At 41.9% G+C, this 72089-nt stretch overlaps 1 protein-coding gene and 2 long non-coding RNA genes across 4 annotated transcripts; 1 reads left to right on the forward strand and 2 right to left on the reverse strand.

The window, feature by feature from the left end:
- Positions 1-8543: 8543 nt before the first annotated feature.
- On the reverse strand, positions 8544-49300 carry siah1 (siah E3 ubiquitin protein ligase 1). Of its 2 annotated transcripts, XM_026176824.2 has the most exons (6): positions 49139-49300; positions 28499-28555; positions 28385-28397; positions 12606-12787; positions 12136-12432; positions 8544-10778 (listed from the first exon to the last, which is right to left on the reverse strand). In XM_026176824.2, exons 4-6 carry the CDS (start codon positions 12783-12785, stop codon positions 10407-10409), a joined length of 849 nt encoding a protein of 282 aa, XP_026032609.1. In that variant the 5' UTR covers positions 12786-12787; positions 28385-28397; positions 28499-28555; positions 49139-49300; the 3' UTR covers positions 8544-10406. The 2 variants fall into 2 exon arrangements, with proteins under 2 accessions (XP_026032609.1, XP_026032608.1); XM_026176823.2 differs by lacking the exon at positions 28385-28397 and having other exon boundaries at positions 49139-49299.
- A 1750-nt stretch (positions 49301-51050) lies between these two features.
- Positions 51051-52473, forward strand: LOC145429888 (uncharacterized). Its single transcript, XR_013910219.1, has 2 exons — positions 51051-51696; positions 52227-52473. It is a non-coding gene; the product is annotated as an uncharacterized LOC145429888 (long non-coding RNA).
- Positions 52474-52714: 241 nt separating this feature from the next.
- LOC145429889 (uncharacterized) lies at positions 52715-53930 on the reverse strand. The gene is made up of 2 exons (XR_013910220.1): positions 53735-53930; positions 52715-53127 (listed from the first exon to the last, which is right to left on the reverse strand). It is a non-coding gene; the product is annotated as an uncharacterized LOC145429889 (long non-coding RNA).
- Between the last annotated feature and the right edge of the window lie 18159 nt (positions 53931-72089).

Below are 72089 nucleotides of genomic sequence, written 5' to 3' on the forward strand. Positions count from 1 at the left end.
GGTTGATACAGTACACCGACTGGGGAAGAAAGACAATGCAGTGAGCAACAAGGTGCCAAGACCAATCATCATACAGTTCAGCATGAGGACAGCAAGGGATGAAGTATGGAGGAAATCCAAAGAGGCCAGGGTCTGCAAAGAACTGAACATAAAATTTAAAGAAGACTTCTCCAAAGAAGACCGTGAAGCTCGGATCAAGCTGTGGCCCAAGGTGCAGGAAGCTCGAAACAACGGCAAAAGAGCATTCCTAAAGGAGGGTTATGCAATAATAGACGGTAAAAGGATCGATCTGTGAGATGCACTTGAAGAAGTCACTACAAGTTAACCATAAAATGTGGGTATGTATGTGTGTATATATATGTTTATATATACATATCTGTTAAAAATACACAAATAAAAAATAGGAGAGGGTCAAAAAGCAAAGCCGTAGTTAAACGTGGGCTATCCAGAGCTAAAATTGCCGCATATATAAAGAGGTAGTACTGTGATAGGGTCGGAGTACTGTTATGATTACATAGGTAGGACACTAGGCTTATTCCTGCTTCAAGCACTTTTTTTTTTTTCTTCTAGTAAGTGCCAAGGAAGCCGTTACTGTTCTTGTTTTGTATTTTGTTCTTGCGTTTTGTTTTTGTTTTTTCTTTATCTTATAGATGGCTGTTTTATTAAGTTCCTTAAATGTTCGAGGCTTAAAAAAACAATGTCAAACGTAAGGCCATGTTCTTATTCTGCAAGGAACTTAAGGCAAACATTTTGTTTTTACAAGAAACACATTCTGGTAAGGAAGAGGAAACATTTTGGAAACATCAATGGGGAGATAGTATTCTTTATTCACATGGTACTACTCACTCAGCAGGAGTTATGATCTTATTCAACAAATTTGCAGGGAGAGTTATTGATCATAAAAGCGACGGAATGGGGCATTGGATCATGGTGTTGGTAGAAGTCTGTGAACAGAAAATTATTCTTATTAACGTGTATGGATACAATAACAGGTCGCTAAATAGAAATATGATGTCTAACTTAAGTAAATTAATTGCAAAGTGGAGTACTACATATGGTTCTACCCAGGTGATAACTGGAGGCGATTTTAACCTGGCTCCTAACTCATGGCTTGACAGACAACCACAAAGAGGAAATCAACCAGAACACGATAGCATTATTTGTGACTTTTGTACGACAACCAATATGATCGATTATTGGAGGATGACAAACCCAAATACGAAGAAATATACTTGGTTTAGTCCATCAAATAAAAACGTATGTTCAAGATTAGATTATTGGCTTGTCTCCCAAACAGTATCATCATATGTTACGAAATGTGAGACCCAGTCAACCCCACTTACTGATCATTGTCTGATAAGTCTCTTATTATCTCTACGTAAACAACAAAGATCTGACAACATATGGAAATTTAACAATAGTTTATTACAAAACGAAGACTTCTGTAAACAAGTTAAAGAACTTAAATCAGAAATTAACAATATGAGCATGACTAATGTCAGTAAATGGGAATGGTTTAAATATAGTGTGAAACAATTAGCTATAGAAACGGGAAAGAAAGTGTCTGCCCTACGCGTATGTGAACAGAAAAATCTAATTGAACAAATTCATTTATTATGTGGTAAACCCTGTATGACTGCGGAAGAGTCAGAACGCTTACAAACTTTACAAAATAAGCTAGATGAGGTGTACTTGATTAAAGCTAAAGGAGCATATGTAAGGTCTAGAGCCAAGTGGATTGAGCATGGAGAAAAAAATTCATCTTATTTCTATAGTCTAGTTGGGGCGATCGTGGCTCAAGAGTTGGGAGTTTGCCTTGTAATCGGAAGGTTGCCGGTTCGAGCCCCGGCTTGGACAGTCTCGGTCGTTGTGTCCTTGGGCAAGACACTTCACCCGTTGCCTACTGGTGGTGGTCAGAGGGCCCGGTGGCGCCAGTGTCCGGCAGCCTCGCCTCTGTCAGTGCGCCCCAGGGTGGCTGTGGCTACAATGTAGCTGCCATCACCAGTGTGTGAATGTGTGCGTGAATGGGTGGATGACTGGATATGTAAAGCGCTTTGGGGTCCTTAGGGACTAGTAAAGCGCTATATAAATACAGGCCATTTACCATTTACCATAGAGAAGTGTAGACAAACAAAGAAAAAAAATAACTAAATTGAGTAAGGATGGTACTATAATTGAGGAACCAAACAAAATAAGTGAGGAAATTAACATGTTCTATAGTAATCTGTATAAATCAAGAACTGAAAAAGAAAATGCAGATATGTTTTTGATATGATTAAAGATCAGGTTAAAAAATTGGAAGAGGATGATAAAACATGGTTAGAAGAAGATTTGAATATATCCGAATTAGATACAGCTCTAAAACAAATGAAAAATGGAAAATCGCCTGGAATTGATGGTTTAACGATTGAATTTTATAAAACCTTTTGGCAAGACATTAAAGATTTGTTATTTAATGGCTTTTTGGATTGTTTAAAAAATGAAGAACTATCCCCAACAATGAAAACAGGATTAATAACCTTATTACCCAAACCAAACAAAGATTTACAAATGCTAGACAATTGGAGACCCATAACACTTTTATGTAACGACTACAAATTATTAGCCTTAGTATATGCGAATAGGCTTAAAAGCGTCTTAACCAAATTGATTGATGAGTGCCAATCAGCGTTTATTAAAGGAAGGCAGATTCATAATAACATAAGATTAATATTAGATATGATTGACTATCGATCCTTTATTAATTCAGAAAGTTTAATACTATTTATTGACTTTTTTAAGGCATTTGATTCAATAGACCATAATTTTTTATTTAGATCTTTAGAACTTTTTGGATTTGGAAACAAATTTTGCAAAGTGATCAAACTGTTCTACAAGCAAATTTATAGTTATGTTTCACTCAATCCAGGCATAACATCTAGGATAGACATATTCTGTGGAATTCGACAGGGTTGCCCAATTTCTCCAAAATTATTTATTCTTTGCACTCAATTAATGGCTTACCTCATTGTGAACCATTCAGACATCGAAGGAATAAACATTTTTGATATTGAACTGAAAATAAGTCAGTTTGCAGACGACACAGTAATATTTTTAAAGGATAAATCAATACTCGAGAAAGCATTGAATGTCATTTCAATTTTTTCTAAAGCTTCAGGCTTGTGTCTGAACCTAAATGGTAAATGGACTGGTTCTTATATAGCGCTTTTCCACTCTTCTGAGCACTCAAAGCACTTTACACAACTTGTGCATTCACCCATTCGCACAAGCACAACTGACATTCACACACATTCATACTCCAATGGATGCATCGGAGAGCAATTTCGGGTTAGTATCTTGCCCAAGGATATTTGGCATGCAGACTAGGGGAAGCCGGGAATCGAACCACCAACCTTCCGATCAGTAGATGACCTGCTCTACCACCTGAGCTACAGCCTCCCAGAAGTGTGAACTTTTGCCACTTTATGATTGTTTGGAAAATAGCATGAGGACGATTCCAGTGAAAAATGAAGTTAAGTATCTAGGCATCTATTTAGACAAAGACATCAACACTAGAGAATCAAAAAACCTAAAAGACAAAATTGATGGCATGTCCAAAACACTAAATCATTGGTTGACGAGAGATATTACAATTTTTGGACGCAATCTATTATCCAAATCAGAGGGCGTCTCAAAGATGGTTTATCCAGCATACTCACTATACATTACCCCGAAAAGCATTAAAAAGATTAACTCTATAATCTATCAATTCATTTGGCGCAATAAAACACATTACATTAAAAAAATCACAACTTGTCAAAGATTACGCTAAAGGTGGTATAAAGTCAATTGATTTTCAATCAATGGTTGGAGTATTTAAAAGCCTTCCTCTTGAAACCTGACTCCATATGGTTCCATATCCCAAAAAATATTTTCAAAAAGGTGGGAGGGTTGGATTTTCTCCTGAAATGTGATTTTGATATATTGAAGTTGCCTGTGAAACTGTCAGAATATCATAAGCAGGTCTTGTCTTATTGGAAGATAGTGTTTGCCCATAACTTTTCACCACATTGCTCCACCTTGTGGAATAACAGAACAATTACAATTAATAAGAAGTCATTGTTTATTAAAGAGTGGTTTGAAAAAAAACATAATCTTTATAACAGACTTACTTGATGAAAGGGGTCAGTTTCTCTCAGTGGGTGTTTTTAATGCGAAGTTTAACATTCAGTGTTCCCTTAGAGAATATGACAAGGTTTGTAAGGCAATCCCCTTACCTCTGTTGAGTTTGATTCAAGGTTATTTGTATTACTCTAAGGCACAAATTAGTCTACCTTCTTTACATCTAAACCAGATTCCTTTGACGGATAAAAACTGTAATAATAAAACCATGAACAAGATATTTAAAAACAAATTATTTCACGACTTTAACAGTAACACAAAACTAAAAGGGAGTAATGTTAAAATAACGCACTTTTTAAAATGGCCTATCCCCCCCAAAGTCAAAGAAATGCAATTTAAAATAATTAATGGATATTACCCAGCAGCTGAAATGCTTAAAAAAAGGTTTGGGTTTGAGGTAGAGCCATGTGGATTTTGTTCACAAAATGCGGAAAGTATTGATCATTTGTTTTTTTCCTGCTCAGTAACAACTGACTTTTGGCAAGATCTAGTAGACTGGTTGAGTATAAGAATAGATGGGATGACCCCACTGACTCTAACACAAGTTTTATATAATAATGGTGATCCATCTAAGGAACTGTCCATGCTACACAAGGTGGTGATAATTATGGGCAAATACCACATACACAAATGCAAATGGAAAAGTAAAAGACCTTCCCTAACTGTATTGAAAATTGAATTAAAATCTTTCTTGTCATCTTTAGAATTACTGAGGGATTCATGTAAAGAGGCTGCTTTGATATGCGACAATGGGACTCAATCTCTATCCTTTTAATGATTGTGTTTTTGGTGTACTAAGTAAGCCACATGTATGTTAAAGTGTTCGCAGAAAGGAAACTGTTATATGTCATAAAAATGGCCTTCATATATTTATGTATATGTATATATGTGTTTTTGTTTTGTTTTGTTTTTTTGTTTGTTTTGTTTTTTTTCGTTTGATTTCTTATTCAACCTTTTCAAGATGTTGTTGCACAAATGTTGTCTCCCAACGAGAGATTGTAATATGTGCATAAAAAAAAAAAAAAAAAAAAAAAAAAAAAAAACAGCTCTGCCTTCTTTTCGACTGCCCGGGACATTTAAACAATGGATAATCCGTATACAAAGAAATTCATGCTTTTCTCCTCAACAGAGAGCGTCCCCCGATTGAGCAACAGCGCCGTAAAATAAGAAGAATGGCGCCTAATTACAGAGTTAATAATGCAGACTTTGTAATATCTCACGTGTAGATTCATCAGCCAGATGAAGTGTTTACTGACAATTGACAGTGATGGCGCACATCATCATCACTATTCCAACAATCCTCTCCTCACAGACAAGCATAAACACACTCGACTATCGCTAAATCAGATTTAACACACGTTTGTAATGACGATAAATCAGTTTATAATAGGGTTTATTCGCTCGGTCAGCAGGTGGCGGTATCCTCGTACACTGGGGAGTAAACTGCCATTAAACGAACAGAAGAAGAAGAAAACATCTGCACATGCGCGGTACGGATCGGGTAGACCCGATTTGTACGGTCAGACTTTACACATGCGCAGTAAGGATCGGAGAGTCCTGATCCGTAACTTTCTTTTTATTTTTCGTTTTTGTCTACATTGTACTGAAATGCTTCATTATTGCAAACATTTTAAGATATACTTGTTATTCTTAACATCTTAACAGATACTCTGACCCATAACTATCGTAAAACGCTACGACCGGAAGTAGAAACCTTTCGCGCATGCGGGGTACCGATCGGGTTTCCGGTACGGATCGGGTAGTGACAGTTGTCAATATGCTAGCGGAGGAGATTATCCCCACTGCGAGAGTCACCACATTCCCAAACCAGAAACCGTGGATGGACAGATCGATCCGCACTGCAGTAAACGCCAGGACCGCCTCCTACAACGCGGGTCTCGCCACTGGCGATATGAGCGCCTACAAAGCGGCCTCATACGGCGTGCGGTGAGAGATGCCAAACGCAGGTACCGGGAACGTGTGGAGTCCCGCTTCCACCAGGGCGACACACGGAGTATGTGGCACGGACTACGCACCAACGAGCTGAATCGGTTCTACGCCCGTTTCGAGGTTAGCCAGGCGGCTAATGCTATCTACCGCCTGACTACCGAGGACAGTGACGTCATCAGCGAGAGACCGGTGACCAGCATCGCGGAGCATGACGTCCGAGCGGCACTGAGGAGAGTGAACACAAGGAAAGCGGCGGGGCCAGACGGCATCACCGGCCGTCTGCTGCGCTGCTGTGCTGACCAGCTAGCAGGTGTGTTCACTTACATCTTCAACGAGTCCGTGGCGAAGTCTGTGGTCCCCACATGCTTCAAAAGATCCACCATCATCCCTGTGCCCAAGAACAGCAACCCCTCATCCCTGAACGATTACCGGCCAGTTGCACTGACCTCGGTAGTAATGAAGGTGTTTGAGAGGCTGCTGAAGAACATCATCTCCTCCTCCATCCCAGACACCACAGATCCGCTGCAGTTCGCCTACAGATCCAACAGATCCACAGAGGATGCCATCGCCCACGTCCTACACACCACTCTCAGCCACGTGGACAAGAAACAGGGCAACTATGTGCGAATGCTGTTTGTTGATTACAGTTCAGCGTTTAACACAATAGTGCCCTGCAGACTGTTCACAAAGCTGAGGGATCTGGGACTTAACAGCCGTCTGTGTGCATGGCTGTTGGACTTCCTCACTGGCAGAACTCAGGTGGTGAGGGTGGGCAGGTGCTTCTCCAACAGCATCACCATCAACACAGGAGCACTTCAGGGATGTGTCCTCTCGCCACTGCTCTACTCCCTCTACACTTCAGACTGTGTGGCCACCCATGGCTCCAACACCATTGTGAAGTTTGCTGACGACACAGTGGTGTTGGGTGCCATCTCCAACAACGATGAGGCGGCCTACATGGATGAAGTGAAGAATCTGGCATCGTGGTGCCAGGACAACCACCTCCAGCTGAACGTCAGCAAGACCAAGGAGCTGGTGGTGGACTTCAGAAGGGGTCAGCACAGAGACTACAAGCCCATTATCATCAATGGAGCTCCAGTGGAGAGGGTGCAGTCCTTCAAGTATCTTGGTGTCCACATCTCCTCAGACCTGACATGGGCTGCCCACATTCAGGTCCAGACCAAAAAGGCTAGGCAGCGCCTGTATCACCTACGACAACTGAGGAAGTTCAGGGTCTCTCCAAAGATCCTCAGGATTTTCTATACAGGCGCTGTGGAGAGCATCCTCACACAGAACATGACATCGTGGTTTGGGAACAGCTGTGTGAAGGACCAAAAAGCTCTCCAGAGAGTGATCCGTACAGCAGAACGCTGCTGCAGGATTGCTCTCCCCCCGCTTCAGGACACCTACACCAGGAGATGCTGGACTAGAGCAGCGCAGATACTGAAGGACCCGTCCCATCCTGGCAACAAACTGTTCCAACTTCTGCAATCTGGTAGAAGGTTCCGCATCTTCCGGGCAAGGACAGAGAGACTCAAGAGGAGCTTCTATCCCCAAGCCATCCGTGCCCTAAACACACACACCCACCCTCTCACATCATCTATAATTGACTGAGACAGGACTCTCTTCCAGACACTCTAAACCAAGGCACAATGTACATTTCAATTATACACACACACACACACACACACACACACACACACACACACACACAGTTCTTCCTCTACACCCCCCCCAATTTTTGCACATGTCGAGGAGCGTGTCAGGCTACATTTCACTGTGTGTTATACTTGTATAACTATGCATGTGACAAATAAAGAACCTTGAACTTGAACTAGACATTGTATTTTATGTTGTTCATGTAAAACTGTTCCCTGTAGATCTGAAAAGTTTTTAAATGAACCGACTGTCGGGAAGATCAGCTTTTACTATTACAACGAATTTTATTCCATTTCATGATGGCCACAATCTTTTAAAAAAAAAAAAAAAAAAAAAAAAGTACTTCACCTACCCCCATCATGTTTTAGTGTTTGATCTTCTCCTAATCATAATTCCAATTTTGTTTTAAATGTTTTAAATCTTTTAAACTTGGCTCATTGCTTCATGCCGATATTGAAATATTTTTACCTGAACACCCTTCACAAATCTTAAGCTCAACAACAACCTGGAAAACTGGGAAAGAAAACAAAAGCTTCCAAAAATGCTGAAATGAAGGTTTACAACAGGAAGACCAATCTAATTTAAAAAATAAATAAATAAATAAAAGTCAAACAGGAGGAGCATCCACTGAACTGGATATGTTAGATGTAGAGTTCCTTACATTAATTTCTTTGCTTGTCAAAAACTGAGGTACTGTCAGTTTTACAGTCATCGTGTTGAATCCAAAAGCCTCAGAGAAAAAAATGGAAAAAAAAGGAAGAAAAAGCACAGAGTATGAAAAAGATAGATTTATTTAATGACAAATTAAAACAGAAGTGGAGGACTTCAGGGAGAGCAGCAACATTACTGAGACTCCACATGAGGAGAAATGGAGAGATGATTGGCTTGAACTCCCTCAATCCTTGAACAAAAAAAAAAAAAAGGGCTCGAGGGGGAAGACTTACCACACAAATGAGAGGACAGCGGGACAAATAAATGAAGAGAAAATAAAATAAAGCAACCCAACTCTGGAAGAAAAGAAACCTTCAATAGAATGACAACTTGTTTTTTTTTTTTCTTTAAACTACAAACACTGAAGTTTAGCCACAACTTTTACAATTGCCTTTTAATGTTTGTTTTTAAAATTCAATACAAAAACCGATAATTGTCATAATCTCCATGTAATAATAACAATAGCAACATTGTAACGGTAGAAACTGTCCCTCATTCCTTGTTGGGTGATCAGTCAATCGGTGAGGCAGACACGGGCAGACAGAGAAACGAGGCCGAGCACAAACGAAAGAGACGTGAGAAAATGAGCAGGTTTTCAGCAAAGACAGTGCACACGCGCGCACACAAAAAAACAAAACAAAAAAAAACCCACTAATAGTTCCAAAGAAATAGACTTGAGAAATAATTCTTCCAACTGAAATGCAGTGTTTAGGTTTTTTCCTCCTTGTTCTAAAAAACAAAAAGGACCCCTTTGTTCCTAGGTCAATTTATTACACCTGCACACAGAGCCTGTAATGCAAAGAGCAATGTGCGTTTGGCATGTCAGAAAGCCGTTGATGTGTCCACTTTGAAAATAAAACTCCAGGGCTGACGTAGCTGAGGGCCTTCTTACATCCAACCAGTATGACAGCAAAGTTTAATAATTGATGATGACAGTCAACAATTCAATAACAAGCATCCGGTGCTCAATCTTTAGCTTTGGGGGGAGGAACCGGTGTGGAGCAGAAGAAAGCAAAACGAGCTCGCGCAGCTGTAGTAATCCCGGGACCCTTTACACAGATCCAAGCTTCTTTTCCTGGACGTTACTTGGGGATTGGGGTGCTACAGCCATTCATGTCTGTGAGTGATGATCCCCAGTCACAGGCGAAGATACATTTTAGATAAAGATTTTTAGGGACTCAGGGTTCCAGTTTGAAATAGTCAATAGCAGCCACAGCCATAGCCCTGCGAGGGTGGGGAGCGTGGGAACCGTTCCAGTCCGAGTGAGGGAAAGTGTGGGGGGACTTGAGGGGTACTGAGGTGGATTACAAACAGGAAGTGCTAGCTGTCTTGCAAGCACTCCAGCACTGACCAGGAGTCCGTTTTGAACTATAGCTTGATCCTTCAAGTCAGGGACTGGAGCCCCTTCCACGTTCCGCTCGGGAAGAGCCGTAGTGTCTGAAATGTGTGTGTGTGTGTGTGTGTGTGTGTGTGTGTGTGTGTGTGTGTGTGTGTGAGTGAGTGAGAGAGAGAGAGAGAGAGTGCGATGAGAATGAGTTGTGAGAAATCACTCTAAGACAGGGACACGTGGCCAGGAAGGGAGTTTGACAGTTTGTGTCCGCGTTTACGACGAACAGAGGGCGAGGCCCCGCGTGGGTCTCACATAATGTGTTTCCAAGTCTATAGCCGTCACTACACAGTTATGCTATTTTGTTTCATTTCCTCCACTCATCCATCCAAACATTCAGCCATCCATTTCCCCCCCCCCCCAGGCCTCCATGGCTGCCTAATTAGACAGTCCAAATCCATGTCTGAAGGAGTGAGGCAGAGAGGGGTGGGGCACTGTGAGGTCTAATAAAAAAAAGAAAACAAAGAAAAAAAAAAATGCCCCCTAACAATATGTAACTTGTTTGTTTGTTTTTTAAATCCTCTTCTCTTCAAAGTTTTTAGCACATGGAGATGGTGACGTTGATTCCCAGGTTGCCGTTCTCAGCAAATAGTTGTGCGATGGATGTGTCGAACACCAGGCAGTCGCTGTTCATGATAGCTGTGGCGATGCCCTCGTGGATGGAGCGTGGCGTGGCCTCCCAGGTCAGACGACGCCGGTGCCCGTTGAGCTCCAGTCGGTAGGCGAAGTTCTCGGCCTGCTTGCGAGTCCCAATGAGCTGCACGATGGCAAAGAACTGCTGGTGTCCGTCGTACTTCTCCTGCTTCTCCAGCACAAGCATGAAGTGGAAGCCGAAGCACGACTGCATCATTACCCAGTCCACCGCACCAGGCAGGTTGATATCTGTGGCCAGGAACACGATGTCCTCCCCCTGGACGGAGACACAAACAGGGTTAATCATCTTTAGTTGTCAGCCTGAAGTTAACACCCAACGCTGCTCACATAAAGATCTTTTACATCATCATGATCTCAAAATAAATACATGTTATAAAACAAGCTGCAAAAGGAACAAGCCGTTTGTTGTTCTCATGTTAAACGCAATTTTCTGGAATAATCTGGCCAGTATTTGACAGGGAGTATGCTCTTGATACCAACCACACCGTTATGAGACCTCGACCACTGGAAAGTTCAAAGGTGTGCCAGACCGCGACTTTCGGACTCGGGAGACTGAGAAACACATTAAAGTTGACATAATGACTTATGCACTTGTCTTTTTGAAAGGGGTTGTGATTTGCACTTGTCATCCGGCTGTCTTGTTGCAGGCTGACTTTTAGCATAACAGTAAAGAACAAGCAGAGACAAGTCTCCATGCAACCCCCACCTTTTGCACAATGGACACGTCGACTCATTGTTAACATCAAACCATCTAAAATTCTCAAGACCAAGTAAGATATGAGCCACTGAGTAATCATTAGTGTTGTCTTGCAGTCCAATCTTACAGCTTTAAAAACAAATTTCTAAGACAATTACGCCAAAAGTCATCCCACGAATTAAAAGGCTAAACCACTTTCAACAAAAAAACAAAAAACAAAAGTACTGTAGTACTGCTGGCTGCAGTAGCATGCCAACTTTAATACGTCAGTGTTGCCAGATAAGATAACCACCATCATGGATGTTCTCGTTGTAGGGGCAAAGATCCTCCATGGTTTCAGAACAGATCATACAACTATATGTACAAGCCGCTCAGGCTTTGCATGACATCAGTGAGAGATGATTTCCTTATGTGGTGATCTCAGGCAGCTTCAGCTGTGAGCACAAAAGCTCACCTGTTGCCAGAGAAGCTCCGCCCACCTAGCAGTGGTGTAAACTACTGGAGTGTTACTTCAATTTAAAAGTAATCATGATATTAAAATGAACAAATTCTGCAGGCTATAACAACTCATTTGTAAATTAACACACATTTACACAGTATGTTGTTTCCTTTGCTGTCCAGCAGAGGGCACACTCAAAATTCCCCATCAGCTTAGTGGGATGGAGTATGAAATGTTTTCCATGTTTCCACTTCATTTGAACAAACTCTACGCTGTTTATTCAGACTTTTATTTCTAGTTTATTTCTAAGAGTTTATTTCTAAGTCACAAACTTAATTGCAAACCCTGTACGATCCGTGTTTAAATAGCATCAATTCAGATAGTCTTCAAAGTGTCTCATCCTCACTTAGTAAAAATGGCACACACTTTTAGGAGCATGTTTTGTGGAAGAAACTGAGGAGCTGAGTAACTTCTAACCTGCAGTGTGGTGATGGACTTGTGCTGGTGCATCAGGTGAGGCATGACTGCATCCAATGATCCCTGCCACTTGCAAGAGGCGCCGGGGCAGGGGCAGGAATACGGCCGAAACTCGCAAAGCTCTTCGTGCTCGGTTTTGTCGGTATGAGGCAAGGTGACTTCGCAGCCTGATGAGGCATACTTGCAGGGGAAAAGGACAGAGTTGGCCACCTTCTCCATGGCCAGGTTCCTGATGGAACCCAGGGGACCTCGGCAGGTGGGGCAACAAGTGAGCTTAGGCCGGCAGTTGGAGCACACCTGGGGATGAAGAAAAATAACTTTTTTTTTTTTTTTTTTTATTTATATATACACAAGTATGTTCATGACAAGTTTACTAAAATGTTAATCTTCACAATTATGCTTCTGCAAGAAATTTTCCTAGCAACAACAACAAACAGTTCAGGTTCAGTTACAGGCTGGACTGTACACACCAGGTGTCCGGACTGGCACTGGAGGATTGGGGGGAGGACATAGTCGAAGCAGACAGGACACTCAAACAGGCTCGCCAGGTCACTGTTGGAGGCTGTGGTGCCTGAAAGGGTGGGCACACGCTGAGAAGGAGGGCACTTAGATGTTCCTGTGGGCAGCGCGGTGGCAGTCTGGCGACTCATTTCTGACAAGAGAGGAGGATGGTTATGATAAAGCCATAAGCACATCATATTTTACCATACCATTACCAAGCCTTAGTTAAAAGATAAGTATGACTAATTGTCTAGCCCTCCCTTTGTTGGCAGCTCTTACTCTACATCGGAGTCAAAACAGGTCACTGAGGTGGAAGAAACAGACAAGACAACGGACATGAAGGACAAACATCACTGTGTTGATGCTGGTTGCAGAGCATGCAATTTGTTTAAAAACATGTAAATGAAAATATACCAAAATTATAGGGGTGCAACGATACTCGTATGGATATTGAACCGTTCGATACAGTGCTTTCGGTTCGGTACGCACATGTACCAAACAATACAAAATTTTAAATTTTATCAACTTTCCTTCTGATGATGCTTTCTGTGTTGAGCGCTCAGTGGATCTGCGCTCGACAGTGCAGCCTAGGCGGAGTAGTCGAACGCAGATTCACTGAGCGCAAGGCAAGCTAGCGAGACAGAAGCTAAGCTCGTTGCAACATGGCAAACTGAACCTCCCCCACCCTCATTCAGATCTGGCGTTTGGAACTATTTTGGTTTTCATGTGACGTATAACCCTGAAGGTAAGCGCGTCATGGACTAAATCAATCAATCTTTATTTATAAAGCACTTTTCATACAAAAAATGTAGCACAAAGTTAAAAGCAGCCCACCCCACCCTCCAACTCACTCCCCACACTCTCATTAACATAAATGATGTGAATACACACATATATCTCCCCCCCCCCCACACACACACACACACACACACACACACAAAGAGTAAAAATTGGGCTGGGTTCACATGAGCCAAGTGAGGAAACACTATAACAGGGAGCCGTCTGCACCGGGAGCCGGTCACAGACCGCAGCCTCCAGGCTGGGCACACAGCAGGAGGGAGGCAAAGAAGCCCCCCAGCCAGGCTGAGAGGACCCCCAGAGACCCAGCAGCCACGGTCGATCACAGCCCCGGTGCAGAGAGCCCCCTCCGAGGAAACACTGGAGATATGACACAATAGGATATATACAGGGTAAAATGATAAAATAAATAAGAACGGGATACAATATAAATATAAATAGAGTAAGAAGATTAAAAAAATGAATAAGAATAAAATCAATAAATATTAGGTAAAGCCTAAATTAATAATAAAATAACGGGATAGAATAAATAAGCATAAAATAAATAAACGCTAAGTAAAAGCTAAATTAAAAAGGTGGGTCTTGAGCCTGTTCTTGAAAACATGTACGTTCTCTGCGGCCCTGAGCTCCTCCGGCAGGCTGTTCCACAGACGAGGACCATACCACTGAAAAGCTGCCTCTCCGTGAGTATGTGTCCTGACTTTAGGGACAATCAAAAGGCCAGTACCAGAGGACCTCAGGGTCCGCGAGGGTTCATATGGTAAAGGCAGATCTGAGAGATAAGAAGGCCCAAGACCATTAAGACATTTAAAAACCAATAAAAGAACTTTAAAATCGATCCTGAAACACACGGGGAGCCAGTGCAGCGATTCTAAAACCGGTGTAATGTGGGCCCGCCCTCTGGTCTTCGTCAGCACACGAGCTGCCGAGTTTTGCAAAAGTTGTAAAGTTGAAATATTCTTCTTAGGAAGACCAGAGAGCAGGGCAGTAATCAATGCGACTGGTAATAAAAGCATGCATCAACATCTCTGTGTTAGCCCGAGAGAGAATAGGGCGGACTCTGGCTATATTTTTTAGATGATAAAATCCAATTTTGGTTACATGTTTAACATGTGGGATAAAACCAAGCTCAGCGTCAAAAATAACACCCAGGTTTTTCACTTGTAGCGAAGGACATAGTGAAAATGCCTCTAATTTAGACAAGAGTTTCTCTCTCTGAGCCTCAGGACCGACGATTAAAACTTCGGTTTTGTCCTGGTTAAGCTGTAAAAAGTTTTCTGCCATCCAAGATCTTATATCTAAGACACAGTTAAAAAGGGCATCCATTGGTCTGGTGTCATCAGGAGACACGGAGATGTACAGCTGGGTGTCATCAGGAGACACGGAGATGTACAGCTGCGTGCCATCAGCGTAACTGTGGAAGTTCACTCCATGCCTCCTGATGACACCGTCAGCATATACAAATTAAAAAGTACAGGGCCTAGAACCGACTCTTGAGGCACACCACATGTCATTTTATGGATCTTAGAGGAACATGTATCCATACTCACCATAAAAGATCTGTCAGAGAGACAGGAAGTGAACCAGTTGTGTACAGCACCAGAGAGGCCCACCATGTGTTTCAGTCTGTTTAAAAGAACAGCGTGGTCTACTGTATCAAAGGCTGTGCTTAGATCCAGTAGCACCAGGACTGAGAGCTTTTGGGCGTCCCAGTTACATCTAAGATCATTTAAAACCTTTAGGAGAGCCGTCTCTGTGCTGTGGTTCACCCTAAATCCAGACTGGAATATCTCCAGGATCTGTCTATCATTTAGAAAATCATTAATCTGAGTAAAAACAAGTTTTTCTAAGACTTTACTTAAAAATGGTGAGTTGGATACAGGTCTGTAGTTATTAAAATCATTACAATCCAAATTGCTCTTCTTCAGAAGGGGTCTCACCACCGCCGTTTTAAAGGCAGCAGGGAAGACACCCAACTGAAGAGCGCAATTCATCACGTATAAAAGCTCAGCCTCAAAAAATCCATAAAGTGTTTTAAAGAGTGAAGAAGGGATTGGATCTAAAGGACATGTGGTGGGTCTCACTGTGGAGAAAACTTTCTGAAGGTTCTCAGCATTAACCAGGACAAAGCTGTCCAGTGTCTCCTCAGGTACAATCGAGCCCTCAGATGTCTTTACAAACATATCGCGATTAGATAAAATATCAGATCTGATGGCGCTGATTTTTCCCCTGAAGTGGTCTGCAAACTGCTCACAGAGCGAGTCTGTGGGGTTCTTTGGGAGCTGTTAAAATCAGGGTTAAATAAATGATCTATGGTGGAAAAGAGGACCTTGGGATTATTTTTGTTATTACTGATTATTTTGGCGAAGTATGAGTTTCTTGAATTCCTTAATGTATTATTGTACATTTTAAGTTGCTCGCAAAATATTTGATGGTTGATAGTATTTTTAATTTTTCCTCCATCTCCTTTCTGCTGCCCTGCAATTTCTTTTGAGTGTTTTGACTTCTTCGTTTCTCCAGGGTGATGCATGTTTTACGTTAATCTTTTTGGTGGTGAGTGGAGCAATGGAGTCAAGGCTTTTCTTCAGTTTGCTGTTGAAATGATTAAAAATCAAATTGCAGGGTGCAGGTAGAATCACAGGGGGGCATTCGTCTAAAACCCTGGTAAAATTTGCAGCCACTTCAGAGGTTAGATAGCGCCTCCTCACAGTTCGCACCGAGGTCTCCCGCTGAATAAAACCGGTGATGTTAAAAAAAAAAAAAAACCACACTGAGACAGCCAAGTCAACAACAGAGGACACGCTGGTGGACAGCCCATGGGTGATGACCAGGTCCAGAGTGTGTCCTCTGTTGTGAGTCGGCTGCGTGACATGCTGGGTAAAATCCAAACAGTGAAGAATGTTTAAGAATTCTTTTGATGCAGAGTCAGAAGGATTATCTATGTGCAGGTTAAAATCACCGGTTAAAATTATATTATATTTTGAATGTATGTTTGTTAAAAATTCTGAGAATTCCTTGATAAAAGCAGCGCTGTCTTTAGGTGGTCTATAAATTGTGACAGATAAAACTGGAGGGCTGCTGAAAACAATAACATGGAATTCAAAAGTGGTAAAATGATCAAATAAAATTTGTTTGGAGGTGAGTGTGTTGTTGGCTAAAGATGCAGTCCCACCACCTCTCTTACCACTTCTAATAGAAAAAGAGAAATTAAAATTTGGTGGGGAGGCCTCAGTGAGAACAACTGGTGCATCCGAACCCAGCCATGTTTCAGTTAAAAATAAACAGTCAAGTTTATTATCTAAAATTAAATCATTAATAATAAAAGACTTGTTCAACAGAGAGCGGACATTTAAAAGTGCCATACTGATTGAGACTGGTGGATTTTTGACAATAGAGTTGAATGGATGTTGATATTTAGGTTATTAATGTTTTTGGAGTTACTGGATTTATGATAATTCTGTTGCTCTGTTTGTGATTATGACGGGTATTGTGTTGACTGTGGGAAAGAGAGGTCCGAGTCCAAAGTTTTGTGTATTACTGTTAAAAGTGGAACAAATATAGGAGCTGGGACCAGGGGAACATCAGTCAGTGGCAGACAGATCAGCAGGTAATGTCAATTTGGGGTAGTGACAGGGCGATGTGCGGGAGTGCTGTACGCCAAATGCCAAATGCCAAATTGGTAGACAGCAAACGGCGTCCCCAGGCGTTGAGGTGGAGCCCGTCTGCCCCAAAAAGATGCCTCCTCTCCCAGAAGGCATCAAAATTGTTAAAAAAAAAACCCCACGCCGTGGGAGACACAGGCGGAGGAAAGCCAGGTGTTGAGGCTGAGCAGCCGGCTGAAACGGCCTATCCCTCTGCCACAGGTGGGGGTGGGCCCGGAGATAAAAGCATTCACCTGCAACTGACCAAGGAGGCTGAAGAGTTGGAGGAAGTCCAACTTCAGCAGCTCAGATTGCTGTTTGGGGATGTCATTGGTGCCGATGTGGATGATGAGCCGGTTAACCTGTGGGTGGGATGCCAGAATGTTGGGAATTCTGTCCACTATGTCAACAACAGTGGCTCCCGGGAACGACAGCGTGAGCGCCCCCCTCATCCACACGTTCCTGACGATGGAATCCCCGAGGACCAGTGTGGAGAGAGGAGGTGCCACCGGGGGCTGCTGGCCATCTGAGACGCCTGCGCCGCGGCACCGGGGGTGTTCAGATGGAGATGCGCCAGCCGGACTGCGTGAGTGACTCCCAGGTAGCCGCGCCGTGGGTCCTCTTCTCCGAGGAGCCAGGGTAAAGCACAGCTCTCCGCGGTGAGTTTGCACCACAGCGTCGGGTTGCCCACCGCGGCTCCGGGGGCGTAGTGGTGGAGATGGCGCAGACCTCAGCGACACAGCGGGATGGCGAGGGCTAGCGGTCAGAGGAGGAAAGTCCACAGGATCTAGGACATTAAATTTATTCTCCAGTACTACCGCGCCGGAGGGGTGAGGGTGCGAGAGACTGATCCTCCTGCCCCCTCTGCAGCCACCACGCGTCTCAACCACGGTCCATGGCGCTGGTTGGAGTGGAGTGGAGCTGACCAGAGCCTTGGGTCTGGCCCCTAGCTGAAACCAGGAGTTCTCGTCCTTGGCAGAAGCACCAGCGACTCAAATTGAGAGCCTGTGTTGACTGTTGGCGGGATCTTGGGACACAGCAGCTGGATGGTGCACTGTGTCGGCTAGCTCAGCGCTAGTAGCGGTGGTTTGAGCTTTGCCAAGGAGGATCGTGTCAAGTTCGCATTCAGCCCCCTGGATTTGGTATAGCGTGGATATCCTTTGCTCCAGCTTGATCACTTTTTGACTCAGGTTGATGCAGCTTTCACAGCTGGATGTTGAGGTAAGTGGTGCCATTCCGGAATCTCTTACCGGCGACAGCGTCAAAAACAAAAACAGAAACTACCACTTTAACTTACGTTAGCTAAAAAGTCAGTCGTGACGCAGCAAGAGAAGAGTTTCACTAAAAGTTCACTAAAATGACAGTGAACTTGGATGCCAGTGGATCTAAAAATAAACTCCAGTTTTTGCGCATTCACGCTCAACTAAAACAGTATGTCGGATGTGCCACCAATGCTCAATTACATGAGTGGGAACTACTGCGTTAGCACAGTTTGCTCGTTAACGTGTTGGCCGTCCAGCCCCACACACGGGGCGATCCGCGGTAGCTCGTTAACAGATTTGCCGTGTTGTGGTGTTAACGTCATTTCAGATTAACGCTGACAGCACTAGTGGGAACACAACGAATATGACTGCACATAGGGCTGCTCAATTAATCGAATTTTAATCACAATTACGATCTGGGCTTTCAACGATCATTAAAAATGACTGAGCCGATTATTAGCCCCTCCCTCATTTATCCGCGATACCTTAAAGGCCGGTCCGTGAAAATATTGTCTGGCATAAACCGGTCCGTGGCGCAAAAAAGGTTGGAGACCGCTGATTAAGAGGACCAGAGGGAAGCTCAGAAAGCTAAGCAGAAGTTATTTGGAGAGGAGAGTGACTGCTGTTGGTTGAAAAGAGAGGTTAAAAAAAAAAAAAAAAAAAAAACCTTCAGTGGTGTTGCACACTATTTTATATTATTTTTTAAAGTCATTGTTAACCTTTAAAGCCGGTCAGAGCAGCACGCTCCGTGTTGTGTAACTATTTTTAAATCCCTGTAGAACCTGAACCGTGTAAGCTAGCGCAATAATTTGTTTTGCATATGAAACCGGAGGAGTTGTACTTACATCTGATGCCATCAGCTTGTCCTCGGTCACGGTTTCCTTCCACATAAAGCTTTGCAAAAACTGCATAAAAAGCACTTGCAGGAACAAAAACATAATATTCCAGAAACACGCTTTGCCGATCCGATCAGCTGTTCGTAACACTTCCCACAGTGAAACAGACGTCAGCGCGAACTATCGCATGTCCGCCATTTCCTGGCCGAAACCGGAAGTGACGTCATTTTCGCGGAAATTGTAGTTTTTTACTTGTAGGCCTTAAAAGCCTATACTGGTCATGTTTGACTTTTCTGAATAGTTTCTGGGATGCTTAGAACTCGAATTGCACTGCTGGAAATAGTTTATTTTGATGCACCTGCTGTTTTCTTTGCATCATAGGATTGTTTTTTCGTTTTTCCTGCAATATATGAAAATTGGTGTATCTCCAAAATAAAACTATGAAGACACTCAAAATAAGTTTCCTGTTATTGTAAACTATTTTTTGCAACTTTTTGTATTTAAAGTTTTGAGGGATAAACCTCTTAAATTTCTCCAAATAGAAATATATGTAAAAAAAAAACCCCAAAAACGATTTTCAATTTTTTTTGTAGTTTATTGCACTTTTTTGCAATTAATGTAGTTACTATGGACTTAATGCATACATATTATTAAAATATGGGCTATAACAGTTGTATAGCAACTTGAAATGCTCCCACAAATGGCACTACAACATGTAAAAATATAATATAAGTTCTGGCGGACTTTGTTCTATAGTCCGCCAGTCCAGTGTAGGTCTTAAAGGGTTAAATAAATATCGTCAAATAATCAAGATCTCAATTTCAGTGAAAATAATCGTGATTATCATTTTTGCCATAATCGAGCAGCCCCAACTGCACATTTACTCCAACAGCATCCTAGTGCAAAGACAAGTGGAAGCAGACAAAAACAACAAGCAGGCATGCTACAAACTTTACCCGAGTAATTTAGACAGCCGTTAGCACATGAGTCTCCTTATGGGGACCTGATATGTTTAATATGCTGCTGAGAATACAGCCCAGAAGAAGCGTATAGTAGAGCTTTTATTTTGGAAAGAGCCATTTCTCTGTAATAAACTCCCTTTTCCAAAGATGAGTGATTCCTCAATCAGATATTTTTTTTTCTTTTTTATTACTTTGTTTCAGCAACATTAAATTTAAAAACTGTACTTTTGAGGTAAAATATACATTTATAATTTTAATAAATGACAAATTAAAAAAGCATGAACATTTTTTGTATCGAAAAAACATCGAACCGTGACACCAAAGTATCAAACCGAACCGTGAATTTTGTGTATTGCTGCACCCCTACAAAATTAAAGCATTTTTCCCCCCTTTAACACTTTCTTTTACTGTAAAGTTATCAACATGCTATATGACTGTTATATACACCACAGCATATATGTTGACTGTTGAGTCAAGCTGCGAACGTTGTTCCCAAATTAAGACGTTTACTTTACTGTTATTCAAGGTATAGTTTTTGGTTTTGCTTTAGCGCCATAGTGTACAGTTTACACATTCACACATCACCTGAAATATTCATAGACTCAACACTGGGAGGAGTCAAATCTCTGGGAGGGATAAATCAGGAAGGGCATCTGGTTCTTTTTGTGTGTGTGGTGGGCTTCATGACAAACCTAATGACTGGTAAAATATCAAAAAGGGACGTGTGACGTCTAATTGTCACAGAAGACCTGTTAAATACTTCAGCTGATGATGCCCATGCTGTTGTGTCCTAGCAGGACTGATGCAGCTAAAGTGTTAGCTCCAACTGTTCATACACAGGTCAGAGCTATAAGGAAAAACTTAAATGCCGAAGCAAGACCACAAATTGCGCAGGCATTAAGCATTTTCATCAAACAGACAGCCACAGAAATCTCCATGTTCATTTGGCTTCATGTGCTTTAGTGCAGTTCAGCTGTCTCTGTTAGCAATTTATATCAATTTGCTTCACAACTACAGCCAAATTCACAAATCTTTTCTCATGTATGCAATTTCATTTCCTGCTGTCACACAACAGAATGGCAGAACAGCCCATAAACTACACAGGAGAAATGAAATGCATTCCCCAAGCTGCTTCTCTGCACCAACTGAGTCATTGTTTTTGTAGCTTTGCCTAACTCTTCATTCATACGGATTAAAGACAAAAACTGCGCTGAAAGTTCATGTAGTGCATGTAGAAGTAAAGTCATCACTCAGACCGAGCGTCTCCGTTAGGTCTGTATCAGCAGCTGTGGGGTCTTAGACAACATACTAAATATGCTGTGTGCCTTCTAGCCATCACTCAGTCCTCTACACCAGGCAGACCTTTAATGTTAATCAATACTTTATGATATGCATGTTCATAAGAGGATTGATCTAATGTGTATAGTTTGAGAATTGAAATGCATTACTATACAATTTATATAATAAATGAATAATATTTATATGTACAGCGCGTATGAATATCAATCATCTTTTGGCAATAGATTGATTCCCGTTTGTGTCCAGTCCAGCGTTAGACGGTTCTACTTAGGGCTGTTCGATATAACAATATATATCAGATGACGATATAAAAACGTCTGTCGTTTCATTTTACGCTGTCGTTTGTTTCCTGGTGTCGCAAAATAAACTGTTTACAGCAATATTTTTCATCGTTTTGGTGGTCACTGTAGTGGCTATATTAACTTATTAAAGTTCTCTTATATTTTATATAACCACACTACAGACGGACAAGCGCCTGTTTTTATGCGTTGTGCTTAGCAACAACAACAGTAACAGCATCACTTGTCCGCTTGTTTATGTTCCACATAAACCTTTCACAATAAAGCTCAAGATCCTGTTGAGACTTTTCAAAATAAACTGAATCACGTGAAAGAGCAGATTATTTACGGATGAAAAGCAAAAAAGAGCCGCCAGGTGCTAAAAAATAGACCTTAGACTCAAACGTTAGAACAGGCTTTTCCCCGCAGCACGCCGTGTAATAAATACTCAAAGAAAACGGCGCCCTTTACAACTTATGTCTAAAAATGTATCGTTTCATGTATCGGTTAAAACGCTCGACTCCAGCTACATGACGCGCAGCTGGAAACACTTCCCGCAAGACGAGCTGCCCGAGATTCACAGAATTTACAGAAAATGTTACGTTTGATTTATATCATTATCGGGACGATAGAATTCTCATATCGGGATATGAGATTTTGGTCATATCGCACAGCCCTAGTTTTCTACTGACCTGAATCATGTTTGTACGGTCTGGTTGCACAAAAGTAAACAAGCTGTGTGGAAATCAAAAGGATGCTGGAATGCAAACCTCTGGCTATAGCCCGATGGTGATGTAGTTGTTTTATATGGCCACTTCATTTATCAGTGTTTATAAACAAACATCTGTGAACAGGGGTCCGTTCTTCGTACCTCGCTTACTACATCCAAGATCAAATGACACATCCAAGATCAAATCATCGCGCCAACTTTGAGCTCGCTATTCCGGTTCTCCGAACACACCTGTTGTTGACGATTAGTATAGCTGGATGAAGTAATGTGAGATCACTGGGTGGCTTAACAGGGGCTACGCATCAATAGTAGAAACATTGATCTGCAACCCTTTGATTGGTCGGCGAAAATGTCGAAGGAGCGCGCTCAGTATTTTTCGGCAGCAGAGCAAGAACTCTTGATTGAAACTCCTGAAATCCCTCAGAGTTTAATTAAAACGCATGGGAACACTGCAAAGGCTGCAAAAGCAAGGAGAGAGGGCTGGCAGAAAGTTGCTGACAAATTAAACTCGTAAGTAATTTAATAATAATAATAATAATAATAATAATAATAATAATAATAATAATAATAGATTGGATTTCTATAGCGCTTTTCAAGGCACCCAAAGCGCTTTACAATGCCACTATCCAGTCACTCTCACATTCACACACTGGTGGAGGCAGCTACGGTTGTAGCCACAGCTGCCCTGGGGCAGACTGACAGAAGCGAGGCTGCCATATCGCGCCATCGGCCCCTCTGGCCAACACCAGTAGGCGGTAGGGTAAATCTATTATGTTATCATACATTATATCATATTACATTATATCCTCTTTCACATTAGAGCCACAACAGGACCCACTAGAACATGGGAACAAGTAAAAGTGAAATATAAGAATATTCTACAGAATGGTAATATTTATCACTCATATTGCTTTTAGTCTCTTGGAAAGAGACCCTGAAATAATCTGTTTGTTTATAACAGCAACCAAGAAAAGGGCAGAGCAAAAAAAGACAGGTGGTGGTCCTGCACCCCCTCGTCAACAAGTTGGTTAAGTAAATAATACCCTCACGGGAAAATCGATCTCTCTCTGAGCACACTGTCGCGCTGAGCTAAAGGATCCTGTCTATCCCGCAATATACGCTGGATTCTGAACACTCTCCTTATCAATCTTGCACCTTCCGCAATGGGTGGCTCGCGTATACGGACAGGACATGGCTGCGACAGGCTTCCCAAATCCACCTTCACTTTTATAGCCGTGGTCTCTCATCTTGATTACACGAAGTAATTTACTATTACTACTCTGAAATATGAATTACATCTGAAATAATCAAATACATGGAATAGAATGATTAATAGTACATTTCCCTTTTTTTAGGAAATGACCTGTATGTATCTGTATGAAATCAATAACAGAATCAAATACTGCATTAGCTTTAGTTACATTGATAATATTTATTTATGGAAAAACAGTGGTAAAATATCTGAGTGGCCGCGATCTAATCCTGTTTACATAAAGTGAGCCTGCTCCCAAGCAGGTTTACGCTTACGGATCTGTTGCTATGACAGCAAGTCCCAGATGAGCTTCGGAGAACAGAACGATCCAAGATCACGCGAAATCGTCAACAATCAAATCCAGCTAACTTACTTAGCGAGGTACGAAGAACGGACCCCAGAATAGGAAATCTTGTCCGGTTAGCGACACCAAAAATAAATAAATAAATAAAAAATAATAATAATAAAAATCAAGAGGAAACTCTGCTTCTTTCCTCCCGTTGCAGCTTGCATGATGATGTGCGGCTACATGCTGGGCTAATCCTCTCTCTCACAGCTAGGCCCAATCCAGCGCTTATTACACTCGCCATACACTTAATGTTTAATCTCCAGAATTACAAACACTTCATAGTTAAACAGTCTGTAGCACACAAACCGTGCCAATACCAGAGAGCTTCATTTCCTCACTGAAATCACGATAACCCACTTGGAGCAATCTCAGGAGACTCGTCATTCTACCACACTTCCTTATTTGTATGACTAATGCAAGCTTTTTGATTATATTTAGAGTGGATGGAATCTTAAGGGGTAATAAATTCATCTTTCTGTGAAAACCAAATCTTATGGTTTCTACCATGCTTTAAAAAAGCCTACAGTGCAGGAAGAGTATTCTTCAGTATTCTGTCACTGTGGTGTAAAACACTGTCATCACTGCAACGAGTCAGCTACGCAGATTTTCTGTCACTTTAATTAAATAACAACCAGACAGTAAAGTGGAGTGTGGCACTGATGTTTCCAATCGTGCTGTGTAGTTGCCTTGGTAACAGGTTTGTGGATAAGGATGAGATGGCCTGTGAGGCAAAGGAGAGAGGTGGCAGCCAAATGTGACTGGCAGGAAAACAATTGTGTTGAGGAAGAGGAGAATGCACGGAGGCTAATTTACGCAACTGGAAAAGGAAAAAAGAAAAAAGAAAAAAAAAAAGATTGCATCCATAATCCTAAACTTTGAGTTATGCTTCTCAAAACGTCATTGCTTTGTTACTCGGAAGCAGGAGGTGGATGGCATCAGCTGCCAGTGCTACAGCTGGCAGGCATGAATATGCAAAGTGCTGAGTACTTTCAATGTCATGGGAGGCTGTAGCTCAGGTGGTAGAGCAGGTCATCTACTGATCGGAAGGTTGGTGGTTCGATTCCCGGCTTCCCCTAGTCTGCATGCCAAATATCCTTGGGCAAGATACTAACCCGAAATTGCTCTCCGATGCATCCATCGGAGTATGAATGTGTGTGAATGTCAGTTGTGCTTGTGTGAATGGGTGAATGCACAAGTTGTGTAAAGCGCTTTGAGTGATCAGAAGAGTGGAAAAGCGCTATATAAGAACTAGTCCATTTACCATTTACCAATGTGGTTTAAGAAATGATGAAATCCTTGCGTTACTCGCCAACATGAATAGCACTTTGTTCGTGTTTACTATACACTGAAAGCTGACTGATGCTGTCCACTACACGATTTTGAGTGAGCTAGTGTCAGGGATATTTTTCCCCATTGGTGGAAACACGCTTCCATCTGAATGAATCAGACATAACCATTTGAGTAAGGAAGGAGGTGGTTTTAAAAAAAAAAAAAAAAAAAAAAAGAAGGTGGCGTGACGATAGACTGATGGGGTGACACCGCAATGAGGATGCAAGAAGAACAAGAGTGTGCAGGGGGGGGGGGGAAGATGAAAAGAAAAAAAAAAAAAAAAAAAAAAAAGGATGAAGAAGAATATTTCTCAGGTCACATTTTTCAGGTCAGTACAGTAATTTGGGTGGACTACATCATCTACTCCGCTCCTTTTTATAGCCCTACCTACCTACCTACCTACCTACCTACAGACAGAGGCAGCACAGGGAGGGCCGGCACACAGGAATAATATGGAGAAGGGACTGTATGTGTGGGAGGTGAAGACAAGACGAGAATCGGCCAATGAGACACCACAGTGATATGTAGACAGACGAAACAGCTGGGAAATTAACACCACCAGAAAACTGCTGCCAAAGCTTAGGTGAATTGAGCAGTCATGATCAAACTTAGCACAAATTTAACAATTTCAAAAAGAGTAGAAGAAAACATACTCAGCTGCTGCTGTAGCTGAGTCAGAGGCCCTCATAGGTAGTCTTCTGAGGTCTTCCCAGGCAACTTACCTCCATTTAGCAAGTAAATTATGATGTTTGATAAAACATTTGGGTCCTTGTTTTTACAGAAGGGAAGCACTTCCTCTTTCCCTTTGATGGTGATTCAAAGAACTAGCAATAACCAGCAATTTTTGAAGACCTTTAGAAAAACCAAATAAATAAGACTGTCACTTTGAGACCATCCTCCACTAAGGCCGCCGCTGTACTGTGCTATTTTAGAGCCACATAAGTTTGAATACGCTCTCTTTGCACAAGCTCCAGCTCTCCAGAAAGTGTCACAAATTTCAGCTTTTTACACAATTTTTCTGAAAAACACGCAAACAGCACTAAAAACCCATGTTTTAGCAATAATAATTACTTCATTTCCTGCTGACAGTGGAGTCATTTGCCAGATAATAGCGTAAACCTGTAGCCACGAGTGTTGAATGTGATGCTTTTATCTACGCCATCATTACTTGTGTAAGCATCCCTCTTATGTCTAGCTTAGTAGCTGGCAGTGCTACCAGTAGGCAGCACTGCCTTACCTGCTAGGGTAAATCTTGTCTGCATGCTCACATGCACACACTCATGCCATGTGCTGAGGTTAAAAAAATAAATAAATAAAAAATAAATACATAAAAACTGGATCTAATCAGACGCTCTATTAGCTAGTGCTCCCTGTGCCTGCCTGCCTGCCTGCCTCTAAACACATCTGCTGCGATGGAGATACTGCCTTAGCAGCTATTAATAGAACGTCTTTGCTAGCTAACATGCTAGCAACAGCACCAGGAACAGCGAGACCAAATTAGCTCAGGACTTTCTGCAAAGGCAAGACTGAAATATCCAGCATGTGTTAGCATCACCAGCTTAGCGCTTATGCTTGAAGACAATAGTTTCTTCATAACTGCAGAGTCATTTGTTGTAGATCTATTGAGACCTTTATAAAACTTGTTTACTTGTCAATAATTGGTGTCCACAAAAACACACCGAAATAAAACAGAGCCATATGAATGTAGTCTTAACATGATCATGACAATGTAGAATCTGTTCTGTTCAATCCAACAACTGTGCCATGCACCTCATGCGCTCATGTGAGAGTGGGGAAAGGGAAAAAAGGACAACCGTGAACTTACTACTTTGGTAAATGTGGAGGTCAGCTACCAGCTGTGTTTCTGTGAAAGGACGTCTGTGCGCTTAAGGCGTGGCTTCTGTGCTTCTGTCACACAAGAGTACACTGCAGCACCATCTTATTGAAGAAAACTGGCTGCATTACTGAACAGAACTAATGTATGGCTCAACATACTTTACTGAAATAGATCATCACTGGACCTCAACCAAGGGGCCATGAAAGGGGGAGAAGGGTTTTGTAGTCTAGCAGCTGAGAAGCAGCGCTGCCACACACACACACACACACACACACACACACACACACACACACACACACACTACAAGTGCAGATATTGGGCTATTTTGTGTTGATAGTGGTAATATTATAGAGATTACTATTAACAACAGCTGGAATTTTAGCACAAAATGCCACCAACAAACCAGACTAAAGGATACCGAATTATTCTCCTTTGTAGTTTCCTGGCTTGAACAATACATATGATGAAACAATAAGTAGTTTGCGGCATATAAGGCTATAACAAGCTGCAGAGCTAAATGGAGTGTGGAGGGATAAACATAGCATCACTTGTTTAGCTGACACATGAGAGGCCAAGGGGGTGCTGCTCCCAAGAAAAAGGAAAAGAAAAGACAAGCAGCAAACTTTTGTTGTTAGCAGGTGGCTTAGAAATGACTTCTGCAGCCTGAATTTACTTTATCACCCCTCCAACCACGGAAATAAATAAATAAATAAATAAAAATAAATAAATATCGAAACACACTGTTGAGTAATTCAGGACGACTCTTCTCCTTTATAGCAAAATTATACATTTCCGAGAAGGGTGCAGCAAAAGGTGTGCGAAGAAGGTAAAAATCATGTGCGCAAAGAGACTGAAGAGACAGGAACAGTGAGTCAGCTAACCAGACAGAGAGAGATACTGCACTGTGTCGAGAGGGTGGACAGGAGGATGACAGAAAGAACAGACAAACAATGACTGTGCACACAGCCTGCTGTGTTCAGGAGAAGCACAAAAAGGGAAAAGCTATTCTGTTTAGAAAATAGGCGATCACACAGTAGTGTATGCACGTTTGACAAAAAGGTGAAATAAAAGTCATCTTGCATACCCCTCCATGTGTTACATTAGACAGTGTGTTAGGTGCTGTCCAAGTGAAGTAAATTAAGAGCACCAAATTCCCAAAACAGGAAACAACTCACCCCGTAGCTAGGACTACAAAAGGAATGAGGACAGATACGGTTAAAAAGCCTGCTGGAAACACTGGTATAAGCACTATAACTGTAGATGAACAGGGGGAAAACTAAAATACACACCTTCGTCCATAAGATTTCCAAATAAGGCTTTCGTCTCCTCTTGAAATGTGGGGACCTCTGGAAAAGAAAAGGGAGCAAAGTAAACAAACACAAGTTAGAAAAGCAAAGCTAGAGGGATACTGGTTCAGACCGATCCCACCGTAACAATGTTCCTACCATATAACAGGAATAATAACCATCAAGTAAAGTACACCAAATTACACACATTTATCACCAGCTAAACATGAAGCCTGGCTTTGTAATTTCTAACAATGTTAAATAACATGCTCAAGTCAGTCTGATAAGCTGGATTTCCATCATGACAGTCTAGTTTTTAAAATGGTGCCAGCTGGCTATAGGAGATCAGGAGGGGCACAGCAGATTTAGTGCACTTCCATGAACTACAACCAGCCTTTCAAGGCATTTAAGCCACTCACTGTGCTGCTAATGCACCATACATTAGCACGAGACTTTATACATTGAAAAAAAAAAAAAAAAAAAAAAAAAATTGATTCACACTGTGCCGTCTTGCCTAGGGCTGGGCGATATGACCCAAAATTCATATCTCGATATTTTTTTAGCTGGATGGCGATATAAGATATATATATCTCGATTTTTTTTTTAAAGCCATAAGTTAAGAACAAAAAGAGAGTTCTTAGTCACACTGTGTCCCAGATGTCACACGGGCACTTTTATTTACATACAGCGTAGATGTACATGAAGAAATTACTCAAAAATAAATTATCAGCATTTATTAAATAATCATGGTCCATAAATAAAAGAAAACAATGTTGTTTTTGTGCATAACAAAAAGCTCACAATTATGCAGTCAAAATGTAAACTAATAGACGCTGAGCATAATAACAAAGAGACAGATTTCACAGCTGCACCACGTCTCTGAACAGGTGCCATTTGTGGTCCTTATACACACACAGTACGTATCACTCCGCGAGGCTCCTCCTCGGTAGCCGTAATCCTCTGGCAATCCATCAAGTGGTGCAGCTCCGTAGCTTAGCAAAGTCATATTAAAACATTTTTTGACAGATTGCTGAGCGCTGTGTACCACATAAAATCGGTTCGCGGTCAGTAAGCACAACCAGAATTCATACATAAGGCGCACTGTCGATTTTTGAGAAAATGAAAGGATTTTAGGCCGTGCAGCCCCTCCGGGCTGCATGTCGTTAGCGCGGTTAGCTCGTTAGCGCGGTTAGCTCGCTAACACGTTGACGCTGTCCAGCCCCACGCACGGTAACTCGCTAACGGAGATTTTCCGCTTTCATCTTGTCATTGCCTGCAGGTGAAGCTATGGGGGAGGCGGAGTTGTGTTCAGTGAAGGAGAGGCGAGGCCGAGTAACGTTGCGTAGAGACAAAAGTGGACGAAAGAGAGGCAAACCTGCGGCTCCACAAGTATAATTATAACGTAACATAGACTATATCGATATAAACGATATTGTCACATCTTATATCTCGTATGAAAATATATCGATATTTTTAAAAAAAAACTCGATATATCGCCCAGCCCTAGTCTTGCCCTACTCCACAATGTCCCCAGTATTGTTCAGTCAGTGCCTGTGTTACAACTCTGACATGTAGCCATTGTGTCTGGGTCATAATAATGTGATCCTCTACAGAGGTGACTGCATGCGGGCTAAACTGTGCACATATGTACATTTCAAAACACAGCTGCCATCTGCCAGAGAAAATTTCATTCTGCCCTTAATATAGTGCACATTTGTCATTGTAATTCGGGGTGGGTGATATCGCCTCAAATTATCATGTCGATATGGCCAGAAATATCATGCCCATTTTACTTCAATATAGAATAATCCAGACAAAAAGCTGGTCACAACATTTTATTGATACTTTCAGCTTGCAGGCAGCACCATTTATAATTGCAACTAAATAAAAGATCATTTTCAATCCTTTTTAAATGAGTCAAATGAACACTACGGCATCACTGAGAGTTACAAACTGTCTAAATCCTTTCACCTTTAATAAAATGATCAATGTGGCCGCTTTACCAGGTGTAACAAATAGGTTTAACATCCAGGCATCCATGAAAACAGAGTTTATGAAGGTTAACAGAGTTAGAAGCAAGCAGGAAGTTGGCTTGCTAGTTTCCACCTAAACATGATATAGCATGTTCTGACTAAGGGGTTTCTGAAAAATTAAGACGTACAGCTCTGCTGTCACTTCCAACATAAATGAAGACAGAAAACTAAACAGCAGTGACGGTTGTAGGGTTACTGAAGTTGGGCTAGCTGGTATATAATAATGTGCTACGTGGTGGGTAGCTACACAGCTACAGTATATTAGCATGATATAAACACATTAGCAGTGAAGCTAACTTTTTTCCCCACTCCACCTTAATAAATGCAGTGTAGTTTGGACCCGGAAGCAGGGTTGATAAATCATCACTCAAAGATCGGATACTGAAGAGGCAATCTTTTGAAACAAGATGCCAGGAGAAGCAGTATTATATCTAGTGACGCAGCACAAAAGTAACCTAGGTGAAATTGTTTCTAGATACTTCAGGTAAAACATATTTGTTTAACAATAACTTCTGTGACTGTTGAGAATGCTCTGGAAGTTATTTTAAACTAAAATAAAGTTTGTACCTCAGATGTTGGGTCAAGCTATTCAAACCAGCTGCTTAACCACATCAGTAATTTGCATCCACTGTTTGTTATTCTTGTCATATGAAGCGCAGCTAGTGAGTACTCCTGCCACGCTGGGTGAGTCGTGTGTTTACATTTCGGTCCCAAGTCACCAGCTGCTAGCTTCTCGTCCTTTAAAGTCTGGCTGCACCTTCAGTGTATTTGTGCTGGCTAAAGGTGGAGAAACACTTGTCGTTTACACCTTTAACCTCCTAAGACCCGAACTCTTCCACGGCATGCATTTTAAATTTCTCTATGATATTTGGGCATATTGGGACCCGATGAATGTAAAAACAAAGAATTACCTGATTTTTGTTTCTAAGAAAAATGAGAGCCACATACAGTGGGGCAAAAAAGTATTTAGTCAGCCACCGATTGTGCAAGTTCCCCCACTTAAAATGAAGACAGAGGTCAGTAATTTGCACCAGAGGTACACTTCAACTGTGAGAGACAGAATGTGAAAAAAAAAAATAAAAATCCATGAATCCACATAGTAGGATTTGTAAAGAATTTATTCGTAAATCAGGGTGGAAAATAAGTATTTGGTCACCTCAAACAAGGAAAATCTCTGGCTCTCACAGACCTGTAACGTCTTCTGTAAGAAGCTTTTCTGTCCCCCACTCGTTACCTGTATGAATGGCACCTGTTTGAACTCATCATCTGTATAAAAGACACCTGTCCACAGCCTCAAACAGTCAGACTCCAAACTCCGCCATGGCCAAGACCAAAGAGCTTTCGAAGGACACCAGGAAAAGTATTGTAGACCTGCACCAGACTGGGAAGAGTGAATCTACAATAGGCAAGCAGCTTGGTGTGAAAAAATCAACTGTGGGAGCAATCATCAAAAAATGGAAGACATACAAGACCACTGATAATCTCCCTCCATCTGGGGCTCCACGCAAGATCTCATCCCGTGGGGTCAAAATGATCATGAGAACGGTGAGCAAAGATCCCAGAACCACACGGGGGGACCTGGTGAATGACCTGCAGAGAGCTGGGACCAAAGTAACAAAGGTCACCATCAGTAACACACTACAACGACAGGAATCAAATCCCGCAGTGCCAGACGTGTTCCGCTGCTGAAGCCAGTGCATGTCCAGGCCCGTCTGAAGTTTGCCAGAGAGCACATGGATGATACAGCAGAGGATTGGGAGAATGTCATGTGGTCAGATGAAACCAAAGTAGAACTTTTTGGTATAAACTCAACTCGTCGTGTTTGGAGGAAGAAGAACACTGAGTTGCATCCCAAGAACACCATACCTACTGTGAAGCATGGGGGTGGAAACATCATGCTATGGGGCTGTTTTTCTGCCAAGGGGACAGGACGACTGATCCGTGTTAAGGACAGAATGAATGGGGCCATGTATCGTGAGATTTTGAGCCAAAACCTCCTTCCATCAGTGAGAACTTTGAAGATGAAACGAGGCTGGGTCTTCCAACATGACAATGATCCAAAACACACCGCCCGGGCAACAAAGGAGTGGCTCCGTAAGAAGCATTTGAAAGTCCTGGAGTGGCCTAGCCAGTCTCCAGACCTCAACCCCATAGAAAATCTGTGGCGGGAGTTGAAAGTCCGTGTTGCTCGGCGACAGCCCCAAAACATCACTGCTCTCGAGAAGATCTGCATGGAGGAATGGGCCAAAATACCAGCTACTGTGTGTGCAAACCTGGTAAAGACCTATAGTAAACGTTTGACCTCTGTTATTGCCAACAAAGGTTATGTTACAAAGTATTGAGTTGTATTTTTGTTATTGACCAAATACTTATTTTCCACCCTGATTTACGAATAAATTCTTTACAAATCCTACCATGTGGATTCATGGATTTTTTTTTCCACATTCTGTCTCTCACAGTTGAAGTGTACCTCTGGTGCAAATTACTGACCTCTGTCATCATTTTAAGTGGGGGAACTTGCACAATCGGTGGCTGACTAAATACTTTCTTGCCCCACTGTATGAGGATATTTGTTTCAAATTTCGATAGAACAGTGGGAGTATAATGTCCTCGTAAGTGGATATCAGGTCCTTGTAGTGCAAAATTGAGTACTTTGGTCTAAATAACCCAAAATGTGATGTCCACATATGTGGACGCAGGTCCTAGGAGGTTAATCTGGACAGTTTTCTTGTACATGTTGCAAAGTACTGTGTCCTTATTGGAGGTTGTTGAAGTAGCTCTCATCTTCAGTACTAAATGGTGACTCTTGCTCTCAGATATGCCTGGGCTCATCTCATTGTGTACAACAGGGAACAAACTCATGGTTGTTAGTAAATCTAGCCACTGTTAGTTTAATGGATGAGCACACTTCGAAAGCTTTCACCATGCTAAGAAAGAACAATCAATTTAGATAGATTTGTATTTCTACTTATAAAACACTTAACAAGGAACCAAGTCTCATCAACCATTTTAGATTAGAGTGCCTAATTCATTTCTGACTTTCTCAATGGATACCAGATTGACAGGATCTGATATAACGGAAATCACCATGTGGGCATCATGAAAACAACATTTCCTTTAGGTTAATCTGCAGCCTTTTAAAGCCATTTGCTTTAGACAAAACAAACACATACCTTGGAAAAAAAACAAACAAAAACAAAACTACATAGCACCTCAGGTACATGTGAAAACAGAAGGACACACAAAAAAAAAAAAAGGGGGGGGGGCACTAAGAGAAGCTAAGATATGCTGCACACTGAAGCCAGGAAAAGTTGAAGTATACGGAAAATAAGCACTCGGGGGAATACAAGAATGCAAAGAGATACAAGTGGGAAAAAGACACCATGAGTAGAGGGGGGGGCCAAAAACAAGCTAGGCTTCAACAAACATGCCGTTCTTTGTTCTTAAGTGGCCCACTCCAAGTTTTCATACACACTATAACAGTGTAATTCACAATGCACGCATGCGGTGCCTGCTGAAAGGCTCCTCTGTATTCACCCACAAAGAAACTATTCAGCACATTTTGTCACAACATACAGAACACTTTCACCAGCTACGCTCGAGCAACAGAAAGGCCAATCAATTTGTCAGCTTGATGCTAACAAAGCTACAACTAGAATTTACACTACTGTACAACATCTTACCCTGCAGATACACGGACAAATGCATTGAGCTGATGATGAGGGGAGGAGAGGGGGCTTTTTGTGTGCTTTACTGTTTTAAAGTGTAATACCTTTAGTCCTGTGCACACTCCTTGTGGCTACACATGAGAAGAGTCTGAGCAAGGAGTTCCAGGGTGGAGCTTGCAGCGATACACTAGCTGGCTTCGATTTCACTTGTACCACAGACATAGAGGTAAAGCATTTATACGCTCCCTTTGCGCCATATTTCTCTGGCCTTTTCCATGGAAACCACACAGTGTTACTGCTGCCCCAAACACACGACAAAACACAGGATCATGTTTCATCCTCCTGCTCACCCATTTGAGAAGAACAAGTTCATGAGGGTTGGGGTAAGCTGAAATGAAAGAACTGTGTCCAGAGAGGCAAACTGATCCTTAATAGCTGGTAAAATGAGTTCTCAGAGGAGATGGCACAACAGAGTGGCCAAGGCTGGAAAGAGAGAGGGAAAAACGAAACAAAAAAAGTAGGTCACCGATGTTTTCACTGCAATGCTTCGACACAAACCATCAGATTTGTTTTCTGTTAAAATTAAAACCTTGAAAATCAAGTCTGTAAGCAGTCTGTTGGTGTGTGGTCAGTCAGCCACTCCCTTGTTTCTCCCTAATCGGTCAATACAGGAACAGACAGCAAAGCAAGGCAGTTTAGCCAACTCACAGTAGAGTTTCTTCAACACTGGATAATTATCCTTTAGAAAGTTCCACCTTTGTTTCTCCTGGTGCCAAATTTTCAGGAACTGTTTGGCACTACACCACTGCAGCATCTAACAGGTACAAATGCATCCAACAACCACCTTGTGAAATTGTAGGTTTGCTGGGGGGGAGGAACATTTCCCACAGTCAAACAGGGGTGATTTTGATAGAAAAACAAATCCTGTCCAGTGTACTTGAGTTGGAAGGTAGAAAAAAATATATATAAAAGTTTGATAGGAAAAAGCTCTGCTTTTTTGGTTTCTTAAGATGATAAGACTTGCGAGAGAAGGAAAGTGTCCCAAATAAAGTCACTCCCTCACTGAGCGAAGTTCTCTCCGTCCAAGAGTGTGGTTGGTGTCGCTGCTGCTGGGTGCGTTTGTGAGAAAGACAGAGCAAAGCTAAGCCGGCATCCAATGTCAGTCCAAACAGCAGCCTCGCTCACACCCTCCCCGCTCTCCCCTGACACTCCCTACCCAAACACATAACCCTCTCTCCTCAAACAGCTGACACTTGACAAATTTTATTTGCACCTGAAAATATACATACAGAAAGTATACAGACAGTGTATGTACACGTCTGTATACTTTCTTGCATTTTTTCCTGCCTCAAGCTCGCGTATTTCGCTCCCCTTCTTAGGTGGACATTCCTTCTCTCGCTCTCCCACTTGTGTTTCTTTCTCTCTGCCCCCTCCGTTCCACTGCCTCTGTGGTTAAGCAAGTCTCAGATTTCAGCCTCATCTGGCTGCAGGCTGTACCACCAGCTGCCCTCACTGACACCATACCTCACTTTCTCACTGCCTTTTCTCTTCATTCTGTTCTATCGACTTTCACCCTCACATTGCTTGCCACAGTGCAGCAGGTCTGTGCATAGCATTAAGCACTCAAACACTAAATCAGCAGATTCAAACAAAATGATGGTCTCTGTAGCTTAAACAAGTCAAACAAGAAACTTTTTTTAAATCCAGGTCTGTTAGTCAATTTTCTCCTCCTACAAACAGGACCACATTCCCTTTAAAAAAAAAAAAAAAAAAAAAAAAAAACCTAAATATTACTGTGAGCTGCAATCTGTCAGCAGGAGAGAAAGTGATAGCTAGCTTAGTGCACAGGGAAACACAGACCCGGTTCACATGCAGCACTCGAGTGCGTCTTGGTGATCTGATCCCATATGGACAGATCTAAACACAGATGTAACTGCCCCCAAACACGATGACTCACGGACTCTGCTTCTGGCCACCATCGTGGCCGACAATAATGCCAGCAATGACGTAGAACGACTGCTGTATAGTGTGTGCTGTGCCTGCAAGTACTGCCAAAGGTGCACGTCTATTTTTGAACTGCAAAATAAATCACAAATGATATTCGGGTTATGAAGAGATTCAAACTTTAATACCTTTTTATAAAACGAACTCTGCTTACAAGAAGACAGTATATGTGATGGATGATGCTTCTGTGTCTGAAAAGTGAAGCAGATGCACAACTTCCTTAAACCTGCGTTCTTTTTATATGTCCACCAACGGAGCAATAACTGCAATTGAAAAGAAACGTCCAGTACAAGTCTGAGAAAACAGCCCTTGCACGTGCCCTCAGTAAAGACTTTCCTGATCAATCTCTGTGCTCAGCCTCTCAAAAGTCCATTTTGCATGTGTATGGTCACTTAAGTTTCACAAAAGAGGATTATCCAGGGTACGCTCACTGTAACAATTTGTGACAAGTCTGAACCACATGCTTCTGGTTTCACAGTCACACCTACCTCATGCCGTCCCTTTCCCAGCCTGTATGTGGACACTAAGCCCTTTCTTCTATACTCTGTGTGACAATGGCAGATAGAATTTAAGGGCACATCTTTGACAGGTCGTGCCAATTCACTTGATTTTTAAGTTACTTGCATGGTAGTAAAACAAATCGGACTGTAAAAGGAAAGGACAGCGTCATTTCATATGGAAATGTGGGCTTGTGCTTTACTCTATCCTGTCTTACAACCCCTCACCAAGGCATGCCTTTCACATCTCCAACTCACTGATCTTGTTTCAGTTCATTGATATGCTATTGGCATGACAAAATGCAAAAATCTGCACTACTGAAGGATGTTTAAGGTGTAAATAGTTTCTCTTTCCATCCTCTCCTCTGTAGCCCCTGTGGATGTAGGGGATTACATGTTTGGGTCGCCAGTGATGAACTGCTGCCTGGTCCAGATGGCTCATTGTTGTATATATTGCCCTTGCCCCTTTTAATAACACAATTTGGGCATTGGCTACTGTCACTAGCTCTGTTTTACAGCCCACATTGTGCATGCGTGTTACAGCGGTCTCTCTTTGCGCCTGTATTTCTTCTACTGCTGCCAAGTTTCTGACTGTATTCGGTTTATATTGTCTGGCAATAATGCGAACAGATGTGGCGTAACCACTGAGAAAAGATTACAGCAGAGGCAGTACGGTAGCATGCCCCATGTCTCGCTCGTGGTTTAGTCAGTATAGTCAAGAAAAAGGGTGATTTTTTTGGGGGGGGGGGGGGGGGGGGCAGACGAGAAAATTAACACTCAAGTGTGATCAGTTCAGTGACATACTCAACAATAGGTACACTACACTGATCATCATAGAGAGGGGTGGTGAATAGAAAGGAAAATGCCTGTAAGTCCTTTAAAAATGCACTTATTTGAATTTTAGGTCTCTGAAATTGTTTACAAGATATTTGAATATGTCCTACAAGTTGCATTAATATTAGTCTTACTTCCATCTGGGTCTTGGGGAACAATATTAATCACTAATACACATTTTTCGACATCGCAAACTATCAAAAGGATGTCTGTCTAGTAGATAGCAATGTATTGTGAGGTAGCGCCATGCCCTCTTGGGTTTTAAATGCACCTTAGAACACACATGCATCAACACTACATATGAGCGGGCGGAGGGAGGTTTGGAGTCTTCACACACCCCCGTTCTCTGTTGCCTGCTGGAGCGGGGGTCTGGGAGGAAGAGTTGGCCGTCCGATTGGGGTCTGGAATGTGGGGCCTCCTTGCTGCTGCCACCGAGTCGGGGCGGTCTGCTTCTCTCCACCCCAGGGGAAAGGGTAACACTACCTGGGTCTGGGTGCAGTTTCCCCCTCCAGGGGCAAGGGTACCTAGACCTGCTTGGGTCTAGGTATGCTTGGGGAGTGTGATTGTGTGTACAGGGTTAACATGGCTACTACTTCAACTTTTAACTTTAAAAACCCATTTCTGCATACACTACTTTCATCTATGACAAGTGAAAAAATCTGTGAGATCATGACACTGAAAGAACCTGGGGGGACCGTTTGTGGACATTCAGTCCCAGTTTTAAAACCTTTACACATCTGAGTAGCAAACTGCACCAGCATCCATTCTACCTACAAAACAGTCTAAAACTGGAGTTTGTGTCCAAAAAAAATTCAGACAAAAATGATTGCACTGATGAACACGCACAGAGCAAAGCAGGCAGTTGGCTAATGGTTCCTTTTAGCCTTTAAACAATGTTCACATAACTTAGTTGATTGTGTGTGCAATTGTTCTAAGATGCTCTCTTGCATAGGTGAACTAACAGCAGGCTGTCACTGTTCATTCCTCGGCTCTGATTTCATAAAAAACATATTTAAAGATTTGCAAGACCCTTTCCACTTCTGTTTACAAACATTGTATTGTCTCTACTGAATGTAAAATTCTCAGAGGTAAAACATTGGCAGACCAAAAGAAAACAGAAAAATGCCACCAAATACAAATTGAAATTACCGTAATTGTCGGGCTATAAGCCGCTACTTTTTGCACAAGCTTTGAACCCTGCGGCTTTTAGTCAGGTGCGACTTTTCTATGGATTGTCCATGATTTTTGTCATATCGTAAGACGATTTGTTTTGTTTGTTCCGCTGTTGTACGGCACTACGTTGCCTGGCGGAAGGGCATGTGATCAGACACACAGTATCTGGGTTCAAGAGTGGTATGTTGGTCACGTTTTCATCCGCCAGGCAACATAGTGCCGTACAAGTAGCGCGAAAAACAAACTTCAAATTAACGCTACGCGTTCAGCGGGAGTCGGGGATGACGAGCGGCGATAAACTTGCGAAAAGCAAGTTATGCTCAACTCCACCGGTGGAATCTGACAGCGTGGAAAAGTGTGAAAACATCCATGATCACCAACGGATTTCGAAGGGCTGGACTGCTGCATGATGGAGAGGAGGACACCGCCACGGCCCTTCTGAGGGTGTTTGACTCTAACACTGACAACGAGGATTTCTTTGGTTTTGTAAGTGACAACGAAGGAGAGAAGCTGAGAGTGGATGACGTAGCCATCCTGAGCCTGTTCGTATCCGACACTGGAGAAGAGAACTTTGGTGGTTTTAGTGCGCAGGAAGATGGTGGTAAATGACTTGACTTTTCTTCTTGTGAAAGCCGTGTCACTGCACCTGAGCCTAAAAGGTAGTCTGAATCTATTTTTCTGGTGTGTTGTAGGTTATTGTTATGTACTACATTTGTTACTCATTTATGAAGCACAGTACATGTTTCGTACTTGTAATTACCGCTACTTGTACATATACCTAAAAAGTTATGCAAATATGTACCCGTAACTTGTTTTTCACAATATTAATAAAAGTGATGTCTCCAAACAGCCATCTCTTTCCTGACAATTCCCTTTGTGCATATTCTCTTACATATGATAAGTCAACATTGAAACACCTGCGGCTTTTAGTCAGGTGCGGCTAATGTATGTACAAAACAGGATTTTCCCCTGATTTTAGCTTGTGCGGCTAATATTCAGGTGCGCTTTGTAGTCCGGGAAATACGGTAATTACACAGTAACATTAAGAAGACCCTCTTCATTACGATGCATTATACTTCAATACAAAGGGTCAATCGTTGTTCAAAGTGCACATCCGGACCAAATGTGCGTTTGGCATTTTGAAGGAGAAAGAATATCATGTTGCAACCACACTTTCACTTCAAAAACAAACTACACAGCAAGGCACTTCCACTTCAGTCTGTGAATGCTCACTAAAGAGACGACCTTTGGCATGTTATTTCGATCTTCATCTGCAAATTAAGTGCCACCTACTTCAAAGACAGGGCCAGTCTTAATATACATATTAAAAGGACACAATGTTTAAAAAAAAAACAAAAAAAAAAACCAACCACAACCTGAAGTAGAAGCACCACAAATAAACATGCAGGTGTATCTATGCATTTACTGAGGTACCATGCATGATCCTACAGCTCCTATGCTAGAACTTTAAAGCAGGCTCAATTCTCATTCAATCAAGGCAACAGGTTGCATATATGCATAAAACTGTAACCATTAATAATAATAATAATAATAATAATAATAATAATAATAATAATAATAACATCATCATCATCCACCAACTACAGTTTGATTTCATAGTGCTACAGAAATGGAATGGACTGATTTCAAAATCCAGACCCAGTCAACAGTTGGCTCTTTCCCATAGCAGGAAAAACAACTTGGGAACAATGCAGCCTAGCAGCTTGTTACCATGGAGAAGCCACACAGAACAGGGATATCAAGGTGGAGGCAAAACCAACCACACAGACAGACACAGACCCTATCTTGTGTGTTAGCACCTAATATAGAAATACACACAGAGATAAAACAAGCAGGGACTCCCTTTGGCATTAGTAGCAGATCTAGAATTACCTCACTGTTAGTGAGCCGATGACTCACTGCTCTCTTTCTCACATTCACACACCGCCAGTATTAGGTTGGACAAAAACAGCTGTCATGCTTATAATTTTTTCAACGCCAGCTGCTAAAGTTGTGCCAGCACAGTAGAAGATGCAAAGATCTCCTAAAAAGTTCAGTCACAGACTTGTCTTCACACACATCAACATTTATATTTAAAAAAAATAAAAATAAATCTGTTATTGTCAAATTTCACATGTAATTAGTCAACAAAAGGACAACTTGGTATACATCTCAAGTTCACCCTTGCTGTAAGACTGTCAAAGATAATATTTCTTAAAAATACATTTCTCGTCTCGTGTCATATTAGAGGTGGGCGATATAAACTAGAGATGGCACGATACCACTTTTTTATGTCCGATACCGATATCATAAATTTGGATATCTGCCGATACCGATATGAATCCGATATAGTGTTTTTTAATCAACAAAACTGTTTTTTAAAATATCTTGCTGCATTTTGCAAGTCTGCAAGTTCATACTCAAGTTTAAAACAACAACTACACTAAAGCTATTCTGTTATACCTGTATACAAAAAAAAATATTTCATAGTTCAGCAATACTGATCAATCTAATAAACTTAGACCTACACCATCCTCCCTATTCTGGTATTTTAAAGAGTACTTAGCGTAAATATTAAGCAACCTAACTAATAGGGTTCCAACTCCCAGCAACAACAAAAAGAAATAAATAAAAAATAGGGAACCACCCCTCACGCGCCACCTCATGATGCTTAATCGACGTAATCAACCTTAATTTGATGCAGTGTGAAAAAAAATGAACAGAAATCAATTATTTTTCAAGAAATATTAAATAGATTCAACATCTTTCTTCAACAAAATTGCAGACTGCACAGATGGTACCTTCCCAAAGTAAAAAGTACTATAGCTTACTAGGGTATATATTAGACTTAATAGTCACTATATACAGTAATTGACTTCTATTCATTTTACATCAAATTAAAACTTTGGGTGTCAGATAATTATTTATTAAAAGCTCGACATTTTAAATGAGAATAAGAAAGAAAAGTATGTCTTTGTGCCCCCTTTTCCCTGTTCATGCCCTATCGGCCCCCCTGGCTAAACTTTGCTAGATCCGCCCCTGCACAGTTACCAGCGTCAGCTACGTAGAAAAAGATCCTCGAGTAGAAAGTAATATTAAATACATTCTAACAACAGCTGATCAAGCTTAAATGTGCTGCTGTTGTTCAGCCGCTGGTTTCCTCTTTCTGGTGCAAAGTGGGCCAAAAACAAACAAGAGACACGGACTCGCGACAGAAAAGCCGATCAGCTGATCATTTAAGCAGTTTCACGATTGAAGTAGCAGCCGGAGAGCGAGAGGCAGTCGCTCCATATATCGCTTGTTAAGCTTAACGTGGGAATGCTTTACAAACATTCAGAGATGGACTTACACACTTGCTTTACTTCTCTCGGGGATAACTTTGTCGGAGATGAAATGCCAGGTTGCTAGCGAAGCTCCACATGCTATCCAGACCACCGACAGGTCCGGCATGCCACAGCTGCTCCATCACGTGATGCATACTGCTCCGACTGCTAACGTTCTGAGGTGAGTTACGGCGTGTTGCAAGTTTTGTGAGGTGCTTTCGTGATATTTAATGGATCGGATTACATTTTTTATTTTTCTCCGATATCCGATCCAGTAATTTAGGTCAGTATCGGACCGATACCGATACGTAATATCGGATCGGTCCATCTCTAATATAAACGATATAAATTTGGCCAACGATAGAGATTTTGACTATATCGCTCTATCGCAATAGCACATGTTGATGATGTCATCAAGCTCCGCCTGCCTGTTTTGGTCGAAAGCATCGCAGCGGCTAAAACCATTATCATCTGCAAATTCTGGCGGGCGACAGTCATAGCAAAGAGATGAAGCACTTTTGAAATATGGGGAAAGCCAAAAACTGCACTTCCTCCACTTCCGTAACATTGATTCATTAATGTTGAATTCTCTCGCAGCTGTTCTATTCCCATGTTGTTGCAGTATATAGAGATTGAAAATGTGACGTCATTCAGGGGTAAAACCGCAAAGGATTCTGGGAACTCGTGGCAAGAGGTACTAGCGCACGCAGGCTTTCAATTGAAATCAGTTACACAGCGATAAAAAGAAAACACAAAAAAAATGGCAAGAAGCTGTTGTATTATTAACTGCAATAGCCGGTCGCATGACAGCCACGGGAAGCCGAGGAGTAAAGAGATCGGTTGTTATCGGATTACGTCGTTGAAGAGAAATTGTTCGAGCCATGTTTCCGAAGTAACAAAGAGGCGACGGATGGCCTGGATTGCAGCTATTCAAAGACCAAATATAACGTCCTAGAACACTCCAGCTCACAGGTTAGTCTGCTCCAAAGCATTTCCACAAAGGTCAGTGTTTTGTAGTAGTTAATATGTCATTTTTCATAACATAATTGGTGATATAGGTTACAAGCAAGTCTGGCGCTGAACAGAAATTGTCGCTCCTGTGTTTATTGTGCATAAATAGTGAATTGTCCCGACACAATATTGTGTTTCGCTTCTGTTATTACCATGGTACATTGACAAAAACATACTTTTATTCACAGGATAAAACAGTTGTTTTGTATCACTAATTGACCAGTGCGATTACAACATACAATATTATTGTCACTGCTACATTTCTGTAATGTGAACCAGAAATTATTTCCACTACTAATTAATTACCTTTGAGTAGAGCTGGGCGATAGAACGATAACGATATGTATCGCGATATAACTTTTACTCGATAGAGAAATTAAGCTATCGCGATAGACCTCGCCGCTCTTGTCCTCAAAAAAACAAAAAAAACAAAAAAAGGTCAGCCAATCCAAATTAAGTAGCGCAGAGCCGAACCAATCACAGCCGCAGCGTCACGTCGCGTGACTTGTTACGTACAGCACAAGTGCCAAGCCGCACGTGTGTTTGTTTGGGAAGCAGCCAGCGCGTAATGGAGGAAATGAGTGTGCCGACTAGAAAAATCAACCGAGCGTGACCGAAGAGAAAACAGATGATGGTTCCAACGCCGGAGAGATTGTCAAACGGAAGAGCCATAGAAGTTCCGTAGTGTGAAGGTATTTCGGCTATTTCAAGTCAAAAAACAGAGTAGCGTGCACTGTAAATTGTGCCGAAAGCAAGTCTGGAAATACAATAAACTGGTGCATGCGTCACACTGTGCGCTAGGGCTGAACGATTATGGAAAATAATCTAATTGCGATTTTTTGCCCCAATATTGCGATTGCGATGCGATATGCGATTATTTTTTAAGGTCTTTGTCTTCTGTATTATTAAACAAAGACAAGCAATACATCATATAGTATGGCCAATACTATATTACATTAATTTTAAACTGTTCTTTCCTGGAAGACAGACCTCTGTTATGATGACATGAGGTGATGCATGAATTGATGACTGACATTTTTATTTAACTTCTTCAATCACAACAGTATATTTGAACATACACAATAGTTTATTTTTAGCTTACAAACATCTGAGCATAAAGTGCTGACAAGGAACCCTGGTGTAAACATTAAAATGAAAGTCAGTACAATGTGCAGATTGCAGAAATATACATAAAAAAAATCAGTGGCTTTACCACACTCAGTTTTTCGACATCTGTGAACTACTAGACAGTCATTCAATTAAAAAATAATATTAAATAAATCAAACTAATAAATAAAAAATACACACATCTTACTGATCTCTGCAGTCAGTAACATTACACATAAAGTGCAAACATAATAGCAATTGTATAAACACACACACAAACACGCCTTTAAAATTTAAAAGGCGTGAAATTGGACGGTCTAGTTCTGATTAGCGTCACCGCTGTCTCGGTGGAGTTTAATAAACTCGGCCGTCTGCTTCTTGCTATCTAAAATATAACCAGACACTGGTGTAAATTCTCGACTGTCTCATACTTCTGTTTAATAAGTTTTCTGTTTGACGTTTAGTCAGCTGTGTGAAAACCAAGGAGGAACCCACCCGGGGGATTAATAAAGTTTTATTTTATCTAATCTAATAACTTTAATCTCAGCCAAACCGATTTACTCACGAACAAACAAAACACTGAAAAAAGCCCAACAATAACATTTTTAGGTTGTCTAAGTGACTTATATATTACGTTTAACCCGAGCAGCGAAACTCCGCGGTGATCTGAAAATGATGTGCCGGGAGTTGTGCCGTTCTCGACCGCATCAGTAACCCTCGAGCTCCCGGCTAGCTGTCGAGCTGGTGGGTAGCAGACGCCTCTGAAAACGTCGAAGCACTTTTGCAAATATGGGATATCTTGATAAACCGAGCAGATATTTGATGTTTACACAACTACTTTCTCGCCTGAAAATATGTTAAAAGTTTATTTTGTGACCCAGAAAGATTAGTATGAGTAATTTTAAAACTTAGTAGCGGCCGCCATTGTTGGAAACTGGAGTTTGGCTGGGCCGCGCTATGAATTCTGGGATATGGTAGTAATTTGGACAGCCTTCGGCGCGTCGCTGTGACGTAATCGGTCTACAAATGCGGCCTCAGGAGGATGCAGCCCATGAATTTGGACATGTCCAGAGTATAATCGCAGCCTTTGCGGTTAGAAAATTGCACTTGATCATGTCGCGATATTATCGCAAATGCGATATATCGTTCAGCCCTACTGTGCGCCACGTTATTGTTTCGGTGAAATGAATTTCTACAATACTGTTACTGTTAATTCTACTCTCTGCAGTGTTTAAATGCTTACATATACACACAGTTACTGTCCCTCCACACATACGACTGTTCTGCTTCTATGCCCCAGCTTTGTTTACTTTTTCCCACCGAGGCTTCTAGACTTCTGATTGGCCAACATTTCGGCACGGTTAGGAATCTAGCGCCCCCTGCTGCTTTGGCATGTTCATAGCAGCGTTTTCCTTCATTTCTGCCTTTATGTGTGGACGGGATTATTTTTTAAAACGAAAACTGAAAATCTCCAATTTCAAAAATACCCGTGTACGCGTGGACGTAGCCTCAGTCTCTGACTGGAAGCGCTAATTCGTCATTTGGCTTTTGTCAGACTAAAGTAACTGTTAAAACTGTTTGAAAAGCTCAGCTATACAACAAGGAGAGATTGAGAATTTCCTTTTAGTTCTCAGTTTATTTGATATTGACAAAAGTTAGTCAGTTTTGTCTGTTCTTCTGTAAAACAAACTAAGATTTTTATTTTTAGAATTAATATTTTGTTTCTAAGTGGAATTGACAATTTAGTAGTCTTAAACGCTTTAAGTTTCAAAATAGAACAAACGAATTTTAGGCAATATCGCCAGCCCTAAGTCATATGACACTATGCATGCATGCACAAGCACACAGGTAGTCAGGTGACAGCAGGAGCAGCAACAGAAGTAGACAGGCAGCTCTGATGGACCAAATGAATTTTGAATTTCAAATACAAGACGAGTCAGCTAAGCTTTCAAGAAAAAGGGTGGAATGTGATGCTAATTAAACCAACTGGCCAAGAACTAACAGCAAAAAGGGTCTACTGCTGGAAAGAGAAGAGGCACATCAAATGCACACCACCGTTTGAGGTTCAAGCACAGTGTTTCCCAAAAAGACGACACCATGGGGAACCAGGGTCAGTCTTCCCAAGCACAGGAAGCATCATAACATAATACAGCTGACAACAGCATGAAAGCAAAATGAGGTCTGCACACACTTATGTTATTTGGGAAACACTGCAAGTAAAAGTACTGAGGTAAGGCAGTCAGCAGCAATTGACCTTTCAAGTATACTGAGTGCAGGAACGTGCTGGCAAACATACCTGGGAGTGTTACCCGAGGAAAGTCTGTGGGAAACTAGAATTCGCAGTGAAGACAGGTTTAACCATCAGAACAAGCAGTATGTGCCCGTTCAACATTGCCCGTGAGCACACATACGTGGTTACGTTATCCTCAGTTCAGAAGTCAAATACAAAAGACAACTGGCAGAATTAAAAAGGTAATCATTTCTTATGTTGAGCTGAAGCTGAGGGTTGCACACAACGACAATCATCTTCATGTTTGATTACCCAACGTATTGTGGTGGAAACCTGGCACTGCCGTGTCTAAGATGAGTACAATAAAACAAAGCACCAGCATTTGAGAAATTTCTGAGCCAACAAGCAGAACCCTCGCTGGGTAAGCTAAGACAATAGGCTGCAGGTTGTTTCTTTGGTCATCAAAAAAAAATAATCCCATAGAGTTTGTAGTCCTTTTCCTCAACAAGCGTGTGTGCATGCGAGGCGGGAGGGATTGGCCGGACATCCACTTCTGTCACCGTTTTAACAATGGCTGGTTGCTGCATAGTGGTCAAATGGTTCAGACATTTCCTGCCTTTAACTCCAAGTGCTATTCCACTGAGAGCAAATACTGCATTAGAGATTTGATAAAAAATATTTAACAACATTTTACATTGGTCAGAATAAACAAACCCATTCCAGATGGAACCTCTTAAATACAGTCTGTAAAATGAAAGATGAAAAAGCAAGCTTTTATTTTCTTGCATTTTAATGAGCTTTGGGATTTCACAAGGATGAGTCTTTCCTATCAATGACATAAATCCTTTGATCCTGGCATCTGTCAGCTTTCATCCACATATGAAAACCACCCTGGGGGCTACAATACCAAGTGACTAAGCCTCTCTGAAAGCTATGGAAAACCCTTGGGTCAAAACAAGTTCATCTCTACTGCTGCATTACAGACAACCAACACTTAACTGTGGCAGTCAGCAGAAACCAAGAAGGATCATACATACACGTGTACATGCTGTGTTTCTTTTCCCTGCCAAATGCAGTTAGATGGACTAAAGACATGTTATAGCTGGACAAACTTTATCAACCAGTTAAAACAGCGCAGTGCATACATATGGGTGTGTAAGGTCTCTGAAAGAAAAAGGTTCTCTGATTTTGTGGTCTGCAGCAAAATGAGAAAAATTTCAGTGTGTAAAGAAGTGTTTTTAAGGTACAATGCAGAACTTGTATCTAGCATCTAAGTGCAGCCCAATAACTGGTTTTCAAGGAGAGGGGAGATTAATTATAGTGAACTGAAATCAACCACATCCTGACAGAAGATATTTAAATACAAGTTGCAATTATTAAAACCTGTATTGCAATTCCCAATTACAGTGTAACAGACTCCCACCTCCCAATCAATACCCTGTATCTCTCATGTTTATAACATGCTGAAAAGACCATATTTTTCCAACTGTAGGGCAGATCATGTACTTCCAATAATTTGCATCTCAAGATAATGAGACACTACACCTGACCAGACCGACATCTGCCGTGTAATCTTACTGTAAAATCTCAAATACTGTTTCAAGCATGACACACAAGTCCAGCACTTCGGAGGTTGGAGGCCTGTTTAGAGAGTATTTAATTTGTCAAAAGCTGAAAGAATTAAACAGTCACATTGGGGGGGTTTTTTGGTAATACAATCCCAGAGTTTTACAACTAGTGCATCCCTTTGTCTAGGTTCATTTAATTTGTACATTTATTTACGTTTTATTTGGTCTTACTCTGTGAGGAGCTATGGGCTGCACGTCTGTATGCAAAGTGCTACATAAACAGTGGTATGGCTTTATTATTTGATTGACCTCGGCTTAGATCCATCCAGCCTGAGCAGAGGTTTTGTAAAGTAGGGCAACAACTGTGATCAATATGGAGGTTGCTTTTTTAAGCCAACTTCAGCGAAAGGTCATATTGTGATACCACTGTGCATCTGTCCACAGCCCTAATTCATAACTCATCTACAGGTGTCCACGTAAACGACTACGTGATCGCTCAACTACTGCTCATGCAATGCAAACTGCAGTGAACATGTAACGATGGCGATTAGAGCCCTTTAATAATCAATAACGACCAGGAGCTGACATTAGTCTTATAATAGACAAGTCAAACACGCCGACTCCGACTGTAACCTTTACTTGGAGTAAACATTAGTCATCACTTCCTCTACAGCCGTTATGCCAGCAACAGTGCTACACAAAACAATGCCACGACGAGTTTCTGTTGACCTGGTCTAACCTACTTTGAAAGCAAAATGGCCTTGTCTTTGCAAGGCAGACAACGGCGTATCCTAGCAAACAGTTTCCACTGCAGGCACACAAGGCCTCGTCTTGCCGTAAAGCAGTATCCCACAGCTTACTAGCTAGCTGAGTCGGTGAGTTTGTTAGCTTAGCTGGTGTGTGAACATGCTAAGAAACGGTACCCTTCCATTTCCCCCCACTCACACCAGTTAGTAAACGTTAACAACAACGTTTAGTCGCTACGCGTGTCAACCCGTTAACCACTGCAGGCAAGAGGCGTTTAAAAGATCAGCAAACAAGCCGGACAGTAGGCTAGCTAACCGCCAGCATTATTAGCACTGCGCTAACGAAGGAAGCTAGCGTCTGCTCTGCTAGTCAACGGGGCTGTTGTTTTCACCGACACACACTCCACTCGAAAATCTGATGTTTCACTGTCTGCGGCACACCCGCTTACCTCGAAAGAATTATCCTTCAGTTCACCACGGAGAAACAGGTGAATGTGTGGCACCGGGACAGACACAGGATCCCTCTCTGTCGTCGTTTGCTCGATGTACACATTGGCTCAGCTCCTGGAACAGAGACGAGACGGCAGGCGTTAAGTACCAGCCGCTCAGAGCGCGCACAGTTAAGTTTGCCACGGGAGCGCGCCTTGCACGAATTGCAGGTTGCTCGAAATGGTTCAATTTTATAATAATAACAATAATGCGAAAATAAATATACGCATATATGATTGCATCCCACACAATTTACTGCATATCTTTTGAAGCTGTTTCACATTATGAAAATATTCTCACCGTTTACAAAGAATATTAACGCATGCTCACACTTGTACTATCGCCTTAAAATCAAGGCTCGTCTAGCAGGTTCTCACCTTAGTTTCACTTCATTATACTATTCGCCTGCATCTTGTATCTGTACTGGATTTGATCTCTTGCCTCTCCGCTATAATGTAAGTGAAGGAAACTGCACATATGCTTAAACCAACAAGTCCCACAGATAATCCTTAGAAATTGGACATTTAAATCAGCAGTTTTAATGAAAAAAATAGCAAAGGGTTTTAAAAAGAGACTTTGGACAGGTATAGCGAAGATTGAGGTCAATCTTGATGCTGGACACATGTAACTGGCTGGGATTAAGATTTAGAGGTCGTGTTGTTTCTTTCATAGCAATCTGGACATAAGGGAAGCCATCACCACGCCCCCCCCCCCCCCCCCCTCACACACACACACACACAGCCATCTACCATCAGGAGGGATGAGGGGTAGGAGGGGGAGCTAAATAGTAATGTGAGGTGGGGGTGGGAGGAGCTGCTGCGCAGGCTGGGATTACAGAGAAGGATTGGTTATGCAAGTGTGTTGTCCCAGTAGGCAAGCTGCAGCAGGAGCAAACAGTAGGCTGAGAGACACTCAGACAGCAAGAATAGTAAGAGAAACAGCAGACCTTTGTAAATATAATCCTGCTGTCCTCCCGTAAACAGTGGCTATAAGCCTTCTACTGTAACCGGGCAGAGTGCAACACATTTTCTTTGTAAATACATGAAGTACACCATCATTGCATGCACACCAGAAACAACTTCTCACATTTAGGGTATCACATGTGCATTTAAATATAACAGCTTACTTTGGACACATATACATCACATGCGCACTTCTTCTCTAAACAAAAAACACAAAAGAGTATCTCTGCTTTTTTGGGTCAGTTACTGTAGAAACAGAACTCAAGAGAAAATACAGAGTACTGGAGAAATATAAAGAGGGTATGACATTTTTATAAGGACACAATAAAAGACAGTGGGATGTCAAATGTCTGAATTCGGTCAATTATGAGGATGTCCCTTTTTTCATCATTTAGCTAGGAAAAAACCAATCTACCAATTGTGAATGCACTGGAGGCACTCATTAAGCCCATTTCTTTATATTAATTAGAGGAATAGAGCAAGCAAATAAAAAGGAATGGAACTACAGAGAGCACCAAGGAGAATGTGGGAGAGGGGCTGGGGAAGGAAGACAAGAGGAAGTGGAGCAATCCAAACCCATGAGAATGTTAAGCTGTGCTGGTATGCTAGAGGAATTTGAATTTCTTGGCCGGACATAACAACATGCACAGTTTTTTTTTTTCCTTTAGCAAAGTGAGAAAGAGAAAAGGGTGGAGGGAAGACGCCAAAAAGAAATGTGGAAGGAAGAGATAGTTTGAAGAGGAGAGGCAGAAAATAGAGTTTAAGAGAAAGGGAGGAAGGAAGTTGTGAGACAAGGATAATGGATGTAATGCAAATGGGAGAAGAGTATGGAGAAAGAGGATGGGAATGGAGGGGTATGTGGGAACGGGGGGAGTGTTAAAAGAAACGAAGGAGGAAATGGGTGAGTGAGAGCTGGCAGAATCATCAGCACATTCCAGACATAATGTTGTTTGGCAGTAGATTGTTATGCTGAAATCAAAGCAAGTTAGTAGCTGTGCATTGGCCAAGATCCTCTCCGAAAAACTTGTTTGCTGCTGTCTGGAAGCCTGGTCAAGTGGAAAACCTTGACCGGGCTGTATGGGCAGAAATCTGTGCCATCAGAAACTGAATTTGAATAAGTTCAATTTGAATTTGAATTGCTCAGATTGAATCTGAATTGTAACTTGAATAAATGCTTTTGAAAACTGAATTTGAATTAGTCTAATTTGAAATTGAATTTATGATTTGAAAGTGATCATCACTAAATTGAAATTGAATTTTATATTTTGAAAATGAATTGTATTGCTTTGAAACTGCATTTTATCCTTTAAAAATTCAGCTCTCGAATAATTTCAGTCTCACTTCTCACCATTCAGTTTCAGTTCTACAATTCAATTTCAGTTCCAAAATTCAGTTTTTTGGAACTTACATCCGGTTCCGGTTCAAGCGCAGATTAATAGAACTACGTTTTACTAGCGGACCGAAAGTGTTACTGACGGGAATCTACAGCGTCTTGAGCTGAATTAAGACTTCAGAAGTCATTCGTCATGTCGAATGACCAGCGGATAAACTCTCAGGTTGGTAATAAATGTATTACATGTATAAGAACAAGCGTCATGTTAACAAATGATAGCCGTACAGTAACTGTTATGCTTATTGTAGCTGTTAGCTAAAAACGCTAATTTAGCGTAGTTTGCCCTGAATTCAGCTTTGACAACAAATATGATCGACTGTTTCTAGTAGAATTCCAAAGTTGTCATCTTGTACCCTCTCAGAGTACCCCCTCTGTATGCTTGCAGAGACCCCTACAGTAGGGAAACATTTAGCTTTATTTATGTCTTACACAGCATCCCAACTCTTTAGCTAACTTAATAACTTTAGCTAAAGTGAATAGTTAGTCTAATTCATTAGTGCAGCATTACTGGGTCACCTCTGTTTGAAGTGATATAATATGATATACAACTATCAGTGTTTAACTACCATAATAATTCTTAGGGTACTGAGTGCATGCTTAATTAGATTTTTTTTTAAAAAACATACTGCTCCATTACTATGTTTGACAGGCTGAAATTGTCGGGTCACCTCCTAAATCGACCATCTTTTACAGGTGTTTTGTGCCAGAAATGGAGTGTCCACTGAAGACTGAAGATACTGAATCTCTACGCCTTGCCATTGATCCCTCTTGTGCCTTCATCTAGACAAGAGACATTAACTTAACCACTCTCATATGCTCTGTACCTACATCACCTTCCCTGACAGTCGTAGCTTGGCTCATCTGAGGGTGAAATTATAAGAATGTGTTATTTTGCAAAGTGCTCTCTCGGGTTCCTAAATAAAATATGGCATTGAGGTCATTTCTTTTGAATTAATCCCTTCTTCTGAAATATAAGAACCTCTCCTGGTTTTAATGGCACTTTGGATTTCTTTACTTTCTGTTCCACTTCCAAACCCAAATGGATGCTGACAAGCTGCCACAGTAACATGGAAGAGGGAAAGACGTTGGAAAGGACTACTACAAATAAACCTAATGCCTAACAATGAAAAGTGTAAAATAAGAACAATAATAATAATAAAGATAAAAGATGAAGTAACAAGTTTTTAGTTTTTTTGTTTATTCCAAATGATCATCCAGATGTCTGTGACGTGATGACAAACACCATAATGGAAGGCCTTAGTTATCACATGCTTAAACTCATATATTTTTGCATATGCTGAACAGGCAGTCAGACATGCTGTAACTGTGTGGTAGAAAACAGCATGAACACCATACGGCAGGGGTCTCAAACTCCAGTCCTCGAGGGCATGGAAAAGTTGCATGACACTTTGACCCTTGAGGACTGGAGTTTGAGACCCCTGTCATATGGAATATGACAGGTGTGGTTGAACTGCATGAAGACTGAAGTTTCTCTTCTCTTCTGGCAGGACAGGAATGTGGCCTTGTCCTTTGAGCCACTGTAAGGATGTACTTAGAGTAGAACTGGACTGTCACCGGCCTCAGGCTCTTCACCCTTTTCAAAGACAAAGCAGTCATTTAGATAAAATATTAGGTATTGTTTACCTGTAAATGCACAAAGAGAATTTAGAAATGTAATTATTGTCAAGAGTGAACAAGCACTGATAGTGTAATCTACAGCTGTGGCCAAACGTTTAGAGAATGAGAAGTGTTGTTTGCTTATTTACAAAGTTTGCTGTTTCAGTGATAGTTGTATATCATATTATATCACTTCAAACAGAGGTGACCCAGTAATGCTGCACTAATGAATTAGACTAACTATTCATGTTAGCTAAAGTTATTAAGTTAGCTAAAGAGTTGGGATCCTGTGTAAGACATAAATAAAGCTCAAATACAAAGGTTTGGGCACCGTTTTGCATGTTTCCCTACTGTAGGGGTCTCTGCAAGCATACAGAGGGGGTACTCTGAGAGGGTCCAACATGACAACTCTGGAATTCTACTAGAAACAGTCGATCATATTTGTTGTCAAAGCTGAATTCAGGGCAAACTACGCTAAATTAGCGTTTTTAGCTAACAGCTACAATAAGCATAACAGTTACTGTACGGCTATCATTTGTTAACATGACGCTTGTTCTTATACATGTAATACATTTATTACCAACCTGAGAGTTTATCCGCTGGTCATTCGACATGACGAATGACTTCTGAAGTCTTAATTCAGCTCAAGACGCTGTAGATTCCCGTCAGTAACACTTTCGGTCCGCTAGTAAAACGTATTTCTATTAATCTGTGCTTGAACCGGAACCGGATGTAAGTTCCAAAAAACTGAATTTTGGAACTGAAATTGAATTGTAGAACTGAAACTGAATGGTGAGAAGTGAGACTGAAATTATTCGAGAGCTGAATTTTTAAAGGATAAAATGCAGTTTCAAAGCAAATCAATTCATTTTCAAAATATAAAATGCAATTTCAATTTAGTGATGATCATTTTCAAACCATAAATTCAATTTCAAATTAGACTAATTCAAATTCAGTTTTCAAAAGCATTTATGCAAGTTACAATTCAGATTCAATCTGAGCAATTCAAATTCAAATTGAACTTATTCAAATTCAGTTTCTGATGGCACAGATTTCTGCCCATAGGGCTGGAGTTAAACTCCCATCCTCTAAATTCCAGCTCATGCTGGAATGAGCAAACTAGAAAGTGCAAATACACTGCATATACTGGAAGCACGGATGGTGTTTGAAGCATTGTCTCTTTGATGCTGCTGCTACCCTCGTGCCACCTGTGGTACAAGAACTTTCTCTCTCATCTTCGTCTGAAGATTTAATTGTTTACAATATACCTTCCATGCCTGCTTGTCTAGTTAAACCACTGAAAGGACATCTGGGAGAAATACACGTATTTGTTGGCTTGGCAGGACTTGGATAAGAAGATTAATACCACTCTTACGTCTGTATGGTAAATGTGAAGGGGTGGTGGTTAGAGGTGATGTTGGTTCACAGCAAGGGCATTATAGGATTGAATCTGCCAGCCAGATGGGGCCTTCCTGTGTTGGAGTTTGTATGTTCTTGCTGTTAAAGGACTCAGGTTTCCTCCCACAATCCATAGGCATGCATGTTAGGTTGAGTAGTGATATAAAATTGGGCATAGATATGGATCATAGTGTAAATGAATGTAAAATGTTGAGCTAACAGCAGGCTGAACGTCAAAAAACTCGAAACTCAATTTCAGGTTTGTTTGTTTTGTTTTTTTACTCTCAGCTCTGTGTGATGTCTTTACAAGAGGATAGACTTAATTTAGCCATCTCAGGCACACACCTCTGCAGCCCTCAGCATCCCAAGCCATGTGCTGGTTAAACTTTCTGTGGATTTGCTAATGTTCAAAATGTATCATAAGAAATGTATGTTGCATGTGTATTGATAAGTGAACTGTGACACAGTGAATATTCTATTCTATTCTGAAATCCGACTGTTAAATTATGGTCTACGGGCAAAGATCAAAGCTCAGCTGCAGCACAAATAGCATTGTCTGAGTATTCATAACCATAACTACAGGGTTGTGCATGACATACTGAAGAACAAGAAGTGAGGCAATTAAGGACAGAGTCTGACTCAGAAAAACAAGGAAACAGTGGCACAAACAGGATTATGCATTTGAATGACTTTATTAAGGATAGAAAAACCACAAGTCTATAATGGAAACTTGTATTTCCCCATTTATTGTTCAAGATGACAGTATAAAGTGCAATCACAGTCTGCCCACAAAGAGTCGGCTGCTTTTGTTAACGGAGCATCAGATAGTTTACCAGTTTGGTGACAAAATAAAATGTGAAAAATAAAATGCAATGCACGAGACGAGAAAAGATTTTATTTCATCAAGATGTTTTTTCTTTTTTGTCCTCTTCTGCTTAACACTTGGCAGCAGTCGGCAGTTGTAGAAGCAGCCTACAGCCCTTTGACATTGTTTTAAAATAATATTACATTCCACCGGCTTATAGTTTCAGCATTTTTTTAAACAGGTAAGTGGATTTGCTTATGCACAGGTCTGTTAAGGACCTCAGGCTGACACCTGGACTTTTGACTGGATCATTGCAACACCTTGATTCTTTTCTTTTTCAGCCATTGTGCTTTAGATTTACTGCTGTGCTTGGGATCATTGTCCTGTTACATGACCCAATTTCAGCGAAGCTTTAGCTGTTGGATGGATGGTCACACATCTGACTCTAGAATACTTCAGTACACAGAGGAGTTCATGGGCAATCCAATGACTGCAAGGTGCCACACCATGCTTCACAGCTGGTATGAGGTGTTTCTGCTGATAGGTTGTGTTTGGTTTTCTTCAAATGTGCTGCTGTGCATTTTGGCCACATATCTCCCCTTTAGTCCCGTCTGTCCAGGGGACATAGTTCCTGAAGTCTTGTAGTGTCTTTGCAAATCTAAGTTGTGCTGGCATGTTTTTTTAAGAGACAAGACCCTTCCAAATAAACAGTCAACCCATCCAAACGAGTCACACGGTCAGAAGACAATCAAACCTGTTTGAAATCCTGGTCACCCCTCGTGAGGGTATCGCACTGTTGAAGCAGTGTCATGAGTACTTAATGCAACCTCTCACACATGCATGTGCAAACACAGAAATGGAAGCGAAAAAGATGGAGTAGCATGGCAGTGCAGCAGTGTGGTCTGGAGTAAGCGATGGAGGCCCAACTTGTAGAACTTTGGCAAGCTTGTCCGAGCCTTTTCGGTGTGGTCTCACAAAATTATCACGACTGCAACAACTGTGAAAAGAGTTGGATGGACATTGCTGCTTAATTATGTTTTTCATTAGCAATATAGCAAAGTTGATGGTGGTTGTGGGTGTGTGTCTGTGTGAGTGAAAGACAGAGAGGGAGAGCGAGACACAGATTTTGTGATATATATTAGCTATATAATGTAAGCTTTGGTAAATGGCCTGTATTTGTATAGCGCTTTACTAGTCCCTAAGGACCCCAAAGCGCTTTACACATCCAGTCATGCACACATTCACACACTGGTGATGGCAAGCTACATGTAGCCACAGCTGCCCTGGGGTGCACTGACAGAAGCGAGGCTGCTGAACACTGGCGCCACCAGGCCCTCTGACCACCACCCGTTGCCTACTGGTGAAGTGTTGCCCAAGGACACAACGACCGAGACTGTCCAAGCCGGGGCTCGAACTGGCAACCTTCCGATTACAAGGCGAACTCCCAAGTCTTGAGCCACAATTGCCCAACATTTGTAAGCACGGTGTGAGCGCTCAGGTCGCATCAGAGCATCGGGTCGTATAATGTGGGAACATGCATCGTGACCTACAAACTTTAACCCCTGCGATTCAGTCGTACACTTTGAGCAAGAGCTGAATAACACAATTGAAAAAGATCACACAGTGTATACCCAAATTTAGAAAGGAAAGAAATACTCAATTAAAACTAACTTCTAGAGTGTAGAATTTGTTGTGTTTCAATTGCTAAAAATTCACTGGGGGATAAAAATATTTGTTGTTTCCTGTAATCTAGAGTTCCTAGGGTCAAAATCATCATGGATTACTGGGAAATTGCTGGGCAACAGCCAAATATTTTACATGAAAAGACCTCTTGTGGCTACAAGAGTCACCCCTCATCCCAAATTAGATTGGCGGGCTTGTGGGGAATTGTCTTGTTGCTATTTTTGGGGGCTAAAACATACTTTTGTGAACCATCCACTTCACAGTGAGTTTGAGTTGTTGCCTTCCGGCTGCCGTTTTAGAGTACCTCCGAGGAGGACTAAAAGACTCCAGGTCTCTTTTATCCCTACTGCGTCTTGTCTCCTTAATTGCAAATAATTGTCCTTGAATTTTCTATCATTATTATTGTTATTATTGTTTTATAGTATTGTTCTGTTTGTTCTTATCCTCCTGCTGCTAAACTAATTTCCCCTTGTGGGACAATAAAGAAATTGAATTGAATTGAATTGAATTTTATAGTAGAAACACCGGCATTTTCAACCGCAGTCAAGGAATAATTTCTGGGCAGGCTGTCATTGCTGGCAAGTAACCTGAAACGCAAGCCCCATGCATTTGCATAATGACAACAAGGTTGCAAGAAGTATGTGTGTTGCTTATGTAATGTGGCACCTGGCCTGTGTTCCACGACTCTTACTTGTGTCTGTGGGAAGTGGGCCAGACTAATTAACAAATAAAATAAGAGACACACTGATAATATGCATCTACAAGAAGCAGCGTTGACTTTCAGTAAGTAACCTGGTCTGATCCATCCATCTCATCTTATAAATCTCATCTCAGCATGTGTGTATTGTATTCGCTCTTCTATGTGTGTATATAAGGCCAGGACATTATTTTGGGTAAACAATGAAATCACATGCCTGGGGTTTTTACCCAAGACCACGTGTCTGCTCAGCTGGGACCAGGTTGAAGCCATAAACATTTGCATGAAACCAAAGTGATGGAACAAAATGTTCTGTACATGGTAAATTTAACCTTTAACCCAATATGCAAGTACAATCTTTAACGTTTGCAAGGCTTCCCCCTTTCAGCCCTGGTTCATCAGAGCAGGGTGGAGCTCCTACTCTACAGATGTTTAAAAAAAAGGTTGAAGGGTTCCCTGCCTGAACAGGTGCAAAAAACCTAACAGGAGAAATATTGAAATATTTTGAAATATCAAAATGTGTTTTGGTATTAATCTGCACTCTGCTTATACTTTTACACTGTTTTAACTGTACCGAAGGAAAAGATTGGTCTGTCTCAAACAGTTTATAACCTCATCTTTCTTTTTCAAAAATCTCAGAGTTAACTTCCTTGGTTACCCAAGTGTCGTGTACACGAATATATTTTTTAATCAAATGTCGGTCCTGTTTTTGTAATAAATAAAGTTCAGAGTATATACTTTGATATATAAACATTGATTATCTAGTGCTGGAAAACATTGTGTACTGGTTCATGTGGGTTAATATTTGACGTAAATTAATATCCACCTAAAGATTGTTGCACCTCCTATGGTAATGTCATCTTCTACAGGATAAAGTGCTCCAACCGACTGTATGAACTGCTAAGCATCCATGGGTTCCACTAGAAAGTGTCCCCACCATGCAAACCACCCAAAGGATCCTGGTGCCAGACACCAGAGGACACCCTAAGATGTCCTGTGTTCATGCCCCGGTCTGTCAGATCTACTTTGGTGACTTGAGGTGGAAGCTATGCAAAATGAGGCATTTGTTTTTAAAATTTGTGTGTGATTAGCATAATTACATACAGCCTGGGCTTGGGCAAAAATAAAAAAAAACTACACCCTGTATACTATGGAACGCCAGGACTGCCATAATGAATTAATTAAATACACCATTAAATAATTAATTAAATGTGGCAATAATTAATTAAAATCGGAAATAATTAATTACATAAATATTTACGACACATGAAATTAATTCATTATTGACATATTTAATTAATTAATGACACATTTAATTAATTATTTATTTATTTCACATTTTAATTAATTATTGCCACATTTAAATAATTATTTAATGGTGTATTTAATTAATTCATTTTGGCACAGTTGACTCCTTCAGGTCTCACCATGAAATCATTTTATCTGTCAACCTCACCCATCAAACTCAGGGGGCGAGGTTAACGCTGATCGAGTCAAAACCATTGCTTTGGCCTGGTGGCCATTGTTTTTAGCACACAACAACCGGCATGTGGAAACTAACAGAACTGAACTTTGAAAAACCCTGTTTGTGTGTCACCAAATACCGTTTTAATATTTTTTTAGCTGAGAATGTAGTGGTTTAATCTTCATGTGTCTGGTCGGTTTGTCACGATACAGCCTCTTTGCAAAAGTGCTTCGATGATTTCGGAGATGTCTGCCCAGTCTTACGGCAAAGCATGGGATAGACCCGCTCGCCTCGCAAGCAATCGAGCTGTTATTACCACCGACAAAGCGCAGGCCCCGGTACACAGCTGTAATAACCCCCGCTGACTTCTTTTACTGAGGTTTTATTTATCAGGGTTTTATTTCCTGATGTTCTTATGTGTCCTACGTGTTTCCGTCGCCAATTCTGAATTATAACTAACATTAAAAACATGTTTAAGGAGGAGAGAGAGCAAATAAATTCCATTAACAGCTGATCTTTGGGTTTTTGTTCAGTAATCAGCGTGACCTGTGTATAAACACATAAAAGAAATAACGTTGGTGTTTCCGTCATGTAGTAATTGCTGGCTTTAACTGTACAAAGGTTGTTCGACACTGTGAAACACATACAGACTTCATGATGTTCGGCTAATATATATATATTTTTTTTGAAAATATTTTTATTGGCAGGTAGCTCCATGCCCTCTTGGGTTTTAATTGCACCTTAGAACACACATGCATCAACACTACATATGAGCGGGTGGAGGGAGGTTTGGAGTCTTCTCTCACCCCCATTCTCTGCGGCCTGCTGGAGCGGGGGGGGCTAGGAGGAGTTGGCCGTCCGACTGCGGTCTGGAGTGTGGGGCCTCCCTGTTGCTACGGAGTCAAGGCGGTCTGCCTCCCCCCACCGCAGGGAAAAGGGTAACACCACCTGGGTCTGGGTGCAGTTCCCCCCTCCAGGGGCAAGGGTACCTAGACCCGGTTCGTAGAGTATGCTTGGGGAGTGTGATCGTGTGTACAGCGTCTCTTTATGTCTGTCTCCACGTTGGTTGAGTGTGGAGTAAGTGCATATGAGAGCATGAGGGTGGGAATGGATGTTTGTGTCTGTGTGTGCCTGTATGTCTGTGTCTATATGTCAGGTTGGGTATCAGACGCCACCTCTCTGGGGACATCTCAGGCCCTCCAAGGTTTGGAGGCCTATCTCCACCCACCACCACTTCCCCTGCCAGTGGCGGACTCCCTCAGGTATCGGTGCGTTGGTGGTTCTTTGTGTCTGGGGATGGGCGTCCGGGTACACACCGGCTCACTCCTTGGCGGCCGCTTATCGGGGCCTGGAGCCTGGGGCTCGCTCGGGCCACTTCGGAGGTGGGGTGCCCCCGGCCTCTCGGCCTGGGGCTCGGTCACTCAGGCACAGCTGGCTGCTGGCGGAGCTCAAGGGCGCGTCACTGCAACTCCCCCTGGCTTCTGCTCCGCGGCTGCTGAGTGAGCCCTCATCTGGGACTCTCCTCAGCTCTTACTGGGACAGTGGCGCGGCTGCCCCTCTGTTGGTCTTCCTTGGTCTCTTGTGTTCTGGGGGCCTCTGGATGTCTGGAGTTTTGATCTCCTCCATACCTGCTTCATACCCTGGAGGACGGGACTGTGGCTCCCCACACTCCCTAGCAGATCGTTACATGGAGAAACCTTTGGAATACAAGCATGCTGATCCACACAGGTATGCACACAGGTGTACACACAGATATTCACAGACGCGGACTACAGCTTTCTTGGCTGCTGCCTCAAAGCACATTGTGCGCTGTCTATCTTGCGTGCTGCACAATATCGTTTATTATTTAGTATCTACTGATATCTACTGCTAGCTAGTTTATTGTGATGGTGCTGTTTTTTTTATTATGTTGCTCTTTGTTGTTTGCTTTCTCTTCTGTTTTTTTTCTCCATACAGGTGATCCAGGTGTTTTGTTTGGTTTTTTTTTTGGTTTTTTTTTCTTTCTTCCCCCCCTTCTCACCGTCTCTTCTCCCCTTTGGTTTTCTTTCTCTCCCTCTCTTTCTTTCATTCTTTCTCCCTGTCCTATCCTCCAGTCATGTCTGTCCCATTTGTAGCAATAAAATAAATTCATAATTATAATAAAGGTCAATCAAATGGACCAATATGGCAAGGCCATGATGATCCGCTTGGTAAAATAAATCCGCTTGGCATCTTTCTTGGCCTTAAGACAACAATTCTGATGGCTAAAGATCCAAACGGGACACAAAAAGAAAAAAAAGAATATATTTTTATTGAAAAAAGAAAACAACAGTAGTTGCAGTTACCGAAATACAATCAACCTTTCTTCATTTTCCTAAGTAAACAAACATACACACACATATATATATATACATATATACACACACACATACACATATATATACACACACATACATATACATATACATATACATATATATATATATGTATATATACATATACATATATACATACATACATGTATATGTATATACATATATATGTATATACACATATATATATACGTATATATACATATATATGTATATACACATATATATATATACATATATATGTATATACACATATATATATACATATATATGTATATACCATATATACCAGTGGCTGGACAAAGCTGGACTGAAAGACAGCACAGAGGCACTAATCATGGCAGCACAAGAACAAGCTCTGAGTACAAGATCCATAGAGGCTGGGGTCTATCACACCAGGCAAGACCCCAGGTGCAGGCTGTGTAAAGATGCCCCAGAGACAATCCAGCACATAACAGCAGGGTGCAAGATGCTAGCAGGCAAGGCATACATGGAACGCCATAACCAAGTGGCCGGCATAGTGTACAGGAACATCTGTGCCGAGTATAACCTGGAAGTCCCGAGGTCAAAGTGGGAGATGCCCCCAAGGGTGGTGGAGAATGACCGAGCTAAGATCCTGTGGGACTTCCAGATACAGACGGACAAAATGGTGGTGGCTAACCAACCGGACATAGTGGTGGTAGACAAACAGAAGAAGACGGCCCTAGTGATCGATGTAGCGGTTCCGAATGACAGCAATATCAGGAAGAAGGAACACGAGAAGCTGGAGAAATACCAAGGGCTCAGAGAAGAGCTCGAGAGGATGTGGAGGGTGAAGGTAACGGTGGTCCCCGTGGTAATCGGAGCACTAGGTGCGGTGACTCCCAAGCTAGGTGAGTGGCTCCAGCAGATCCCGGGAATAACATCGGAGATCTCTGTCCAGAAGAGCGCAGTCCTGGGAACAGCTAAGATACTGCGCAGGACCCTCAAGCTCCCAGGCCTCTGGTAGAGGACCCGAGCTTGAAGGATAAACCGCCCGCAGGGGCGTGCTGGGTGTTTTTTACATACATATACATATATATATATATATATATATATATATATATATATATATAGATACACACACACACATATATAAAAACACCCAGCACGCCCCTGCGGGCGGTTTATCCTTCAAGCTCGGGTCCTCTACCAGAGGCCTGGGAGCTTGAGGGTCCTGCGCAGTATCTTAGCTGTTCCCAGGACTGCGCTCTTCTGGACAGAGATCTCCGATGTTATTCCCGGGATCTGCTGGAGCCACTCGCCTAGCTTGGGAGTCACCGCACCTAGTGCTCCGATTACCACGGGGACCACCGTTACCTTCACCCTCCACATCCTCTCGAGCTCTTCTCTGAGCCCTTGGTATTTCTCCAGCTTCTCGTGTTCCTTCTTCCTGATATTGCTGTCATTCGGAACCGCTACATCGATCACTACGGCCATCTTCTTCTGTTTGTCTACCACCACTATGTCCGGTTGGTTAGCCACCACCATTTTGTCCGTCTGTATCTGGAAGTCCCACAGGATCTTAGCTCGGTCATTCTCCACCACCCTTGGGGGCATCTCCCATTTTGACCTCGGGACTTCCAGGTTATACTCGGCACAGATGTTCCTGTACACTATGCCGGCCACTTGGTTATGGCGTTCCATGTATGCCTTGCCTGCTAGCATCTTGCACCCTGCTGTTATGTGCTGGATTGTCTCTGGGGCATCTTTACACAGCCTGCACCTGGGGTCTTGCCTGGTGTGATAGACCCCAGCCTCTATGGATCTTGTGCTCAGAGCTTGTTCTTGTGCTGCCATGATTAGTGCCTCTGTGCTGTCTTTCAGTCCAGCTTTGTCCATCCACTGGTAGGATTTGTGGATATCAGCCACCTCCTCTATCTGCCGGTGGTACATACCGTGCAGGGCCCTGTACTTCCATGATGGTTCCTCGTCTCCCTCCTCTTTCTTGGGTTTCTGCTGCCTGAGGTATTCACTGAGCACTCGGTCAGTTGGGGCCATCTTCCCAATGTATTCTTGGATGTTCGTTGTCTCATCCTGGACTGTGGTGCTGACACTCACCAGTCCCCGGCCCCCTTCCTTCCGCTTAGCGTACAGCCTCAGGGTGCTGGACTTGGGGTGAAACCCTCCATGCATGGTAAGGAGCTTTCTTGTCTTTATGTCAGTGGCTTCTATCTCCTCCTTTGGCCAGCCTATTACCCCAGCAGGGTACCTGATCACGGGCAGGGGATCACGGGCAGGGCGTACGTGTTGATGGCCCGGATCTTGTTCTTACCATTCAGCTGACTCCTCAGGACTTGCCTGACCCTCTGCAGGTACTTGGTGGTTGCAGCTTTTCTAGCGGCCTCTTCATGGTTCCCATTCGCCTGCGGGATCCCCAAGTACTTGTAACTGTCCTCTATGTCTGCAATGTTGCCTTCTGGTAGTTCAATCCCCTCAGTTCTGACTACCTTCCCTCTCTTTGTTACCATCCGACTACACTTCTCCAGTCCGAACGACATTCCAATGTCATTGCTGTATAGCCTGGTAGTGTGGATCAGTGAATCGATGTCTCGTTCACTCTTGGCATACAGCTTGATGTCATCCATGTACAGGAGGTGGCTGACAACTGCTCCGTTCCGTAGTCGGTATCCGTAGCCAGTCTTGTTAATGATCTCACTGAGGGGGTTCAGGCCTATGCAGAACAGCAGTGGGGACAGAGCATCTCCTTGGTAGATCCCGCACTTGATGGTGACTTGTGCTATGGGCTTGGAGTTGGCCTCTAGTGTTGTACGCCACATCCCCATTGAGTTCCTGATGAAGGCTCTTAGGGTCCCATTGATCTTGTACAATTCTAGGCATTCCAGTATCCAGCTGTGGGGCATTGAGTCACAGGCCTTCTTGTAATCAATCCAGGCAGTGCACAGGTTGGTCAGTCTGGTCTTGCAGTCTCGGCTGATTGTTCTGTTTACCAGTAGCTGGTGTTTTGCGCCTCTGGTATTCTTGCCAATTCCTTTCTGTCCCGCTCATGTATTGACCCATGTGCCTGTTCATCTTAGCCGATATGATGCCTGACAGGAGCTTCCATGTAGTACTGAGGCAGGTTATTGGTCGGTAGTTGGAGGGGACTGGTCCCTTCTTGGGGTCCTTGGGGATCAGGACCGTCCGGCCTTCAGTTAGCCATTCCGGGTGTCTCTCGTTAACTAGCAGCTGGTTCATTTGTGCTGCCAGACGCTCGTGGAGTGCAGTTAGCTTCTTCAGCCAGTAGGCGTGAACTATGTCGGGCCCTGGTGCTGTCCAACTCTTCATACTGGAGACCCTTTCTTGGATATCTGCCACTGTGATGGTTACTGGACCCTGTTCAGGGAGGTCGCTGTGGTCTGCCCTCAGATCCTCCAGCCACTGAGCATTGCCGTTATGGGTTGCATCCTTCTCCCATATGCTCTTCCAGTATTGCTCCGTCTCCAGCCTTGGTGGTGCTATATATATATATATATATATATATATATATATATATATATATATATATACAGTGGGGCAAAAAAGTATTTAGTCAGCCACCGATTCTGCAAGTTCCCCCACTTAAAATGATGACAGAGGTCAGTAATTTGCACCAGAGGTACACTTCAACTGTGAGAGACAGAATGTGAAAAAAAGAAATCCATGAATTCACATGGTAGGATTTGTAAAGAATTTATACGTAAATTAGGGTGGAAAATAAGTATAGGGTTAGGGGTTAGGAGAAGGTAAGATGGGGTAGGGGAATTGATTCCTCCTACGAGGGTAGAAGGAAGGTGCACGGGCCATCCCACGGGAGAACCCCCGATCCCTGTCTGGGTTCTCAAGGAAGAGACGTTGGCGTCGTCTTCCGTAGCGGACTACTTGCCACTCGTCCGCCATGACGAGTGGTTTTTAATTTACTATTTTAAATATAAATGAAATAAAACAAAATTGTTTTTAAACAACTAAAAGAGAGCCCAAAGGCTTCAAAATCCCTTAAAATAAAACACCGTAAATTCGGTTCCAAACAACTAAAAGAGAGCCCAAAGGCTTAAAAATCCCTGAAACTAAAATACCGTAAATTCGGTCCCAAACAACGAAAAGAGAGCCCGAAGGCTTAAAAATCCCTTAAAAGAAAACCGTGTATTCGGTTGTTTAGTATAAACAAAAATAAAAAATTCTGCAAACAACTAAAAGAGAACACAGGGGCTTGAAAATCCCTAAAAACAAAAAACCGTGTTTTCCGGTTGAAAAAAATCAAACGTGCCTCAGGCAACGTTTCGACCTTAAAAGGTCTTCCTCAGGCCTGTGAGGCATGAAAGAAAATAAAACCAACAAAAATCCAAGCGCTCAAAACAATGGCTGGCTGCTGGAGATGTGCACTGTTTGGCTGTCGAAAGCAGAATGAGCTCTCTCTCCTGCCTGCGCTCCTTTTATACCCTCTGGTCTGTAGTGCGTTTTAAACCATTCTTTTTAAATGTTTTTCCAGTTTCCCTGTGTCCTTTTAAAATTAGGGCTTGACATTATACTACAATGAATTATACAACATGAACTGAAATTATACACTATTTAAACTTATTTATTTATTTATTTATTAGTGTGAGTACTTACTTAATATTTGAGTGTATAATTTTATATTTATACTTTGACGTTACAATAATGAATTTACTGTCATTAGTTCAACCCCTTTACATAAGATTAAAATATTTAAATATTCCAACCTGAAATTAGGGTTGGACATAAAGCCAATTGGGGTTATTAGGGGAAAGGGGAAAGGTTAGGGAGAGGAAAAGTGTTCCGGTCCCCGAAGGGACGCTGAGGTGCACGGTCCTTCCCCTGGGCCCTCCTGCTACTCCACTGCCTGTTACGGCCACCAGGCGCTAGACGCCGTCCCCGGTACCGTACAGGGATCCAATCCTGGTCCTCATCCAGGCAGACCATTTTGTGTTGTCGTATTGTGTTGTTAGTTTTGTTTTGTCTGTGATGAAGCCTTTGTTATCTAATAATAAAGTTTTGTGTGGATGATGCAGCCTTTGGTATTATAGTTTAATAAAATTGTTTGTTTGTTATTTATGAATGTAGGTATAAATGATAACGTATCTAATTTGTAGTGCAAAAAAGGAAAATGAAAAAAGAAAAAACTGTTTTTTTTAATGTAAAATAAAATAAAATAAAAAAATTAATAAATTCAAAATAGGCCCAATGGTAGTGTGCCCGGGGCAACGTTTCGACCCCACAGGGTCTTCTTCAGGCCAGGGCACATGCGGTACAAACAGAAAAAGTGGCTGCTGTGAATAATCTGGAGATGTTGCTCCTTTGGCTGTCAGGGAAAGAATGAGGGTGTTCTGCACTCCTCTCCTTATATAGCCTCTGACGAACTAAACTAAAAATGCAGTTTTCAATGAACTGACGTTTTAAAGTTATGCAGCCTTGCCTACAATAATGAAAAAATAGAGAAAATAGAAAATATGTATATAGTCAAATAATACAAAATTGTTTTTAACGTTTTTTAATCCTTTTTTAACCACACTGAATGTTTTAGATAAAACTGTGTTTTAAATTGTTTTTAGTATTTTATGAAATGATTTTAAATATTTTTTTGGTATTTTTTTTGATGGTTTTTTAATTTTTTTGTTGCTTATTCATTTTTGGTGCTTTTATTTATAATTTTTAAACATGGATTTTGCATGTTTTAAAGCTAAAACAATGCTTAGGGTTAGGGTGTTGAAAAAAGATCAGGGAACCAGCAATCGCCGGTTCCCTGAGATGCACTCTCCACCGTGGGACAGGATAGTGGTACCCCTGCCCCAGTTCAAAAAATTGCCCATCTTGGGTTTATGCGCATCTACTGAGCTCTTCGCGACGTTTCGGCGTTTTTTCGCCTTCTTCAGGCCGAGCTCAGTGTGTCTGGTGTTGTGTGCCGTCTTGGCTTTTATACTGTTGCTTTGCTCCTCCCACTTCTTGGGTTCTCTCTTTTTCTTTTTACGTGCTTTCTTTCTGTTTCCTTTTTTCTTTGTTTCTCTTTGTCTTTCACTTCTTTTTCTCTATTTGTTTTCCCTTTCTTGGGTTCTCTCTTTTTCTTTCTACGTGACTTGCTTGTCTTTTCACTTTGCTTTCTTTCTGTGTTTCCTTTTGTCTTTGTTTCTCTTTGTCTTTCACTTCTTTTTTTCTCTATTTGTTTTCCCTTTCTTGGGTTCTCTCTTTTTCTTTTTACGTGACTTACTTGTCTTTTCACTTTGCTTTCTTTCATATCTTTGTTTGTCCCACTGTTGTTCTCTTTGTTTACACTTGTTTTTCTCTTTTTCTTTCAACACTTTGTTTATATTTGTTTCTTAATGGCACCCCAAAGGCAATCGAGCACCAATGCGCAGGCCATCCTTGCTCCCGGCTCAAGGAACCATGTCCCCAACTTGGTGCCCTGAGAAGGGATTGTTTTAGCATCCTGAGCATGAGGCTTCCAGATGGGGAGGGAGGGGAGGAGGGAGGGAGGGAGGGAGAGCGAGAGAAAGGGGTAAGAGAGAGGGAGAGAGGGGAGGGGGGGTGGTTTAAGAGAGAGGGAGAGAGGGGAGGGGGGGGAAAGTTTTTTGGGGTCAAGGGTCAAACCAATATAGGGTTCAAAGTGGTTAGGGTCAGGATTGAACTCAGGGCTGGGTATCAAGGATAAGGTTAAATCCAGCGCAGGTTTAGAACCGGTTAAGGTTAGGATAAACCTCATGGTCAGGGTGCTTCAGCAAATATATACAGAGACAGGTGGAATGATGGTAACAGCAATGATGATGATGAATATGACAAGCATGGCAACAAGCATAGCAACAACAAGACACTAATAAACGACAATTATGTACATTGTGTGGACTTTATGTCCCTTTAAAAACTTTTTTCATTTAACCCCTTAGGGTGTACAGTGTCTAATTTGGCAATCCAGCCTCTTTCAGCCTTCCTCCTCTGCTGAGCTGTCCATCTGGGGTTTGCCTGTATCACTGTTGCTCTGACAGATTTCCAGCCATGTGACAGGAAGTGTTTCACCAGATATGTGTGTGTGTTCTTTTTCCTTAACACATTATACCTGTGCTGGGTGAATCTGGTCAGAAGTGTGTTGCCTGTCTCACCAACATATTGGATGCCACATTCGCTGCAAGTAATCACATAAACACAGTTCTTGGAGCGTGGAGAACCGTTACACTGTGAGTGGAATACATTTCCATTTGAGAAGCTGCGCAACCATGTTTGGTGCTTAAAAAATTGCCCTTGGTCTCTGAGTTTGGGCTCAGAGAGAGGTGAAAGTTTTGCCTTAATGAGGAAATCCCTCAGGTTTTTATTCCTCCTAAAGGCCGCTATCACCTTATGATCACCCAGTAATTGGGTTTTCTGTACAAGATCCTGAAAGTTGCTCTTAATCACTCTGATCAGTTTGCATGTTGATGGGGCATATGTCACAATCACTGGTAGGATAGGGGTCAGATCAATGGGTTTGGTCTGTAGGAATGATTTAAAACATTTCCTAAGGAAAGAGCGACAGTACCCCCTAGTGGCGAGAGCTGCAAATAGAATTTTGGTCGCTGCTCTGAAATCAGTCCGCTGGGTGCAGATTCTGTGGAATCGCAATAATTGGGACTTAATTAGACCAGCAAAGGTATGTTTCGGGTGGAAGCTTGTTTTAAACAACAATGCATGTGTGTCCGTGGGTTTGAAAAACACTTTGATGTCCAATTTGTGGGTCTGTGAAAAATTTGGGCCTTTAAAGGTGGTTGTGTCCAAGAAGTCAATTGTGGAGTCGCTAATTGTGGATTTAAGTTTAATTGAGTCATTGTGATCATTCAGAGTGCTTAGAAACGTTTCAAAATCTTGTTCAGAATGAGGCCATACTCCCCAGATGTCGTCAAGAAACCTGTAGTAATACAATGGTTTTTTAATACATTTTGCCAGGGCTGCAGTTTCCCATTCAGCCATGAATATGTTGGCGTATGCTGGGGCAAATTTCTTGCCCATGGCTGTCCCTTTTATTTGTAAGAAGAAGTCCCCGTTGAACTCAAAGTCATTTCTTGTCAGATTGATTTCCAATAATTGTAATAATTCTTTTTCTGGCCTTTTCTTTTCTGGATATTTGTGGAAAATATTCCTAATGGAGTTCATTCCCTCCTTAATGTCAATATTGGTGTAAAGGCTGTCAATGTCAATCGAGAAGAGAAATGAGTCTGGGGGTACCTCTGCCTGTTTCACCTTCTCCACAAAGTCATATGTATCTTTAATATAACTGTCATGCTTTGTGGACAAGGGATTCAGGAAAAAGTCCAGGTATTCTGCGTGTGGTATGTTTCACTTTCACAGTCAGATACAATGGGACGCCCGGGGGGCACCTGGAATGGTACAGACCACTTTGCCGGGTCTTTGTGGATTTTGGGTAGCAAATAAAACAGCCTTCCTCTTGGCTCAGAGGAGCCTAACAAATAGTTTTTTTGTTTCATATTAATGAATTTCTTTTGATAAAGATTATTAATTATTTTCTCCACAATAGGCAGTGTGTCCAAATAGATGGGTTTCTTCAATTTTGAGTAGTATGTTGTATCATTTAGTTGTCTGTAGCCCTCCTGTAAATATTGATCTCTGTCCAGGATGACCACAGCACTTCCTTTGTCTGCCGGTTTTATAATTATTTGTTTGTTTTCTCTTAGTTCTTTTAGAGCCTTTAAGTTAGGTTTGATGCGGTCAATATGGAAATGATTATCAAAATATTCATAATCAGCTTTCACCAAGGTGGACACCTCATGTGGAAGCTGGCCCAAGGGAGGAGACCAATCAGATTTGGGAGTGAAGGGTTGGGGTTCTGTATCAGACTTATCCCCATAATGTATAGCCAATTTGACCCTTCTGTGATATTGTTGAATGTCGTATCTACATTGTAATAGGAAATTTTTATTGTGGCCTTTTGTGGGAATAAAATTAAGGCCCCTACTTAAAAGGGTCCGCTGAGCAGTGGAAGGCTGAAAGTGTTTAGATAAATTAATGACACTGTTGCAATTGTCACAACTTACCCCCTCCCTGTTGGCTGGGTTCATGGGGACACCACATTTACATAGTTACTCCAATGCTCCAACATACACTTCGCTGTCTTATCAGTCCAGTGGATATTGTCCTTTTCTGTGTGGAACATTGAATCAGGAAGAGTGGGTATGTGTTCGTCCAGACCTGCAATAAAAGTGTTCAAGTGCAGCAGTGTTTCCTGCTCATTCCGGGGCAGAGCTGAGGAGAAGTTAATAGCTGGAATGTAGATGTCGGCCTCAGGAAATCTTTCCTGGGCTGTCTGCAGTGCCTTTTTCAGCTCTGTGACCGGTGTGTCTTTGTCTCTTTGTGACCTATTGTTTAGGCCAAAAGATAACACCAGTGTTTCCAAATCTTCGTCGCAGGTCGCTTTTTCCAAAAGGGCTTGTGCGTGGCACCATTTCGCCCCGGGAAAACTGTCAATTTGTATTCCTGGTGCTGAAAAGGATGGGAGTTTACACACATTCGAGTCACCCATGATGAGTGATGTTTCTCTGATGTGAAGACTCCAGTCTTGCAGTTTCTTCTGCGTGTTCGGGTGTCTCGTTGGAGGGTGCGTTTGCTGAATAGGTGAACCTGGTGAAGAGGGAGGAGACAAGGAGGATTCCTCAATTCTCCTCGTTTGGAGGCGGGTCTGCACGCAGGATTTCAGTCTATCCTGAGTGGTGCGTGGCAGGCTGGAGTGTGAAGCTGTCGGGGGTTTGGGCGCTGTTCTTCTGCCTCCCTTGGATTTGGTGGGGGTGAATTCCCCCTGTGTGAGGTCCATTACCTCGATCTCCATGTCCTCCGAAGGCTGTGGAGGCTGAGTGGGTGGAGGTGACTTCTCCCCAGTGGAGGTCACGTGAAGAGCGTCGAGGACCCTTCTCACTCTCTGGTCTTTAGGTGACGTTGGTTCGGGTTCTGGTTCAGGAGAATCTTCCTGAGGGGTGGTGTTAGGAAATGAGCAGGCCCGGCTATGCCGGAACCTGAGTGCACGGGCCATCATTGGGACTGGTGTTGGTGCCCCCTGTTCAAAAAATTACCCTTAAGCGGGTGTAGTGCACTGGGGTTGGGCCATTCGCGACGTTTCGGCTTAATTTAGCCTTCTTCAGGCTGGCCCACCCGCTCTTGTGTTCAATTTCGCCACTCTGGGCCTTTTATACTCTTGTTTTTCATTTCTGTTTTTCTTAACTTTTTCTGTTTCTTAGTTTTTACTTGTTCTCAGTTTTTTCTGCTTTAGCTCTCCCTTTTTCTGTTGTTCTTTGTTCTTTCTGTTTTTCTTTACCTTTCTCTTTGTATTTCTGTTTTTCTTTATACTTGTTCTTTATTCTTTGTTTTTCTTTACCTTTCTCTTTGTATTTCTGTTTTTCTTTATACTTGTTCTTTATTCTTTGTTTTTCTTTACCTTTCTCTTTGTATTTCTGTTTTTCTTTATACTTGTTCTTTATTCTTTGTTTTTCTTTATCTTTCTCTTTGTATTTCTGTTGTTCTTTATTCCTGCTCTTTACTCTTTCTGTTTTTCTTT

The sequence above is a fragment of the Astatotilapia calliptera genome, chromosome 7 (assembly GCF_964374335.1).
Source record: "Astatotilapia calliptera chromosome 7, fAstCal68.1, whole genome shotgun sequence".
NCBI lineage: Eukaryota > Metazoa > Chordata > Actinopteri > Cichliformes > Cichlidae > Astatotilapia > Astatotilapia calliptera.

Coding starts and splice junctions, on each gene's coding strand:
- siah1 (XM_026176823.2), bottom strand. Junction 12,433..12,605: donor AGTGCCAGTCCGGACACCTG/GTGTGTACAGTC, acceptor CTTCATCCCCAG/GTGTGCTCCAACTGCCGGCC. Junction 10,779..12,135: donor AGTCCATCACCACACTGCAG/GTTAGAAGTTAC, acceptor GTCTCCGTCCAG/GGGGAGGACATCGTGTTCCT.